The sequence below is a fragment of the Mytilus galloprovincialis genome, chromosome 12 (genome assembly GCF_965363235.1).
Source record: "Mytilus galloprovincialis chromosome 12, xbMytGall1.hap1.1, whole genome shotgun sequence".
Lineage (NCBI taxonomy): Eukaryota > Metazoa > Mollusca > Bivalvia > Mytilida > Mytilidae > Mytilus > Mytilus galloprovincialis.
The window spans coordinates 35,846,898-35,918,986 of NC_134849.1; the positions used below are offsets into that span (position 1 = coordinate 35,846,898).

Here is a 72,089-nt window from a genome sequence, read left to right on the forward strand (position 1 = left end):
TAACTTTGAGTACTATCCAATCTACGTCATGTACATGTAATGAATGACCATAAATATTTAAGTTCCAAATCAGGTCAGGATTTAACAGTTCAGGGTATACATGCATGGTATCAGCAAATACGAATTTCTTGTATTTTATTTGATAAAATGAACAGCATAGAACTTCCTAACTTCTGCATGACGTATGCTTTTATAGTTTGTTCTTCTGTTTTAATGTTAAACCACTGTCCCAAATTAGGAGTATCAGGGGTGGATCCAGCCATTTAAAAAAGGGGGGTCCCAACCCAGAGTTAAGAAAAGGGGGGTGGTTCTACTTATATGCTCCCATTGAAATGCATTTTCCAAAAAAAAGGGGATTTCAAACCCCGGACCCCTCCCCCCCCCCCCCCCGGATCCGCCAATGAGTATGTAATTCAGTGGTTGCAATTTGTTACTATATCCAAGATATTTGTTTTCTTTTTTTTTTTTCTTTTGTACTTTATTGAAACCAGGATGATTGTGCTCTCATTTGAATTGTCTTACATTTTTAATTTCTGGGTCTTTTATCATGTGTATAGCTTACAATGGGTTATGGGTTTTGCTCATTGTCGAGGGTTTTATTGTGACCTAGCTATAGTTGTGACATCTTCATCAATTAGTCTCTGTTGGCAAGTTGTCTCATTTGCAATCATACTACATCTTATTTTTATGTAGCATACATGTATGTAAACAAAAATATAGAATAAAGAATAATAGAGAGACATGGCTTATTATTTTGTTGTTAAGATATATAGTGGGATACTTGTTCCAGAAAATTTCCAGAAATGAGGGACTCCCGATTCAGACCCTTAGATAATTTGGATTGTGATATCCCTCAACTTTGTTGGGACATGCATGCCCCCTTTCACTTGAAATTGGCCTCATTACAAATAAAAGAAACACTGCTATTTGGTAGTAATATATCATTTCTTTAAACTATTACTTTCTTGTTTGTCTAACAATCCTAATAAAACAGCATCAGCCTCTAACAAAGTTAAATGTTTTTCAGAACCAAGAAAGGATGATGACATTTCTAAATCCTTCAGTACTAATTTCACTTTGACTCCTCTGTGGTATAATCTGAAATGGAAAAATATATATATTTAAGCTGGAGAGATAAATGTACATTGCACATGTGAAACAATGGTTTAATCATGTAAATAGAACATCGTAGAAGAAAACAAATCAAATTTGAAATTACAGAATATATTTCAATTTAAAGTCTCAACTTTTTATAGGACTGTGTTCCTATTTTTTTTTTACACATACATCACTAAATGTATATATTATATATTCATTTTTTTTTTAATTTATAGCATGATTATATATATAATATATATATAATATATATATAATTAGAACTTAGATGATTAGTGACAATTTTTTTTTCTTTTAAATTTATTGTGATCTGATTTGAACATCATGACCATGGTCAAGGATGGTTGCAATCTGACCACTATTTTTTTCCCCAATTTAATTTAACGATCGATACAAATATAACGGTTTAATCATTAGTCAAGAAATGAATATTTTCACATAGGAAAATGTGGACACTAGAAAAATCACCAGTAGCCATAGTTAACCGGGATTATAATCAGTAGCCAAAGTTTGTCACCAGATGGAATAAAAATTGCAAATTGTGACATAGGCCATGCCCAGCACAGTCCTTGTGCTTATATATATTTTATCTGAATGTTTTATGTGTTAATGTCATGTATATGTCATGTATGTAACTCTGCCAACTTTTTGTGAAGTAAAATTGCTTGAGATTTGGCAAAATTGTACAGAATTATAAGAGAATCAAAGAGCTGAAAGCTCTGAGGAAAAATGACGCCACTGACTCTAATACTGGGATATATTTATGCAAGTGTTGATTTTCACATACCATAAAAAGTTTAACATTGCATAAATTGATATTTGTATATGTGTGTGTGAAGTGAAGATGACAACTTTTTTTTTAGTACAAATGTACAAATGAATAGGTCAAGAGTCAAGACTACCTGAATGATCTACAGTATCTAATGACTACTGGCTGGTTTTTTTTGTACAAATAAATAGGTCAAGACTACCTGAATGATCTACAGTATCCAATGACTACTGGCTGTTCTTTTGTACATACTAAATTCAATTTTTAACGTTTTTATAATGATAGTAAAAAAAATTATCATAACAGTAAATAGAAATAGTAAATAATGCTCCTGAGGTTATATGTTATAGGACTAATTATCCACATACTTATCACACTCATTAAATAAGTTACTAGTGACATAGTTATTTCTGTTACTTAAAGTAAATTCTATTTCTGTAGATTTACACAACATGCACAATAGACTAATATAGTTATACTAGTTTTATTCACCTTGAAGATTAGACAAATCTAGGGATACTCCTTTGATTTTTTATTTCATGTCAGTCAGGTCGCTTTATATGAAAATTGAAACCACTTCTCTGCCATATTGATATTTTATAACAACTCTGCCCATGACCCATAATTTATATTCATTCTTTAACCATATATCATAGTAAGCTAGTTTTTTTTATGTTGCACTAACCCACCATCTTTCATGTCAAATTTCTGTCTCCATTTAAGTTTAAGCCATTGCATTGAACCATCATGGTATTAAACACAGTTCCAAGTAATTATGCTGTTATAGTGGGTCACCATATATTCAATTTGGGTGGCATTCCAGTTATTGAAATTTGTGTCAGATTAGAACAAAGAACTAGACCTTTAGAAATGGATCTCATAATTTAATATGGAGCCGTAGTATGCACCCCCTGCCCTGTAACAAAAATTAACAAGCTTGAAAGGATACATATCAAGCGGCAAAATTTATCAACAGAGATTGTACAACATCAAGTCAAGAGTCTGTCAGAGAGGATGGATATGTCTCCAAAATGCTTGCCAAACTGGAACTACAATAAGATCTCCAGACAAGGACGAACAAGGCGTTGAAGCCAAAGTTAGTATTTATGTAAAAAGTAGTTGAGGGGCTGATTCACGCTATTGAACCAGACAAATTCCTCAAAAAAGCATGTCTGAAAAAGAACCATAACTGCTGAGAAATTAAAAGAATACCACACAACAATTATCATGGAAAAGCAAGTGAAGAATAACTCTAACTGTGAGTGTATTGGTATTCCACCAATCAAAACACCGTACAATATTCAATATTCAAACTCGTTCTTTGTAGGACAGTGATCGCGTCGAATCAGCTTAACTACACTGTTGTGCACGCATCAAACGTAGAGAGCTTCAAATATGTTCTCACTCCCCGCCAATAAATCGGCGGCGTTGTATTAAAGCTAGCATCGATATCAGCAATTTATTCACATGTCTGATTTGTCATACAGATACAGTCTGTTACAGACTCTGCTGCTGTAACTTTGTAAACAAAGCTTGGGTCGGGTCAGGTCCGGTCTGCGTTGTTAACCACTAGCCCGATGCCCCAGACTATAGTATTTAATTTTCAGCTCGGACTATTGAATTTTAATTATCGCTAGCCCGACTGGACTAGTAAGAAATATAACATCCTTTCTATGTTATTTGAACATATTTGAAGTTTAGAATGACAAGTACAATAATTATGATGAAGTATTGCAGAAAAGATCAACAAATTAATGTGTACGAACGTATCGAAGTCTAAACTATCGAGATCAATAATTATACATGTAAATAAAAAATTAAATAATAAATTAAATAAATACAGATAAATGTGAATTTCATGAGATATAATAGTATTATATCTGCTATACATCAAGCATCAAAATCATTTGTGGGAAAAAATCACAAATTAGAACTACCTTTAATTCCATCTGCTATTAAAAGACTTGTTAAAAGTTCAAAAGGATCTAAAGATATGTATATTGTTTTGAATAAAAATGGAAGTGTTCCCACTAGTCAGTTAAGATGGACTGAAATTTTTGGCTTTGATCAAAATCATTGGAAAAAAATTTATAAACTGCCATTTGTTGTCACAAATAATACTAAGTTACAGTGGCTACAGTATAGATTCAATCATCGAATCTTAGCTACAAACAAATTTCTTCATAAAATTAAGATTTATGGTAATCCAAATTGTACATTTTGTAATAGAGAAATTGAAACATTAGAACATTTATTTTGGGAATGTGAACATACACAATTATTATTAGAACAGATTGAAAATTGGTTTCTAACCAATGGAATTAGTGTACTTTTTACAAAAGAAGTTTTTTTGTTTGGTAACACTGCAAAAATATCAAAAGGCAATGCAGAAAATACTCTTTTTCTTACCATAAAGCAATATATTTATAATTCCAGATGTTTTAAAAAAAAACTGACAATAAACTCAGTAAAAGAAAAGATAAAATATGTGTATGCAATGGACAAAAATATTGCCATGAAAAACAAATGTGAACATCAGTTTCTCAGAGAATGGAATGTTTTTGATATATTACTTAGTTAAGTACAAAAATGTATATTCATGTTATAAATGAAAATGCTGTATTTACTATACTAAAATAGAATTCAATTTCTAGATGAATTATATTGAAAACTCACCACACTATTCTCTCTCACTCTCTTTCTCTTTCTATCTCTCTCTCTCCGGTGTTCAAACTGCTTTACTACATTTGTAGTTATCTTATATTTGTATATTTAAAAAAAAAAAATTTTGCTTCCTAATAGAAAGATGTATTGATTAGATAATATCTATAGATTTATATATTATATATTGCTATTATATTTGTGTATATTATGTTGTAAATTGGAAGTTATAAATAATAAAAATTAAAAAATAAAAAAAAATAATTATACATGTATCCTGAGAAAGTGACACAGAAACTAAACCAGTCGCAATTAATATTCCAGTACTTCGATCTGTCTTATACATGTACATGTAACATGTATAACCAGTAGAAAAAGGACCAACACGGACACATTATATTTTCTTATAATAAAGGCAGTTGTTTGTAAAACGAAATGACTATCAAGTTTTCCCCCCATTAATTATCTTTACTGTTTTAACAATGTTCTAGTTTTATTTCACATAATCATTAAAGTTATTAAGATAGATTTATGAGTATCTTAACAACATCGTGTTGGTACACTTCAATCTTTTTGGTAATAAGAAGGACCGGAGACCATGTGTCATCAGACGATTCATACGCACCACGTTGGTATTAATTTCCGATTATTCAAAACTTCGTAAAGCGGGATAAAGACCAGTATCTATCCAATGGATGTCAAGATGATTCCAGTTAATACTTTTTTAATGGTTGTTAAGTTGAAATGGTAAGAAAGGCTGACATTATTTAGGAGAACTGTTTTGTCTCTAGAGCAATTGCTGATCATTGGTGTGTGAAAAGTCCAGAACCATGTCAAAACGGATCTATTTGTTTGTTACGTACATATAGATAAAAGCGAAAGCTTGAATAAATATGAAAAATATAACAAAGAGAAAGCTCATAATACCATTGTGGAAACAATAAACATATGAACAGGTCAAAATGTTTTATTCTGTAAATAAAGTATGTAAACTGGTTCCTGGTTGATTATCTACACAATAATAATAACACAAGCAGATTCCAGTTTGTGTGTAAAATAGTAAATAGTAAACCAAGCGCGGTAGGCAGAGAAGTGTAATGGAAAGTAAATACGAAACCAAGCGCGGTAGGCAGAGAAATGTAATGGAAGTTCAGGTCAATGGTATTGGAAACATGCAGCTGAAAGCGTCATTTTCCAAAAATAAAACGATAGATCATAGGAAAATGCACACAACTTGACACTATTCGGTAAGAAGCTCTCATGAGCTAATGTTTGAATTGTTAATATGAGGCAGGCATTACCTGTGAATGGGGACGAAGTTCGTTTAAATTATTTTTTTTGTATTTTAAATATTTGCTAAAAAAAAGATACGGAAATACCGTAACGTTTCCGATTTTGGTTCTGTTGTTAGGGATTTTACTTGTGACGTTATTTAAGTTATGACGTCATGTTCAATATAAACAAAGAAACGCAATGCATCAGGTAGGTCTAACGTTTATTCATACCAAAGACAAAGAATGATTAAAAATGAAATATTGGTATTGTGTTCCTTGAGTTCCTATATTTTACTAGACTAATCAAAGTCTCACGACAACAAGACCGGAAGAAGGAAGTAGAGTTATGTGTTCTGCGCAGATCCGGAAATTAAAAAACACGACAAAAAAAAAATTTTCCCGATTTTGAGTTCATTAGTACAATGAAAAATTCGGGAAATTTTCCCAATTTTTTTTTTATTGAATTTTCTACTGTCATGACTGTAATAGGGGACTTCGTCCCCATTTAACTAATATGTGAAATGAATCAAATTAAACTTTAGTATTCATATACACCTTATTGATACATGTATTTGTTCCTGTTAAATATATTGTCAGACGTCACAATGGAAAAGTGATTGTTGTGCGACATCAAATGAATATGTAACCCAGATTCTGGGATCAACCAGCCCAGATTTCAAATTAATGATAAGGTGTATTTGTATCCTTTAGAACGTCATAACTATTGGGACTAGAAAAAGTATGGTGGCCAAATTATGTAATTACTCTTGATGCAGAATTTTAAAAGATATTTCCCATTTCCATAATTCAACAGTGTGATAGTATCATACAAATTACACCTACTCTGGATTTACTGCTGGTTTGGGACAAACACAATGGAACTTTCCTCCAAAGTCAATATACAAATCTGTATCCTGCACTTCAATTATTTTTCCTGTTACAATTTTTCCTGCTGGTTTTCCAATCTGTAATAATTTTGATTTTCTAAGCAGGGAAGCAAAGCTTTCATTTGGGTCAACTTGTTTTGCTTTCTTTGTTGGTACATCTTCGACCTTCACGTCGTGGGCGATTTTGTCTAGTTTTTCGAAAGCTTGGACAACTTTATGAACATGTTGGTTATCTTCTGATTGATTCTCTGTTTGTTGTGTTGATAGAGGGTCGTCCGAACTTGTAGATGAACACATAAATGACACGAGCTTAGTTCTATTTCGAAAATTTATAAATCGGCACAAATTTCTTGTTGACAACATGGAGGCAGCCATTTTCTTTAATTCGTGAGTTGTCCAATGAAATTAAAGATAACAAACGAATTTGATGGAACAACTAATACACAGAGTCTATTTAAAATTTAAAGAGTACAACAATGGTCAATATTAATTAATTAATTAATTACCCTCCTTTCTTTGACTTGAACCAACATATTGGAGGCCACAAACCGAACATTCTAGTATGTAAATAACATTCATACTTTTGCAGGTAACATTGCAAAATATCTTATAGTTATTTTCGATTGCCTTACTGTGAAATGTTGATAAGTGCTGCATCTATAGACAGCATTTGCAACGTTTTCTTCACACGAACGACATTCTCCAGAAGTACTTCTATTATCAGACACTTCAGCCCGCACCAGCAGGTTCCGCAGACTATTAGGTTGCCTAAAAGCTATCATTGGAGGCTCGGGAAAAATCTTGGATATATATATATTGAGATATGTTTAAAATATGATTAATATGATAGGCATTGAGCATTTTCTCGAGCTACAGGTTGTGATAAAATAAAACTTTTTGTATGAATCATAAAGGAAAAAAAATAAGTATGAACATCAGAACTAAATGATACAAATACGAGAAGATAGCTTTTAGAAAATGCTTTGAGAATATCAAAAGAAAAATATATAAAATTGAGAAAGGAAATGGTGAATATGTCAAAGCGACAACCACCCGACCATAGAGCAAACAACAGCCGAAGGCAACCAATGGGTCTTCAATGTAGCGAGAATTCCCGCACCCGTAGGTGTCCTTCAGCTGGCCCCTAAAATATGCATAATAGTACAGTGATAATGGACGTCATACTAAACTCCGAATTATACACAAGAAACTAAAAATTAAAATCATACAAGACTAACAAAGGCCAGAGGCTCCTGACTTGGGACAGGCGCAAAATTGCGGCGGGGTTAAACATGTTTATGAGATCTCAACCCTCCCCCTATACCTCTAGCCAATGTAGAAAAGTAAAAGAATAACAATACGCACATTAAAATTCAGTTCAAGAGAAGTCCGAGTCTGATGTCAAAAGATGTAACAAAAGAAAATAAATAAAATGACAATAATACATAAATAACAACAGACTACTAGCAGTTAACTGACATGCCAGCTCCAGACCTCAATTAAACTGATTGAAAGATTATGTCTTCATCATATGAATATCAGGTACAATCCCTCCCGTTAGGGGTTTAGTATCATACTATCATAAAATATATGAGAAGAACATAACCCGTGTCATGCCAACAACTGTTTTTTTAGAAATAAATGTGTTAGTTCCGATGCAAAGACCCTATCAGTGAATCAATGTTAAAGCCAAAATATGCAATCTTTAATGACCTGACAACAGTATCGTAACTATATCCCCTTTTAATAAGTCTATTTAAAGGTTTTGTTAGTTTCTGAGGAGAATACTGACATTTTTGTGCTTTATAAAGAATATTTCCATAAAATTTTGGATGTGAAATACCTGAACGTATAAGATGTCTGCATGTTGAGTTATATTTACGAATTATTTCCTTATACCGGTGATAAAATTTAGTAAATGTTTTGACCAGTTTGTGATATCGAAAACCCTGGTGTAATAATTTTTCAGTAATACATAAATTTCTCTCGCTAAAATCTAATACATTGTTACATACACGAGCGAATCGTACAAGTTGAGATATATAAACACCATAAGATGGTGACAAGGGAACGTCACCATCTAAAAATGGATAATTAACAATAGGAAATGAAAAATCATCTCTTTTATCATAAATTTTTGTATTAAGCTTCCCGTTTATGATATAGATATCAAGATCGAGGAAAGGGCAGTGGTCATTGTTATCATTAGCTTTATTTAAAGTAAGTTCTACAGGATAAATTTCTTTAGTATACATACTGAAGTCGTCATTATTTAGAGCCAATATATCATCCAAATATCTAAAAGTATTGTTAAATTTTTGTATCAAATGTTGTTTTGATGGGTCTTTGCTAATTTTAGTCATAAATTGTAACTCATAACAATACAAAAACAGGTCCGCAATAAGTGGTGCACAGTTAGTCCCCATTGGAATTCCAATAACTTGACGATATACGGAATCTCCAAAGCGAACAAAAATGTTATCAAGTAAAAATTCAAGTGCATAAATAGTATCAAAGCATGTCCAATTGACATAGTTCTTTTGTTTATTGCTACTAAAAAATGATCTAAAAGAGTTTGAACATATGTACTCGCATTCCGACTTTTTAAATGCCCAGTTAATTAGGGATGTGAATTTTTTCTTAATAAGAATATGAGGCAAAGTGGTATATAGGGTAGAAAAATCAAAACTTTGAACAGATCCAAAATCACCAATATATGCATGCAATTTATCAAGTACTTCCAACGAGTTTTTGACACTCCAAAAGTAATTAATTCCACTATTTTCAAAGGCCTTATTTGAACAATTTATTATCAGGTTTTTTATTGTACCAAGTGTACTAGTAAGTAAAACAGACAATTTAGTAGTTGAACAATGGCTGGAAGATGAAATAAATCTATATTTGTAAGGTTTTTTGTGCAGCTTCGGAAGCCAGTACATAGTTGGGACTTTCATTGTGTTTGGTTCTGCTTGTAAAAAAGTAGCTAAAAGTTTATGTTTGTTACAGATGTCGTTTTCTGAAAATGAAGTCAGTTGGAATGTTGGTGAATTCGTGATTTCCTTTTGCAGAACCTCTATATAAAATTTACGTCAAACAATAATGATATTATTAGCAGCTTTATCAGCCGGGACAAAAACAAATTCCTTGGCTAGTTCTGTTAGTTTATTTTTGATACGCGAAATAGGGTTTTTATAGTTTTTGTTGAGGGTAAAATGTTCTTTAAAATGTTGTATTCGAATATCAACTATCTTCATTACTGAATTAAAAAAAGAGTCCAAAGATTGTTTGTCAGCTTTTTCCCGTTTTACCCATTTCAAACAGTAGGCGCGGAGTGAGTCGTTGATGATATTACGACACTCATTCCAGTTAATAGTTGACGGGGGACGATATTTAGGTCCTTTACTGAGGAATGATTTTAACTCTCGGTCGCGAACGATGTTAAGGTCTCCTGTTATAACATGGGAAATTGGTCCATAGGTGTATTCTGAATTACTGCAATTACACGACATAGGTGTATTTTCAGTGATATTTACATCTTTACACAATTGGCTATAATTAAACACATATTTTCGGGTAGATTTCTTGTAAATATAACAAATGAGAGGGAGTTCAGTATTATCAAAATATCCAGGAATTTGGTCTTTAACAGAATGGTCGTTAAAAATACCGGCAATATTTACAAAATCAAAACCTTTATTGACATACTTTATTTTAATAAAATGTTTTTTATGATCTTCAGGGCGATCAATTTTTGGAAACAGTTTAGAATAACAATATACCATTATAATTTGGACAATTTCATACTTAGGACTGTAATATGAAATTGTGTTGCAATCCTCTAAAATTTTATTTAATTTATTTATAGGTAAAGAACAAAGCTTGGTTAACAGATAATGTCTACCGTTGTTTTTTGAAATGGAAATTAGGTCCGAAATATTTGTATGGTTGGTCCGAAATTTTCTTTGATTGCGATTTTTTCTGCGTCCATGAGAACGATTTTTACGAACAGTTTTAGAAACTATATCCAAAATGTTAACAGAATCGGTTCTTGATATATTGCCAATTCCCATGATATTATCATTAAGACCGAGAGGGTAGACTGTCTGTAATTTTTTAATCCAATTTAATTCATTTATTTTTCGTGATCGTATAAACTTGGAATGAGATTCACCAGGCTGCTTATTTACTACTTCTAAAGGTTGAACTGTTAAATATTTAATAGGATGACTGTGCTTCTTAAGATGTTGATAAATGATACTTTTGAATTTATTGGGTCTTTTAAAACGATACAGGTGTTCTTGCGTGCGTTTAGATAAATATCGCCCAGTTTCACCTACGTACTGAATACCGCATCCCGGTTTGTTTCATGTGAGTAAATAAATAATACTGTTTGTTTTTCAAGTAATATCAGTTTCAAAATTTAGAGAAAATGTGCGACCATTAAATGTGGCCCTTACTGTATTGTTGGTGGAAAGACGGGGACACGTAAGTCATTTTTTGGCATGACACTTATCGATAGAAGGGTAACCACGATTTTTATTGTTAAAAACGTTAGCTATTGTAGTATTTTTAGATAAGCGATTCTGAAGATTGAGACGTGTAGATACCCTTTGAACGAGTTTAGTATTTAATATTTTTCCATTTCTAAGCTTCATATTTGTTTTTTTGGGTATGTAGATTTATTAAAAGGAGCAAAGACTGGCGTCCAGAATATGAACCATCACACAGTAGATTAAATTGTGTAAAAATGATAAAACTGTTCGGCTCAAGACGTCAAATGCTTATTGTCATAAGTTACCCGACAAATTTAACAAAAGATAGGGTATATCAAGGTAGCGACTGACGTCTGACTAAATAGATGAATGGGGCTGAATATTAAAATACTACTTTTTGATAGATATTCCTAAAGTAATGAACATAGAGAAGTTCTCGCTCGGACACACACTCCATAATCTAGTATAATATAAGAGCATAAACCTTAAGCACGGGGAGGCACTCTACTGTCTCCACACGGCACTAAAGACAAACTCTGTAAAAAATAAAATTGAGAAAGGAAATGGTGAATATGTCAAAGCGACAACCACCCGACCATAGAGCAAACAACAGCCGAAGGCAACCAATGGGTCTTCAATGTAGCGAGAATTCCCGCACCCGTAGGTGTCCTTCAGCTGGCCCCTAAAATATGCATAATAGTACAGTGATAATGGACGTCATACTAAACTCCGAATTATACACAAGAAACTAAAAATTAAAATCATACAAGACTAACAAAGGCCAGAGGCTCCTGACTTGGGACAGGCGCAAAATTGCGGCGGGGTTAAACATGTTTATGAGATCTCAACCCTCCCCCTATACCTCTAGCCAATGTAGAAAAGTAAAAGAATAACAATACGCACATTAAAATTCAGTTCAAGAGAAGTCCGAGTCTGATGTCAAAAGATGTAACAAAAGAAAATAAATAAAATGACAATAATACATAAATAACAACAGACTACTAGCAGTTAACTGACATGCCAGCTCCAGACCTCAATTAAACTGATTGAAAGATTATGTCTTCATCATATGAATATCAGGTACAATCCCTCCCGTTAGGGGTTTAGTATCATACTATCATAAAATATATGAGAAGAACATAACCCGTGTCATGCCAACAACTGTTTTTTTAGAAATAAATGTGTTAGTTCCGATGCAAAGACCCTATCAGTGAATCAATGTTAAAGCCAAAATATGCAATCTTTAATGACCTGACAACAGTATCGTAACTATATCCCCTTTTAATAAGTCTATTTAAAGGTTTTGTTAGTTTCTGAGGAGAATACTGACATTTTTGTGCTTTATAAAGAATATTTCCATAAAATTTTGGATGTGAAATACCTGAACGTATAAGATGTCTGCATGTTGAGTTATATTTACGAATTATTTCCTTATACCGGTGATAAAATTTAGTAAATGTTTTGACCAGTTTGTGATATCGAAAACCCTGGTGTAATAATTTTTCAGTAATACATAAATTTCTCTCGCTAAAATCTAATACATTGTTACATACACGAGCGAATCGTACAAGTTGAGATATATAAACACCATAAGATGGTGACAAGGGAACGTCACCATCTAAAAATGGATAATTAACAATAGGAAATGAAAAATCATCTCTTTTATCATAAATTTTTGTATTAAGCTTCCCGTTTATGATATAGATATCAAGATCGAGGAAAGGGCAGTGGTCATTGTTATCATTAGCTTTATTTAAAGTAAGTTCTACAGGATAAATTTCTTTAGTATACATACTGAAGTCGTCATTATTTAGAGCCAATATATCATCCAAATATCTAAAAGTATTGTTAAATTTTTGTATCAAATGTTGTTTTGATGGGTCTTTGCTAATTTTAGTCATAAATTGTAACTCATAACAATACAAAAACAGGTCCGCAATAAGTGGTGCACAGTTAGTCCCCATTGGAATTCCAATAACTTGACGATATACGGAATCTCCAAAGCGAACAAAAATGTTATCAAGTAAAAATTCAAGTGCATGAATAGTATCAAAGCATGTCCAATTGACATAGTTCTTTTGTTTATTGCTACTAAAAAATGATCTAAAAGAGTTTGAACATATGTACTCGCATTCCGACTTTTTAAATGCCCAGTTAATTAGGGATGTGAATTTTTTCTTAATAAGAATATGAGGCAAAGTGGTATATAGGGTAGAAAAATCAAAACTTTGAACAGATCCAAAATCACCAATATATGCATGCAATTTATCAAGTACTTCCAACGAGTTTTTGACACTCCAAAAGTAATTAATTCCACTATTTTCAAAGGCCTTATTTGAACAATTTATTATCAGGTTTTTTATTGTACCAAGTGTACTAGTAAGTAAAACAGACAATTTAGTAGTTGAACAATGGCTGGAAGATGAAATAAATCTATATTTGTAAGGTTTTTTGTGCAGCTTCGGAAGCCAGTACATAGTTGGGACTTTCATTGTGTTTGGTTCTGCTTGTAAAGAAGTAGCTAAAAGTTTATGTTTGTTACAGATGTCGTTTTCTGAAAATGAAGTCAGTTGGAATGTTGGTGAATTCGTGATTTCCTTTTGCAGAACCTCTATATAAAATTTACGTCAAACAATAATGATATTATTAGCAGCTTTATCAGCCGGGACAAAAACAAATTCCTTGGCTAGTTCTGTTAGTTTATTTTTGATACGCGAAATAGGGTTTTTATAGTTTTTGTTGAGGGTAAAATGTTCTTTAAAATGTTGTATTCGAATATCAACTATCTTCATTACTGAATTAAAAAAAGAGTCCAAAGATTTTTTGTCAGCTTTTTCCCGTTTTACCCATTTCAAACAGTAGGCGCGGAGTGAGTCGTTGATGATATTACGACACTCATTCCAGTTAATAGTTGACGGGGGACGATATTTAGGTCCTTTACTGATGGTAATCATTCTTTTTTTCCGGCTAATATACAAAATAGCAAAATTTCATGTAGATTCCTTCACAACTTGAATGTCTTATTGCAGAGTTACCTCCCCTTAGAATGTGAATTAACAAAATAAACAAAATTCAAGCAAAAATAATCTATGCGTGTATTGTAACAATATTTTATATTTATAAGTTAAAATATGAAAAATAATAAACGAAAATTCACATTAGATATGTGTTTTCTCTTCAAATTTTGCGAAATATATTGATTGAAAGTCTGAACCTTATGTCCTCTGTTATTTACAATCCAAGAAGGCGAACGACAAACATATTGCCATAACAGTTTCATCATGTGGCGGATCAAGCATTTTTAATTGGTGGGTGCAAACCCAGAATGAGGAGTGTTCCAACTGTATACCCCCATTCAAAAAACATTGATCGTTAAAAAATTGTGAGTTTCTACGATCAAGCCCTTATACGGAAGCCTTTTAGGGTCACATAACCTTGATCTACCCGAAGTGCTTAACTTACGGAGCTCACAATTAGCTATTAAACTAGGTTTAACACCTTTTTTAAAGAACTTTCCCCTTTTTTTGTTTGCCTTGGAGTTCAGTAAAATGTTCTATCTTTTTTACATTGTATATATATATGTCATGATGTATTGTTAATGTCTTAATGTCAGGTAGTAATCATGTCGAGTTTTAAAGTCAGTAAAAGTGTAAGACAGCACTTTTGAAAATCATTGAGGATTGGAAGAAGGCTATTGATGATAATCAATATATTGCTGCTGTATTGATGGACTTCTGGAAAGACTTTGATTGCCTGCCTCATAATTTATTAATTTAAAAACTAAAGGCATATGGATTATCTGAACTTGAACAGCTTTAAGTTTTTTCCCGACCGACCGACCCGACTTTTTTCATGGGGAAAATCCGTAAACCAACAAATTAAAAAAACCCTGGCCTTGGTGTAAGAATGGACTATAAGCTTACGTTTGATGCACATATTTCTAACATTTGCATGTACTTTTAAAAACGTATTGGTAAATATCTAACAAAACTAGATAGACTAGTTTACTATATATTATTCATTTTTCATGTCAAATTTTAATTATTAATATGACACTTCTGTGGGGATTGTAATACCAGAAAGATAGAGAAAAGACAGGAGCGTGCCCTAAGATTTATATATGAAGACTACTAGTATTGTAGTACCAAGGACGTACTTACAAACAACTGTTAATTAAATCAAAAATACCAATTAAGTTTAGAAATCAGAAGAATTAGAATGATAGCAATAGAGGTGTATACAATTATTAATTAAACAATGTCCGTTAATTACATCTACATGAACTTATTGAAATTAAAAAATGTAATTATTCTTTTAGAAATAACAACATAGCAGATGATCCCAGGATAAGGACAATTACCAATGGGGTACACACATTCAGATATGCAGGAACCAAACCCTGGAACGAATTGCCAAATAAGATGAGGGGAGGATTGGGTCAGTTTAAAAGTTTGGCTGGTAATTGAACTTTAGCGTTACCATCGCACTTTGGAGTAGCATCGCACTTAAGAGTCCTACATAAATCATAAAATTGGGGATCCTACCGACTTAGAATAAATATTTATGTTTATGTTTATGTCCAAAAAAAACCGCATAAATATTACATCGAAAGGTTACAATATTTGAAATAAAATACAAGAACGAAAATCTTAATTCAACTCGTTTTATTTTCTAGTTTCAATATTGACAGAATCGGATGTCTTTTGTGAGATCTGAGACTACTATAACACATGTGTTATAGTACGTAGTCTTAGGTGAGATTCATGTGTTCAAAATAATTTGGTAGTATAGGCACCTATTACATTATGTAACTGATAGTACGGTTCTTAGTTAGATTTTTATGTTACAAGACCAGTGATTGGCTTATAAAAACCGGATGCACATGGTTTAATGACTGGATCCGAATTATACTGTATTTCTTTGTCCACTGAAATGTTGTTAGAAATACCAGTTTGTTGACAAAATATGGCAAAATCAAATATTGGAAAGCTGTTTGAATTTATGTCACTGATGGGACAACTTAAGGTTGTTAATCGCTTTTAGAACGCTGAACTGACACAATAAATGGCATTGTTTGAAAACTTGGAAATTTCCCTTTTTTACAGTTGGTGAAAATTACTTACCTGAGCACCAAATCTACCCTCCCATTAAACATATTTTTAACAGCAAAACAAATACTTAAAAAACAGTATCTAGTTTTTAAACAGATATATCATGTTAAGGAAGGAGGGGTAATTGCGAAAAATACCAGTGGAGAGAATGGTAAATTTCGCAAGCCGTAAAGAAGGGAAATTCATTCTCAAAACTGGTATTTTTCACAAATACCCCTCAAGAACATGCTATATCTGTTTAATTACATCAAATGTTAATGTTTAAAAACGCATTGATGATCGTGACGTTACAAGCGTTCAGTAAGAGTATTTTTTGGCAAATACCACAGCAGAGAGGGTAAAAAAGGCATATATATATATCCTTTTTGCAAATACCTCGGCTGCGTTAAAAATGAACGATATTGATTAAAGAACAGTAAATTGGTGAAAAATACACTGGCTATCAACCAATCAAAGCCCAGGATTCTTACATTAGGTTTTACATTTGAAATAAGTTTATACTGGACATCTGAAGTGTTTGCATAATAATTTATACATACATACCTATAAGTAGTGAAGTATAAATTGAAAGGAAAAATGTTCTTGGGGAGCGACCATTTAATTTCCAGGGGGTAGGGGGTTATGTTTTTTTTCTAAAGGAATATTCTGATCCCCAATTTTATGAATAAAAAATATTCTGGTCAAGCAGATGCCAAAAATAATACAAGCCTTTTAAATCTGACAACAAAGTTCTGTTTGACTTTTTGTGGGGACCATCAAATTTTGTGAAAAATGTACACAAACTTTCAATGACTTATTGCCCCAAAAATTTTTAAGCGCTTTCACATCCTTGTATGAACAGTCAGAGCTCAGACATAAATAAGTCTGAATCTGCTTTTGACTCATAGAGGTCTAAATTTGTAAGTTTCAGGATTTGTCTCCCTTTAATGCAAGACAAAATACGACTTTAATAAGTTAAACATTAGTAAGCAAGAAATAATTGACCAGAATCAAAAAGTTGCAAATATTGACTCCTACAAGTCGATAAGTTATCAAAATTGGTTAACTTCAAGACCCATGCATATTTATAAAAAGGTTATGCATCTAAATCAAATAATGACAACATTGAAAGACAAGACTTGCTTTGTCTTCTAAAGAAAAATATGAATGAGAGTCTAAAATATCAGAGATAATGTTAATTAACCTTACAATGCAACCACCTGGAACCATACTTAATGAGTTAAAACATCTGTGTTTAGTAAGGATGTTCAATTAGATAATTAAATATAGATAGCTCAAGTCCTTGTGAACTCTCAGACAGGTTTTTGCTGTCATAGGTGGTGTACTTTGGCCACCAAGTAAAATTAAAATTTTTCATTAACATAAATAGACCTAAATAAGTCTGTCATTTTCTGACTTAGATAAGTCTAAAATTCAAAACACATTTTATATTAAAATACATGTTTTGACTTCTTTAAGTCAAAAACAAAAATCGACTTGCTTATGTCTGAGCTCTAACTGATGAAACAGTGTACCTGAAACCTGAAAATATAATATGTATTAGATAGCAAAATTTTCTGGATAAAAAAATACACACAATCAAGAAATGCAAGACATGCATTCTGATTCTTTAATCATGTTAATAGCCCTTATCCTTGAAAATCTTTTGACTGTACATGTACTGTTATATATATATATATATATATATATATATATATACATGTATATATGACCTAAACTTTGATGACATTATTGATCTGCATTGACGAAGTACTGAGAAAAAAATGTTGGATTTCCGTGATTTTTGTGGCATAATTATATCAAATATGACATTATATACATTTGGTTATATATTTATGTTTTTCAGAGAGTAAAGAGAACTGGTTGGGTTTTGAAACATGTTGAAGAACCAGAGAGTGTATCTGACCACATGTACAGAATGGCTACTTTATCTTTCTTGGTGGATCCCAGTACAGGGCTAAACAAAGAAAAGTATTTAGTTTTTAACACCTGAGCAAAACAAAATGTACAGTGGTTTGATGGATCCCAATTACTTATCGGTTTAGTTTAAACATATATATTTATTTAGTGGATTGGGAAACAAGTAATTGCAACTTATATTATTCCCTTTCAATTTTGCAGTTGGGAGTGCTGCATTGTAGCACATTAGCCTGCTCTATTTTCAAAATCTGCAAGGGTGTCTCTAAACAGGAGTCAGTCAATTATCGTTCCCTTCCGATGGACTATCATCGTTTCTCAATACCATACTCTCAAATGGTGTCAAGGAAGAGTGGTAAATTCAGTCTATGAAATTTTCTCCCCTTAACGGGGATTGAACAAGGAACCTTAATCACTACACCACACTGACCACAGCTTTCTTATTGGTAAAAAAATAAAAGGATGTGGCAAGGCTGCCAATGAAACCATTATCAAACAGATACAAAACAATAACATACATGTAAGATCTTCAACAATTAGTCCAACCGGTACTGTTCAAATCTCACCACTATCTCTCAGTTTCAAAAAGAGAAGTCACTTCTCCTTATGTTTTTTAAGGGGTCTCATTGGGGAAATCCGATCCCGAATCCCGCTTACTGTTTTGTCAGATTCCCGTATCCCGCTTACACTATGTATGTAAGCAATTCTCATTTTTTTGTCATTTCCAGGGTCCTGCAAGACCTCATTTTCCATTTTCGCAACACAAAAATTTGACTTTCACATGTCACGCTTACAAAAAACAACAATCCCACATCACGCTTAGACCCCAATGAGACCCACTCTTAAGGCTGTACGTAGGTGAGGTTTTAGAATAAGTGATAAATGTTCGGACTCCCTGGTGTTTTTCCATATGATACAAGGTAAAATAGTTTGCCCCATAACAACTATTTATATTTTAACATAAGATTTTTAAATAGCACATAACAGGTCATTTGACAAAATTTAAGCAGATTCTTGATTTTCTTTCTTTTCATTTGAGACCCCAAATAATACCAATGCAACTATAAAGTAAAAGTCAGAGTCAGCCTTTTCCCGCCATAATTTATAAATCAAATATCTGGAAAAGGAGCTCCATGACCTATCAATATTTTTAGCTTATTTTGATCCTCAACAAATACTCTTCCAGCTTAAAGTATCAATTTTTATACGACCCAAAAAAATTTTGGGATCATATAATGGTATGATGTCGTCGTCTGCGTCGTCGTCCGAAGACACATTGGTTTCCGGATAATAACTTTAGTTTAAGTGAATAGATCTTTATGAAATTTTTTCAGAAGGTTCAATACCACAAAATGAAGGTTGGGATTAATTTTGGGGATGATGGTCCCAACCGTTTAGGAATTAGGGGCCCAAAAGGGGCCCAAAACAAACCCAAAACAAGCATTTTTCTAGTTTCAGGATAATAACTTGTGTACAAGTATTTCAATTGCTCTGAAATTATATCACAATGTTTAAAACCACAAGTAGAAGGTTTGGATTCATTTTCAGGGTTATGGGGCCAAAGTTTAGGAATTAAGGACCAAAAAGGGGCCAAAATATGTAGGATTTAGGGGCCTAAAAAGGGCCAAAAAGAAGCATGTTTCTAGTTTCCAAACAATCATGACGATAACTTGTGTTTAAGTGTATGGATCTCTCTGAAATTGTACTACAAGGTTCAATACTACAAAAGAAAGCATGGGATTGAGTTTAAGGGTTATTGCTCCAATGGGGGTTTCAAAAAGTGGGGGTGGGGATTTTTTGTTTACCATTTTTAAAGGGATTCCTTTTTTTTCAAAATTTTTCAAATTTCAAATTTTGAAAAGTTTCAAGAAGAAATATTCAATTGCACAGTATTGTGCAATAGATTTGTTAGATCTTTGACCACATTAATTTTGTGACAAAAACCCATATTATGTAAAAAATTTGATCACAATCCAAATTCAGACAGTATGAAGCTTGAATATTGTGACCAAATTTGCCCCCACTGTTCAGGGTTCGACCACTGGGGTCATATATAGCTGCGCCCTGCGGAGCACCTGGTTAATTCTTGATTTGTTTAATTTCACCTTAGATCACCTAAGTACATCCTGAAGTACAAATTGTAATGTGAGCATTGAATATATATATATATATGTAAATTATTATTTTACTTTTGTGCCCTTTTAGGTATATATTTCGACAAGCAAAGTGCTCTTTTTGAAAACATTTATTCAGTTCTAGATATAACACTTCTTGTATACTGATATATTTCAGATGTATAAAGCTGTCATTAGTACATGATATGGCAGAGAGCATAGTCGGAGATCTGACACCAGCTGATCGTATTGACAAATCAGAGAAACATATAAGAGAAGAAGTAAGTCTATAACTCTATATATAGAATACTCTATATATAGAATACTCTATATATAGAATACGATACATGATGTACAGTAAAACCTGCCTCTTAAAGATACCACAGGGACGGTCAAACTCATAAACTGAAAATAAACTGACAATGCCATGGCGAAGAGAGGAAAAAGACCATGAAGACAGACAAACAATAGTACACAAAATACAACATTAATAAATAAAGACTACACAGCTACTTTTGCATAGGTACTATTTCTGTACCAAAAATATGTAGTACATGTAGTATATTTAGGTACCTGTATTTTACAGTACTTGATTTATACCTGAATTTAAGTACTACAGATTTTTGGTTGCACAGTTACATTTTGAGCATTTTGAAAGTTTGTCTATTTCAATTCTCTTAAAGTTATGATGGTCAAACATGGAATACTGTGATCATTTTTGGTATTTTTTTTTGTATCAATATTTTAAGTACAAATCAAGTACTGGAAAATACAAGTACCTAAATATTACAATAATTCTAAAGTAGAGAAATTGTACTAAATATTAAAAGTAAATTTCCAGTACTACAGATTTTCAGTACAGAAATAGTACCTATGCAAAAGTAGCTGTGTACCAGTAAGCTCATGTTTGTACAAACCTGGTAATACCGGTAGGTCTAATTCAGTCGTGAACAGGGAACAAATGGAACAGGATTGTAGTTAGGACATAAGGAACATATCCGCTATCATCTGTGAAACTAATACTCCATAATGGTTAACCAATTCGTTATGGTGTCACTAAGGGTCACTTTCAGACCCTGCTGGCTGTGATTGGCAACAGACAATGTCGGAAACTGAATATTTAAGATGCTCGTTTGAAAGGTCACTTCTCTTGAATGGGCACTTTTAATACTTACCAATAGTCAGAGGAATTTCTGAAATAAGCGATTTTTAAATCAGTCAGTTGAGTAACAAATTAGAAATAATGTGATTTTGTATTTTATCAAAATTTGAAACATACAGATATAAGAAGATGTGGATAGATATAGGAAGATGTGGTATGAATGCCAATGAGAAAACTCTCCATCTAAGTAATAATTTATAAAAGTAAACCATTATAGGTCAAGGTACGGCCTTCAACAGGGAGCCTTGGCTCACAGTGAACAGCAAGCTATAAAGGGCCCTGAAAATTACAAGCTTAAGTGTAAAAAAGGGAAAACCAATGGTCTAATCTATATAAAAATGAGAAAAAAGAAGCATGTATGAACTACATAAACAGATGACAACAACTGTACATCAGATTAAAGGAAGATGTGATATGACTTCCAATGAGTCAACTCTCCATGAAAAACATAATTTGTGTAAGTAAACCATTATAGGTCAAAGTACATGAAGTAAGGCCTTCAACATGGAGGCTTTGCTTACACCAAATAGCCAGCTATAATTAACCTAAATTTGGGTTGTTGTTTCTTTGAAACATTCCCCAATCCATTATCATTCTCAATTTTTTATTTGATAATTTGAATGTTATAGTTAGTTCTTGGATCATTTATAAGCATTATATTTTAAAGCTACAATAAAATCAAATCATTTAGTCTAGTGATTGATGTGTACTACTAACCAGGTTTAACTAGGTGACTATTAAAGAAAGACTACTACAAATATAACTTGCAACACCTCTGGTCAAAATGTTACTTGGAAAAGTGATTTAAGCAGTAACTCATTCAAGTAATTCCTCTGACTGACTAAGAATGAATACTTGAATGAAGTTGTCTACATTAGAACCAGGCCTGGGGCCATTACATTGCAATGTAATGCATTACATTACAATTACTTTGTGATTCTTCCATTACAATTACAATTACAATTACATTTTTTCTCACATGTAATGCATTACATTACAATTACTTTGCCTGTGTAATGCATTACATTACACATTACTTTTTCAATATAAAAACAAAAAGCATTTCAAAAACAGAGGTATATGTACATATGTATACAGTGTTAGTGACATAGACTTCAAATACTGGTTAATTAATATGTCCATTGCACTCTATCATCATAAGTGGTTTAAATGTGATGCCATTAAGAGAACAGCGATCAGTTCTGTACACCTTTCCGGCAATACTTGAAAGCCTTTCTACAGGAGCTTATGTGTGGGAAATGGCTAAATACTTGATAGCTGTATTAGCCAAAGAAGAACGGCACACTGAATTTGATTTCCATTATTCCAGTGCATTGATTGAAATTTCTTCACATGGCTCAGACAAGTAGATAAAATTGAGAATGGAAATGGGGAATGTCAACATCATGTACTGCACTGTACCTGTGTCTTTACCCTTTGATTGAGTAGTAGGAGGCATGAAACTGAAAAAGTCACTTTCAAGTTTCTTAGGTGGTGGTAAAAAATAAATAAATTATCATATAATTTTGTTTCTAACATTGATCACTTAATCATTAAGACATCATTAAGGATTTCCAAGGGATATAATAAATGTGTTATTAAAGGATTATCTTGTGAAATGCCTGAAGGTTCTGTGAGGACAGACATAAGTTGAGAAGATTTGATTGCAATAAAAACATTGTGATATTAATTAGGTGAAATAACAACACAGACAGGATCCAAACCACAGTTTGGTTTAAAAATGTTGTTTGATATATTCAATATTTCATTGAAATACATGTAAGGTGTGTATAGAATTATGAAATTTTCATCTTCATATTTTTTTCATTGATCTATATAGTTTTGTTTGATAATTTTTTTTATAAGATTTTTGATAGACCACCAAACACCAAAATATTCCCATATCATATTAAATAAATATCAGAAACCAAGATCAAATACTTGATATTTTTTACCATTTTATATTTCTTACCTTTTATGTGTTTTAAAGATTGGTGTAATTTATTTAATACAGTAATTAACTGTGACAAAAATTTTATTCCATACTTTCTTTTGTTTTTGTTAATATTTTATTTTTATTATACAATATTCTTCAATTTTATCTATTTTACCAATTTGTAATGAAAAGTAATGTACTGTTATGGAGGCATTACATCAATTTTTAACTGAAGTAATCATTACATTACATGTAATTGTAATGCAGAAAATGTGTATTACAAATTACTTTGCATTACATCCAAAAAATGTAATATTACAATGCATTACAATTACAAATTACCATTACCCCAGGCCTGATTAGAACACACTCTATATATATAAAAATTAGGAGCATGAAGTTATCTTCCTAAGAACACACTCTGTATAAAAATTAGGAGCATGAAGTTATCGTCCTTAGAACACACTCTGTATAAAAATTAGGAGCATGAAGTTATCTTCCTAAGAACACACTCTGTATAAAAATTAGGAGAATGAACTTATATAAAGAAGAAAATGTAGTATGATTGCCAATGAGACAACTCTCCACAAGAGACCAAAATGACACAGACATTAACAACTATAGGTCCAACGTACAGACTTAAACAATGAGCAAAGCACATACTGCATAGTCAGCTATAAAAGGCGCCGAAATGACAATGTAAAGCAATTCAAAGAAAAAACTACCAGCTTTATTTACATTAAAAAACGAAGGAAAAACAAATATGTAACACATAAACAAACAACAATCACTGAATTACAGGCTCCTGTCTTGGGACTCTTAAAACACACTGTATAAAAAATAGAACAATTAAGTTACCCTTACAACACCCTCTGTTTACAAATTAGGAGATGTGATATGATTGTCAATAAAACAACTATCCACCAGAAGTCTGTTGAATGAAATTAATTTAAGCAATTAATACTTAAAACAATCATACAGCTTCTAATAATGATAAAAGTTTTAACTTTATTGTCATAATAGTTGGCTCTTTATATCTCTGTGTCAACAGTTTATTTGGGCTATTCCATAAATGTATGTGGGGTAGGAAGGGAAGTATAATTGTTAAATGTGGGTCATGGGTCTTTCTTTAGTAAGAGTCTATTACCATTATACAAAATTATCTAAAAAATGGTTCTTGGTTGTAAGGAAATTTTGAAAGTCCCTTTCTTCCCTCCCACATACAATTTTATGGTAATTATAAAGACTTACTCATGTTAATAATTTTGTAATTTTTTTATGTTTGGCTTTTTTTTTTGTAGATGGCTATGAAGCATATATCAGATTTAGTTAGTGAAGATTTAAGTAAAGAACTGTTTTCTTTATGGGAGGTAAGTCTTTCATAAACAAATTGAATCATAGCTAGATATTTTCCATTCAGCTGCCATTTTGTCAGACCATCTGGTTTATTTTTTATATATGACACTAAGTTTTTAAATATTCACCCGGAGGGCAGGGGTATCATCAGTGAGCAGTAGTTCACACTTTCACTTGTTTTTCTTGTGTTCATCAATTGCATGAAATTCGCAGGAAATCTAACCAGTATAATTTATCTAAGTTTGTTTGAATTTGTGAAAGTGACAGGGGCATTATGTGTCACCCTTGATTTTCCATCTTCTATCCTTCTATCCAATATTTGAATGTTTGAAGCTTGAGCAGTGTCATTAGAAATCTCAGACACTTTCTTCTGTTATTAATTAATATATATATATAAACACCTGCTGGTTATGTTTTCGTAGTATGTCTACTTTTAAGGAATAATTATGCTTGGTATAAGGAGTAAACTTCCATCTGCCCTATTGAAGTTAAAGACCGAACAGCCTATTCATTTCTATTAGTGATTTTTCCCTCAAATTTTGTGTGAAGGTGTTGCATGATTTGAGGAACAAAATATGATGAAAAAGATTGGGGAGTCACCGACTTAGTTTTGTCACTATAGCAACCTCAGTTTTGTGTTTTCCCGAATATTTACATAATATTTGCTTGTTATCTAAACTCTCAAAAAATGCTTTATATCAAACCTACAAGCATAATTCTTGTTTCACATTAAACAGTAGATTTGTATCTTTCAAATACAGGTTCATGAATTTAAGGCTTTTATTGATTTGATCTTTAAAAATATGATTTATTTCATTCCCGCCAAAAATTAAACGTAAAACAGAAAAACGTTTCCAGTATTAAAAAATATCTACCTGTGATTTCTTCATAAAAATTTAAAGAAGGAAAGTGCCATATGTACTCTTCAAAATAAAGCAAAAAAAAGTGTATGTCACCGACCTTTCAAAAAAGTTGTGAGTAATTATCATGTTTTTTTCTCGTTCGTTTTGAAGAAAAGAGTTGTCTTTCTTCAGAACATTGCATCTGACGTCATAGTACAAACTTTCCTTACTGGCGCTCTATTTGAAAAATAAAATCATAAATTGGACGTTTGAAACTCACATTTAAATTTCCAAAAATAACAACTGTATTCACTTACTTTATTATCCGGTAATACTAGAGATTGAGCATGTATCAGTTTCAGATCTGTATGATGTTGTTGCCGCACAATATAAACCTTCAGAAACACCATCCGTCGGAATGGAAAATTATTTGAAATAACTTTTCACGCCGCTTTTGTATTTAACAATGTTTAAAGTCTGTTTTTGTCCTCTGTCCCACATTAGCAAAAATATTGAAAATAAAAAAAAAAGAAATGAAAGATGGACTGGTTAACTTACAGAGTATTTGACTATACCAGCCTAGATATGCTCATTCGGTACTGTTGAAAGACGGACATACAAAAGCATGGACAGAGTTCTTTATACCATTATTTTTCCCGACTAAGACGGACGTTTAGAAATTATTGCATCGAGTTTGTGAATTTATTATTTTTGAATATTTATGATAAAAGGAAATTAAAATTATATAATATATGAATGAAAGTTTTGATTCTAAAACGTTATACATCTATCTTAAAATACAATCCTTTTATTACTACCTCACGTGTTTTCAATAAACGAGACAGTACATATAAAATACAAAAACGTTTTTGATTCAAAACTTAATTTAGAAATAATTTTCCGTTGAAAACTACAAAGTAAGATTTCTCCAACAGGATAATTTATAATAAATCTAAATTGCTCATTTTGGAAATTAAAACAAAGAAAAATTTGTTTTCAATCTTTCTGTCAGTGTCACAGTTGTAGCGATTTTATGTAAGATATTATTCTTGGAGCAATTGTTTTTGTTATAAGTTAAATTTACTACAATTTAGTTTTAAACACTGAATATTTTGATTTTAATTCACATTCGCTGAGTATTAGTTTTATTAATATTTTTTGCCTTACAGCTATTTTCCTAATGCATGTAGGGTAAAGCTTTGGTTGGCTTCCTTGCTTTGTATAAATGTTTACTCAAGCTCTGTAATTAAGATTGACATATAGGTATGTAAACCTGTATATATGCTATTTCATTTAATTGCATGTTATCAAAATATAATTATACAAAATATACAAACAAAGCAAGCAGGCAAACCAAAGTGTTGATCTACATACATTTGGAAATTAGCTGTAAGTTTCAGTGAGATTACACGATATGTTTATCATTTCTCCTTATAACAATTTGAAATGAAACAAATGACAAACAAAAATGACCCTTTGTCATCATTTTATTTTTCCTATAAGATTTTGTCAAATAAGCAGTATAAATAAATTTTAACTTCATTGAAAGATCGGACATTATTTTACGAGAATCATCCAGACATCAGTTACATGCACATGTTGCCAATATGTCAAAACTTTTAGAAATAATTAATTATCGGCATAACCTTGTGAATATTCAATTTTTGAAATTTTTGAAAAATTGACACTAAAATTAGAAGGATCATTGCAAAAGGAACATGTTTACATAGTGTTTACTTGATAGGATTTAAACTTCGTCAAAAACTACCTTGACCAAAAACTGTAACCAAAAACTTTAATCTGAAGCGGGACAGGCGGACGAACGAACGGAAGCACAGACCAGAAAACATAATGCCCATAAATTGGGCATAAAAATAACTTTCACCTAACCTGTACACAATCGGCGCAAACGAAAGACAAAATCTACGCAAGTGAAGAAGAAAAAAAAATGAAATGCAGATCGACGCAAATATAAGACAAAATCTAGGCATGTGAAAGAATAAAAAAAAAAAAGGAATGCAGAACGGCGCAAATGCAAAAAGTCGAGATCAAAATTTATATTTTATTAATTTTATTAGAACGAAGGTTAAATATAGTGTAGTATCTTATATGTCCATTTGTTTTAAATTTCCAGAGGATATTAAAGTATCGCGACGCATAATAGTCCTCTTTTCTTGGGAGACGTAGCGTACCTACCAGGGATGGGGTCGATTACTTTAAAATGTAATCGATTAAATTACAATTACTTTGTTAATAAAATGTAATCGATTACATTACAATTACACCCTATTTCATATGTAATCGATTACATTAGATTACTTTTCTTTAAAGTAATTATGATTACTTTAGATTACTTATGATTACAATTGTATATTGCAATATCAAAGGTTTTTTTATAACTTTTTATCCTCACGAAAAAGCTAATTTTGGTTACTTTTTTAAAAACTTTAATTTATTCATCTTAATTAAAAGAATTTATAGACAAGTACAGTGTAACATGTGTAAAACGTAAAAGATATAACTTTATTATTTTCTACTTTTAACCAACTGCCTAATTAACAAAAAAACCTGAACAAATAAAATATTATTAAGTATAGTTTTATTGCCTGTTGGGACATAATTGACACACCCATTGATGTTTTTATAGGTGTTAATCACTACTTCCATTTTTTTTAACAAACAATAGGTGAGCTTGGGTATTAAAAAATTATTGTCTTAATAACAATATCAATAAAGTTAAAAGTGGTTGATTGTCATTATTTGTTTGATTTTTTTTTTATGCTTGATCTAATTAATAATTAATAGAATTATTGTCAGGTGAAAACACAAAACAGTTTAGTAACTTGGAAAAGTATATACATTTCTCTTTTAATTAAAAACAGTTTATTGTAATAAAATATTTGTATTGATGAAACTCCTGACGTAACCTATTGTTTACTATGCATATTGTTTGTAATATTATGCCATATGTATACACTGTACATGTTCTTGTTTATACTGATGAGATGTATTAAGACTCAAAGTTAATACAAAATAAAAAAATAGAAAGCACATATTAATCACGAATTTATGAAAAACGAAATTTATTCAATTTGTCAATAAATGAAATCTAGTTTAAATCTCCATTTGGAATTAAGTGGGCTCATATAATTATGTTGACCATCAAAGTCAAATTGGAACTAAATGTTTTTCTGCATTTGAATTCCAATGTAGTTATGTAAAAATATTGGGTAAACTTAGATGAAATTGGAGTTAATATCAGAAGTTTTCAATCAAGGAAAAATAATGCTTTCAAGGCATATTCTTGTTTCATAAGAGCTCAATCTCACAACGAAATATTGAAGGGGCAATTTCCTTTGGTAAACTGTTTAATTTAACATAATGAAACACTTGGTTATACAAATTTGTTATATAGATGGATACAATTTATCACATTAAACAAGGTCCCATCATTGTGAATACTAGTTCCATGATTTTTCATTCAAGCTTTACATTTTCTTATTTTCAACTTGTCTTTCAAAAACTATTTTCATATATATATACAAGATTTGTAATCAGCAAGTAATCATATAGATGTAATCTTAAAGTAATCTAAAAGTAATCATGATTACACCTGTTTTTTGCATTGTAATCGATTACATTATGATTACTTATAATCAGGAATGGCATGATTACTGATTACATAGGATTACACTGCAAAATGTAATCGATTACAGCTGATTACGATTACTGATTACAATTACCCCATGTCTGGTACCTACGTAGCATACACCATGTTGGAATCCGTGAAAAACACGAAAAAGGACATTATAATTTGACGTTTTTTCACTGCTAGAAACAACGTCATACAGCTTTTATGTCACTACCAAGTTGCGTTAGCTGATGCGCATAAACAATAGGCTGTTTGGTCTTTAAAGTATAATTGTCTTTTTTATCTGACAAAAGATTCAGTCTTGTACCTGTATATAAATACATCTATCCTACATCGGTTGCAGTGATATTGTTGGCTTTTTTCAAAACTACCTCTACCCTTTTTTATTGGGAAAATATGCGTCATTTTTATCAAATTGGGAAATTTATAATCAACCATGAATTTGACTGAAACTTCAATTTGCAGACTCCCTTTCAAGAGTCAAACCCTGCTTTGAAACAAAACCCCTTATTATCAGTGATGATACATAAATAGACCCTCAAATCTACCATTGTAGGCATGAAAACTGTATAAATGAGTGTTTTTCAGTTTGCATTTATGCACAATTACTACTGAGACTGTACTATCTGGGAAAAAAGTTGTCTTTTGGGGAATAATTTTAAGCCATTTTTTTTACAAATTGGGATTCTTCTCCAGGGGAAAAAGCCTTTATTCTCCACTAATTTAAGGCTAACAATATCACTGGGTTGGGTTGTTGTCTCTTTGATTCTTTCCCATTTCCATTCTAAATTTTACATAAATATGCTGTGTGTTGGATATTTATTATTTTTAGCTCACCTGTCCCGAAGGGACAAGTGAGCTTATGCCATCACTTGACTTCCATCGTCTGTCGTCGTCTGTCGTCGTAAACTATTTCAAGAATCTTCTCCTCTGAAACTACTGGGCCAAATACTTTCAAACTTTAACTGAATGTTCCTTAGGGTATCTAATTTATAAATTGTATCCGAAGTTTTGATCTATCAACAAAAATGGTCGCCATTGCTAAAAATAGAACATAGGGGTCAAATGCAGTTTTTGGCTTATAACTCAAAAACCAAAGCATTTAGAGCAAATCTGATGGGGTAATATTGTTTATCAGGTCAAGATCTATCTGCCCTGAAATTTTCAGATGAATCAGACAACGCGTTGTTGGGTTGCTGCCCCTGAATTGGTAATTTTAAGGAAATTTTGCTGTTTTTGGTTATTATCTTGAATATTATTATAGATAGAGATAAACTGTAAACAGGAATAATGTTCAGCAAAGTAAGATTTACAAATAAGTCAACATGACAGAAATGGTCAGTTGACCCCTTTAGGAGTTATTGCCCTTTATAGTCAATTTTTAACCATTTTTAGCTCACCTGGCCAGAAGGGCCAAGTGAGCTTTTCCCATCACTTTGTGTCCGGCGTCCGTCGTCGTCGTCGTCCGTCGTCTGTCGTCCGTCGTCGTCCGTCGTCCGTCGTCGTTAACTTTTACAAAAATCTTCTCCTCTGAAACTACTGGGCCAACTTGAACCAAACTTGGCCACAATCATAATTGGGGTATCTAGTTTAAAAAATGTGTGGCGTGACCCTGTCAACCAACCAAGATGGCCGCCACGGCTAAAAATAGAACAGAGGGGTAAAATGCAGTTTTTGGCTTATAACTCAAAAACCAAAGCATTTAGAGGAAATCTGACATGGGGTAAATATGTTTATCAGGTCAAGATCTATCTGCCCTGAAATTTTCAGATGAATCGGTCAACCTGTTGTTGGGTTGCTGCCCCTGAATTGGTCATTTTGAGGAAATTTTGCTGTTTTTGGTTATTATCTTGAATATTATTATAGATAGAGATAAACTGTAAACAGCAATAATGTTCGGCAAAGTTAGATTTACAAATAATTCAACATGACCGAAATGGTCAGTTGACCCCTTTAGGAGTTATTGCCCTTTATAGTCAATTTTTAACCATTTTTCACAAATCTAAGTAATCTTTTACAAAAATCTTCTCCTCTGAAACTACTGGGCCAACTTGAACCAAACTTGGCCACAATCATAATTGGGGTATCTAGTTTAAAAAATGTGTGGCGTGACCCGGTCAACCAACCAAGATGGCCGCCACGGCTAAAAATAGAACATAGGGGTAAAATGCAGTTTTTGGCTTATAACTCAAAAATCAAAGCATTTAGAGGAAATCTGACAAGGGGTAAATATGTTTATCAGGTCAAGATCTATCTGCCCTGAAATTTTCAGATGAATCGGTCAACCTGTTGTTGGGTTGCTGCCCCTGAATTGGTCATTTTGAGGAAATTTTGCTGTTTTTGGTTATTATCTTGAATATTATTATAGATAGAGATAAACTGTAAACAGCAATAATGTTCGGCAAAGTTAGATTTACAAATAATTCAACATGACCGAAATGGTCAGTTGACCCCTTTAGGAGTTATTGCCCTTTATAGTCAATTTTTAACCATTTTTCACAAATCTAAGTAATCTTTTACAAAAATCTTCTCCTCTGAAACTACTGGGCCAAATTAATCCAAACTTGGCCACAATCATCTTTGGGGTTTCTTGTTAAAAAAATGTGTGGCGTGACCCGGTCAACTAACCAAGATGGCCGCCACGGCTAAAAATAGAACATAGGGGTAAAATGCAGTTTTTGGTTATAACTCAAAAACATAAGCGTTTAGAGGAAATCTGATGTGGGGTAAAACTGTTTATCAGGTCAAGATCTATCTGCCCTGAAATTTTCAGATGAATCGGTCAACCTGTTGTTGGGTTACTGACCCTGAATTGGTAATTTTGAGGAAATTTTGCTGTTTTTGGTTATTATCTTGAATATTATTATAGATAGAGATAAACCGTAAACAGCAATAATGTTCAGCAAAGTTAGATTTACAAATAAGTCAACATGACCGAAGTGGTCAGTTGACCCCTTAAGGAGTTATTGCCCTTTATAGTCAATTTTTAACCATTTTTCATAAATCTAAGTAATCTTTTACAAAAATCTTCTCCACTGAAACTACTTGGCCAAATTAATCCAAAGTTGGCCACAATCATCTTTGGGGTATCTAGTTTAAAAAATGTGTGGCGTGACCCGGTCAACCAACCAAGATGGCCGCCACGGCTAAAAATAGAACATAGGGGTAAAATGCAGTTTTTGGCTTATAACTCAAAAACCAAAGCATTTAGAGGAAATCTGACATGGGGTAAATATGTTTATCAGGTCAAGATCTATCTGCCCTGAAATTTTCAGATGAATCGGTCAACCCTTTGTTGGGTTGCTGCCCCTGAATTGGTCATTTTGAGGAAATTTTGCTGTTTTTGGTTATTATCTTGAATATTATTATAGATAGAGATAAACTGTTTACAGCAATAATGTTCATCAAAGTAAGATTTACAAATAAGTCAACATGACCGAAATGGTCAGTTGACCCCTTTAGGAGTTATTGCCCTTTATAGTCAATTTTTAACCATTTTTTGTAAATCTTAGTTATCTTTTACAAAAATCTTCTCCTCTGAAACTAATGGGCCAAATTAATTCAAACTTAACCACAATTATCTTTGAGGTACCTTGTTTGAAAATGTGTCCGATGACCTGGCCATCCAACCAAGATGGCCACCACGGCTAAAAATAGAACAGGGGTAAAATGTAGTTTTTTGCTTATAACTCTGAAACCAAATCATTTAGAGGAAATCTGACAAGGAGTTAAATTGTTAATCAAGTCAATATATATCTGCCCTGAAATATTCAAATGAATTGGACAACCGGTTGTTGGGTTGCTGCCCTCCAATTGGTAATTTTTAAAGAAATTTTGCTGTTTTTGGTTATTATCTTGAATACTATTATAAATAGCGATAAACTGTAAACAGCGATAATGTTCATCAAAGTAAGATCTACAAATAAGTCCACATGACCTAAATTGTCAATTGACCCCTTAAGGAGTTATTGCCCTTTATAGTCAATTTTTAACAATTTTCATTAATTTGGTAAATTTATGTAAATTTTTACCAAATATTTTTCTCTGTTACTAATGGGCAAAGTTCATTATAGATATAATTGTAAGAAGCAAGAATGTTCAGTAAAGTAAGAACTTCAAACACATCACCATCACCAAAATACAATTTTGTCATGAATCAATTTGTGTCCTTTGTTTAATATGCACATAGACCAAGGTGAGCGACACAGGCTCTTTAGAGCCTCTAGTTCGTAAATCTTAGTAATCTTTTACAAAAATCTTCTCCTCTGAAACTACTGGGCCAAATACTTCCAAACTTTAATTGAATGTTCCTTAGGGTATCTAGTTTGTAAATTGTATCCGAAGTTATGATCTATCAACAAACATGGTCGCCATTGCTAAAAATAGAACATAGGGGTCAAATGCAGTTTTTGGCTTATAACTCAAAAACCAAAGCATTTAGAGCAAATCTGACATGGGTAATATTGTTTATCAGGTCAAGATCTATCTGTCCTGAAAATTTCAGATGAATCAGACAACTTGTTGTTGGGTTGCTGCCCCTGAATTGGTAATTTTAAGGAAATTTTGCTGTTTTTGGTTATTATCTTGAATATTATTATAGATAGAGATAAACTGTAAACAGGAATAATGTTCAGCAAAGTAAGATTTACAAATAAGTCAACATGACGGAAATGGTCAGTTGACCCCTTTAGGAGTTATTGCCCTTTATAGTCAATTTTTAACCATTTTTCGTAAATCTTAGTAATCTTTTACAAAAATCTTCTCCTCTGAAACTACTGGGCCAAATACTTCCAAACTTTAACTGAATGTTCCTTAGGGTATCTAGTTTGTAAATTTTATCCGAAGTTGTGATCTATCAACAAACATGGTCGCCATTGCTAAAAATAGAACATAGGGGTCAAATGCAGTTTTTGGCTTATAACTCAAAAACCAAAGCATTTAGAGCAAATCTGACATGGGATAATATTGTTTACCAGGTCAAGATCTATCTGCCCTGAAATTTTCAGATGAATCGGACAACCTGTTGTTGGGTTACTGCCCCTGAATTGGTAATTTTAAGGAAATTTTGCTGTTTTTGGTTATTATCTTGAATATTATTATAGATAGAGATAAACTGTAAACAGGAATAATGTTCAGCAAAGTAAGATTTACAAATAAGTCAACATGACGGAAATGGTCAGTTGACCCCTTTAGGAGTTATTGCCCTTTATAGTCAATTTTTAACCATTTTTCGTAAATCTTAGTAATCTTTTACAAAAATCTTCTCCTCTGAAACTACTGGGCCAAATACTTCCAAACTTTAACTGAATGTTCCTTAGGGTATCTAGTTTGTAAATTGTATCCGAAGTTATGATCTATCAACAAACATGGTCGCCATTGCTAAAAATAGAACATAGGGGTCAAATGCAGTTTTTGGCTTATAACTCAAAAACCAAAGCATTTAGAGCAAATCTGACGTGGGTAATATTGTTTATCAGGTCAAGATCTATCTGCCCTGAAATTTTCAGATGAATCAGACAACCTGTTGTTGGGTTGCTGCCCCTGAATTGATAATTTTAAGGAAATTTTGCTGTTTTTGTTTATTATCTTGAATATAATTATAGATAGAAATAAACTGTAAACAGCAATAATGTTCAGCAAAGTAAGATCTTCAATTAAGTCAATTTGACCAAAATTGTCAATTGACCCCTTAAGGAGTTATTACCCTTTAAAGACTTTTTTCACAATTTGTTCATCATGTTGACTTACTTTAAAAAATCTTCTCCTTTGAAACTGCTGTATCAATTTCAGCCAAACTTAGGCTAAATGAGTATCTAGTATAAATTTTATATTTTATTTCCTTGTATGTCAAGAAACATAGCTCCTATGGCTAAAATAGAACAGAGGAGAAAATGATTATTTTTTTTGGCTTTTGAAGAAAATAGGACGATCCAAAAAACATTTGCATAAATTGAAAAGCCAAAATAATCATTGATGAGAGATTTAACCAAAAGAATTAAGGTGAGCGATTCAGGCTCTTGAGAGCCGCTTGTTTTATATAACTTAAATGTGATGTAAATAAAGCTCAAATGTCATAAAAAAGTGCAAATTTTCTTATTTTAAAGTACAAATGTCCATTTAGAAAAATGCAACTGTTTGCGCCTGTCCCAAGTCAGGAGCCTTGGCCTTTGTTAGTCTTGTATTATTTTTAATTTTAGTTTCTTGTGTACAATTTAGAGTTTAGTATGGCATTCATTATCACTGAACTAGTATATAAATTTGTTTAGGGGCCAGCTGAAGGACGGCTCCGGGTGCCTGAATTTCTCGCTGCATTGAAGACCTGTTGGTGACCTTCTCAGCTTCTGCTGTTTTCTGCTCTATGGTCGGGTTGTTTTCTCTTTGACACATTCCCCATTTCCATTCTCAATTTTATATCATGTTGACCATACATCCCAAGCTGGCAAATATGTTGTACTTCTCATCTTCATGAAATGGCCGTTAAATGATATAGATATTTCACTGCCTTATTTTGACAGATATTAAGTACAGAAATGTGTTAAAAATGACAGAGAATCATCAAACATTGTGAAGGTTGTACCCAACACCTTGAGTTAGATTAATTGAGCCTGTTTAATTTTCATAAAATTTTGACAAAATATTTACTTTGACCTTTTTGAAAAAAAATACAAAAATTTCAGAAAACCTGAACCAATCACTTTCTCGGAAAAAAATGGTTGAATAGATAGCAGTTTGACAAAAACTAATTTTGATCGTTGAGTTATCTCCCTGTAGTGTTAGGTACCACCTTAAAATGAAAGTTTGACTGTTTATTTTTATAGGAATATGAGCACCAGACTACACCAGAAGCAGTGTTCGTGAAGGATCTAGACAAGTTTGAGATGATATTCCAAGCACATGAGTATGAACAATTAGCCAAGAAACCAGGATCTTTACAAGAATTTTTTGATAGTACAAAAGGTATGTATATAGTTACTGTGGATTCACTTATTTTCGTGGATTCCCATTTTTCATGGATTAAGGAAACTTGCATGTTGGTGGATATTTAATTTTGTGGTTTTACCGAAGTTTTGCATACAATCTTATAGAAAATTTGTCATTCTTTGAACATTTAATTTCGCAGTTCATCTTTACCATTGAAATCCATGAAAATTGGTATCAGTATCAGACACATTCCCAATTTCCATTCTCAATTTCATCCAACAAGTAATAATGAATCCATAGTAAGTAGGCATCTAACAGTCAGGGGCATTACTTAAACAAGTAACATTTAAAATTTCCTATACAAGTAATGTGGAAAACGAGGCTATTTTAAATATTACTTATATAAGTAACTTTTCTTAATATTAATTTTATAGGTGTCCAACTATACAGATTTTATTAGCTTTAACTAATTTTCAGGGTCATCTGGTTATCTTTCCCATGAAATATAAAATCTAATCTTTCTAAAACACTAATTGCCTTTCTGACACACTTATCTTTGATATCAACGCTTTTGGGTAAAAGATTGGTCTCTTGGGACTATAAAAATATCATTTACCTCAAAAATCTTAAAGGTAGACAGATATAAATAGATAGAAACTTGTGAATTAATTAAGACTTGAAGTTATTTATAATTTGTAGCCCAAAACAATTACATATGTTCCTTAAATAAGTGTTATTACTAATTCTTTCAAAGATGTACAAAATAACTTATTCAAGTAATATTTGTGTCATTATTTTTTTAAAGTAACCCTTTATCTCTATTCTACTCTAAAATCTAATGAATTGTTCATTTTATGATATAAAATGATGTAAAAATTCATGAAAACTACATTTAGTTCTTGCTTCTATTGAAATTTAAAATAACTCTATTGAGTAATTTTATAATTTTTAAAACAAAAATTACCTATATAAGTAACTAAAAAAAAATACTTGTTTAAGTAATACCCCTGACTGTCTAACATGTCTAATGTACTTGGTTTGATGAAAAATAATTGACTGCTGAATTTAAAGTACTGTTTTCAGAATTTCTACTTAATAAAATATATAAAAAATGTGCATTTTGTCATAAATAAAAAAATGTAAGAATGTAAGTTAACCAACACCTGAAGTGGTTATTGTGCGGTAGGGTGAAAACGAGTGGATACCACTAGGTATTCACAGTCATCTTCAAAAAAATGAATATGTCGACAATAAAAACAACAACACTTTAACGCAAAGTATAGGACCCTGATGATGCCTATCTACTAGGCGAAACATGTAGACCAAATAAACAGATACTTTGCGGTTACAGGCCTCTACAATAACTTTTTTTTCAACTTGTCCTGTAGGACAAGTACATACCAAAATTTACTTGTCCGAATTAAATTGTTACTTGTCCAAAAAATTCCTTTTAAAGATAAACTTTTAGTTGATTAAAGGAGCAAAACGAATTTAAACAATATAACAGAATTTGATGTATTTCTTTTGAACATGTTGAAATACTTTTAAAAAATATGAGTCAAGTACAACTGCGAAACTAGTCATGTCACAAGAATTAGGTTCTAGTTTTCATCAATTCCAATCTCATCAGACTCTAAACATGAGACACCATCTGATAGGCCTTTACACTCATAAGGTGTAATTGCCAATGAGACAACTCTCTGCAAGAGACCAAATGACACAGAAACAGGCAACTATGGGTCACCATATCTATACTATTAAACGAGAAGACCTCATTTTGTGTGTCGCTTCTCTTCCTCCCACAATAAATTAATCATCATGCCTCTGTGTCCTATAGGTACCATGCATAGTCGCATTTGTCATCTATTCTTATGACTATTCAGTTTGGGTTATTTTTGGGGAAAAACAAAAATTAAGGCGTCCGAATATTGCTTCCGTCATCAAACCGACTTTCATGTCACACATGACTTCCGGTTTTAACATTGAGAACCAATCGTATGATAGATAACAAAACTGAAAAATAAACAAGCCAATTAGATCATTGTCCATATCGTGGTTATATTGTATAAACCACTACTATTATACTTGTTGCGTTTTTCTGCATGTATACTATGATTAATATACTATTATAATATATAGAGACTCTCTATACAATATAGCATTGAGTTTCTGTCATCAGACTGACCTTTAAGTCAGACATGACTACCGGTTTTAACATTGATAACCAATCGTATGATAGATAAAAAAAAAAGATAAATAAATAATTAAATCAGAGCGTTGTCCACATCGTGGTTTTTATATCGTAAGAACACCATAATTATACCTTGGTTTTAACTTACACACAATTTTTTATAAGTACTCGGACGGGGACAAGACAATTATTTTCACGTTTATCTGCATCATCCCCATGTATACTATGATTAATATACTACTATAATACATAGAGACTCTCTTTATAATATAGCAGTGATTGCCAGGGAGAAGAAACTTTATAGAATTAATAATTAATAGAAAATTAAATTCACTAATATTTATAATAAAAATACGTAAAACTATGTTCAAAGTATACAGAAACATGAAAATAATGGGATATAACAGAAAACAAAATAATAACGGACTTTGAAAAAAAAGAGAGGGCTTAGAAATATTGTCCTGTCTCCATGTAACTTTTGATATCATTTCTTAAATTCTGCAGACATAATTTTTTTTACAAAAATTCAGCCTAAAATTGTTAACATACTTTCAACCAAGCTTTTATTAAAATGTCCGCAATTTTGCTTTTAAATGTAAGTCAAACAGGACTTCCGGTTTTAAACTTGCACATAAATTTCACAAGAGTACTGGACAACACAATAATTATTGCATTGATAGAGACTCTCCAAATAATATATAGCAGTGGTCGCCTAGGGGAAAAAATTCATAGGTCTGTTCTAGTGGTATTTATTATAAGGAACAGAATAAGGTAGCAAAATGGTCTTGGTCCCGAAATGTCTCCTGCCTTGTCAAACTGTCTATCAATCATGTCTACTAAATATGTCTCCTACGGTGCCAAACTGTCTATTAAACTTGGAGCTGAATCTTTCGAGGTGACGAACTGTCCTGTAAAGTTACCTTATCTACAAAGCGCATCATTGATTCGGATCAGTAAGACTGGTTTTCCAGAAAAGTATACCTTTTACCTGTTAAAAAATACCTGATTGAGAACCAGTTAAAAATTATGGATTGCAAGTAAACATGTTGATGAAAAAGGTTTTTCATTTGAAGTAACAGAATTCAGAAACATGTCAAAATAATATTTGTTTTCTTGTTTTTTGTTTATAATTACTTTGTTCATCAAAGTTGGATTAAATTTATTTCTACAGAATAAGTGTACTTGTCCCGACGGACAAGCTTGATACAGCTTTTACTTGTCCGACCTTTTTTTCCTCTTGTACCGGACAATCGGACAAGCGTTATTGTCGAGGCCTGGGTTTAAAATTGAGTGTTGTTGTCTTTATTGTCAACATAAATAAAAAAAAAAGGATAATCACAAAAAGATATTTTGACATTCAGTTATATAAATATTCTATAAAATTGAGAATGGCAATGGGGAAAATGTCAAATAGACAACAACCCGCAAAAAGAGCAGATAACAGCTGAAGGCCACCAATGGGTCGCCAACGCAGCAAGAAATTACCGCACCTGGAGGTCGGCTTCAACTGGCCACTAAACTAGAGGCTCTAAAGAGCCTGTGTCGCTCACCTTGGTCTATGCGAATATTAAACAAAGGACACAGATTGATTCAAGACAAAATTGTGTTTTGGTGATGGTGATGTGTTTGTAGATCTTACTTTACTAAACATTTGACTTATTTTTAGGTATTACTTTGCTGAACATTATTGCTGTTTACAGTTTATCTCTATCTATAATAATATTCGAGATAATAACCAAAAACAACAAAATTTCCTAAAAAATACCAATTCAGGGGCAGCAACCTAACAATGGGTTGTCCAATTCATCTGAAAATTTCAGGGCAGATAGATCTTGTCCTGATAAACAATTATACCCCACGTCAGATTTGCTCTAAATGCTTTGTTTTTTGAGATATAAGCCACAAACTGCATTTTACCCCTATGTTCTATTTTTAGCCATGGCGGCCTACTGGTTGGTTGGCTGGGTCACCAGACACATTTTTAAACTTGATACCCCAATGATAATTGTGGCTTAGTTTGGTGTAATTTGGCCCAATAGGATCAGAGGAGAAAATTTTTGTAAAAGTTAACGATGACGGACGATGACAATGACGACAGACGCCAAGTGATGAGAAAAGCTCACTTGGCCCTTCGGGTCAGGTGAGCTAATAAAAATGTTGTACTAGGTCAGTAAAAATGGACTTCATACTAAAATTAAAAATCATACAAGGCTAAGAAAAGCCAGAGGTTCCTGACTTTGGACAGGCAGAAAAATGAGACGGGGTTAAACAGATTTTTTGATCTATCAACACTTCAGATATATGTAGCCCACAATGTTAGAGAGAGTCTATTGCAGAAGAACCTTTAGTTTGATGTGGAAGATTTCAAAGTTTACTACAACATTGACACTACTGTAAATCTGGTATATAAACATATTAGAAGCTGATAATGTGTATAATGAATTTATTTTTTGTTTTAGGTAAATTTAAGACTCCACAAGTTCAAGAATGGGTGAAGGAATTAGAGGAGACTAGAGCACAGTATCATGAGAAAGATACAGAAGGGACATGATGTTTATGTAAATTACTATTGATCATGTACCAGCTAACAATGCAGCAAACATTTTATTTATTTGATATTTCATGATGATGGTGCACAGCTTGTGTTCAATTTTTATGAAGGTCTCAAACTGCCTTGTTTTAATTTGTACAAGTTATCTCCCTTAAAGTCAAATCAACATCATAGATTGATTAATTGCTGGTGTTTAATACCACTTTCTCTTTAGTGGTTTGGTATGCAGAGAAAACATAAGCCAAAACAAGTTATAGACCTGAGGATGCTTGTACTAACTTAAATTTGCATATATGGCAATTAATTGTAAAATGTTAAAGGTCCTTAAGCATGTTAATTTAAAAGTTTGGTACTGTGTTACCTATTTCAACCTCTGCACAGCCTTTTATATAATAATGTGTTCATTTATCATGTTTATATTCTGTTTTTAACAAAATAAGATTGTGTGATGGTTTTTGATTTTTGCTCAATTATTTACATTGTTTTACTTTTGTTGATGCAATATACTGTAAATTCAGAAAGTATTGAGGTTTTAATTAGTGCACATAATGCAGCTGTGAAAGTCGCAATAAGAACTCACATTCTCTAATTTTTGTGCTATTTTCACATTTCCTGACCGGTGTGAGAAAATATTTCTCATCACTAGTGAACAATCTGACCTCGGGAAATGATTAGTCGAAATTTGATTATGACGTCTAAATGTTGTTGTTTTTTCTGAATTTTCCTATTGTGACGTCATGAAAAAAGGCGACCATGGCTGATCACGTCGTATATAAACTGACTTGATATATAAACGGAATAATGATTTTGCCCGACGTTGCCTTATTATAGAATGACACATTGAGCCGGATGTCTTAACGTGCTAGTTCACAAGGTAAAGGAAATATGTAACCATACTCGACATTTTTATCTGAAATCTGAGTCGACCTCTTACTTTTGCTAAGCGGAGAATAATGAAATACCATTTTTTTAATCTTTGGTTTGATCTGGCTGGTGATCGATTTCTTGTCTTCTTACACACAAGATAAGCACCCTACAGATACAACAAAGCCCCATGCTGTTTTATTTAGCAAAAGAGGGATATAACAAACATGTTGAATACCAGAGTATGCCAGTTAGATAAAAATCAAACCACACATTATAGCAAAATGGTGGGTTATAAATCCTTGTCATTAAATATTCAACTTTGTGAGGTCCTGATGGAAAATCTAGAAAAGCGCTTCTGACTAATTAAACTTTAATGTGTTGTTTACATGTTTTTTTTTTTATAGAAGACACCATGTGATATTTTGTTTCTATATTGTTGGTTGATTTTGTGTTTTGAGATGATCCCTTGTTTTTGTCACCTGTAAACGTAAGTCTTAAGTGTAATCCTAGGTATAGACCTAGTTTCTGCAAATGTCTAGTAATAAATATAAAAAAGATTTAATCGTTTTTGTGTATCTATTCTAATAATTGATATTGCATTTGTTGTATTTTATAAACACATGGATATTTAAAAACATTTTAAGTATCCGCTCCTCTAATGCATGTTTCTTCGTTTTATTATTTTAATCTTCGCTCTTCATTTTATTAGCGGTAAAAAATCTGAAATAAAAAAGAAACAAAGTTTTATAAAGGGTACAATGTTAACAATAACGTTAATAAATTTAGTTACAAAAACACGTTTCGTCTGTATAAATCTAACCAAAATCGCGCTAATCAACAGTTAGGAAGTTGGAAAACTTAAAAGTGAATCAAAAGAACTAATTGATTATGGCAAACTATGGTTGGGGGGGGGGGGGGGACCCCAAAGTGTTACACAAAACACAACATAGCATCCTCATGTTAATGACTTATAAAAAATAGGAAAACAAAAGACTGCAAGTAAGTAAAAAGTAATATAAAAAAAAATAATGATTTCCGGGGCAAATTCAATCGGAAAGTCCCTAATCAAATGGCAAAATCAAATGACAAAACACGTCAAACGAATGTACAACAAAATGATAGCCCACCCGCGTCTTACGTGCGACACATCGATGAACAATTCTCCCATGTAGACATTTTTTACTGAGGGTATAGTTTGCCGGCCTCGATGGTCGAGAGACCCGCGGTAGCCCGCCCCCGTCTTACGTGCGACACCTCGATGAAAACTAAAAAGTGAATCAACAATACTAAATGATTATGGCAAACTATGTTTGGGGGGACCCTAAAGTGTTACACAAAACACAACATAGTATCTTCATGTTAATTCAGAAAGCACTAAAGTGCTGACTACTGGGCTAGTAATAACTATATAAAAAGTAAGAAAACGAAAGACTGCAAGTAAGTAAAAGTAAAGCTAAAAAAATAATGATTTCTGAGGCAAATTCAATCAGAAAGTCCCTAATCAAATGGCAAAATCAAATGACAAAACACGTCAAACGAATGTACAACAACTGTCATATTCCTGACTTAGTACAGGCATTTTGAAATGTAGAAAACGGTGAATTGAACCTGGTTTAAAGCGCTAAAACTCTCACTTGTATTACAATCGCATCACACTCCGTTATATTTACAACGATGTGTGAACAATCATTTACAAAAAATCACAAAAGCCTCTATTAAATTTAAAAAAAACACATTCAATGCATGATATTGCATTAAGGTAGATTCATGGTATACCGCCATCTTGGATTGTACAATCACAGTACACAATCGGTCTAGTTATTTGCCCAATCAGCAAATTTGGAAACAGATTTGCAATTTAATGGTTAGGCAGTTTATTTATATAAAGAAAATTTGTTAATTTATTGTATTATTCAAAATATATTAACAAATATCAACCTTTTTGGTTTTTAAAATCATTTTTTTCAAACGAGTTATTTAAGGGGAGATAACTCTTTTAGTACAAAATTTATACTAGGCTAATAGGGATTTTTTTATTTTTACTTGTGGCAAGAAAACAAGTTCGGTGACACCATGTTTTCTTTTTATTTTCTTAAAACATACTTTGAATTCTATCTTCATATAATTTATTTCAAAATTCCATCTCATAGATTATTTTTGTATGCACTCTTATGCGGTTTTTTTTTCATGAACAAACTAACCAAATTTAGGCAATTTCAACGACTCATAGCTTGAAAAATAGCACGGTGACCCATACATTTTATTACATTTTTGAAAAAAAAGCATAGTAAAATCTCCATTTTGGCAAATTATAAGAAAATTCTGTCTCAAAAAGCATTTATTTATGATCTACCTTAAATAATCATTTGTGTTTGGTGAGTTTGTTCATGCATCCTATTGAAATGGATTTACGTGAAGCTAAATGTTACAGACTACCACATAAAAATCCCTATTTGTTCAACCAAATTTTGCAATTTTCACAGCTTTCTAAGTAAATATTTGAACTTAAGTTTAACTTCATAGAAACCAAGTATATCCTAAATTGTAATGTATCACCTTCCTACATGCAATTTATAAACCATGTTTCTAAGAAAGAATTGCCATTGAGAAAATAATTACTCTAAAAATAACCCTTGGTTTTCTGTAAATCTTAAATTATCTCTTAATCAGTTTAATAGAGGTCTGTAGCTGGCAAGTCAGTAACTTCTAGAAGTAATTTTAATAGTTTCTTTGTTACCTATTCTTACAAATGACTTAGACGTCTTTTAAACTGAGTTTTACTCTGCGTATTGTTATGTGTTTGTTTTTCTACATTGGCTAGAGGTATAGGGAAGGGTAGCAGACATATATAATGGAAATTAATAATAACACAAATGTATGATGAAAATAAAACAATTGTATATTACATTTGATAAGAGTGGATACAATTGAGAATGTAAATGGGGAATATTTCAAAGAGACAGCAACCAGACCAATAAGAAGATAATCAGACATTGCAAATAAACTGCCAACACCATGGGTAAAAATTAAAAGACAAACAGACAAATAATAGTACAGAAGACACAGTATTGAAAACTGAAGACTAAGTAACACGAACCCTATCAAAAATCTTGGTGTGATCTCAGGTGCTGCGGATGGGTAAGCAAATCCTGCTCCACATGTCGTGTTGCTTATGTATTGCTTACCTTTGCAGAAGTCTGGATTTTCATCTGTTTTGTCTTTACAATCATTGTGTCCATCACACATCGAAGTAACACTAACACATGTGAGATCATCATTACAGGATATATGAAATGTCTTACATTTGTTTGCTGTAGACAAAAAATATCATATAAGAAAAATGGTTGAACATTTGACTTTTAAACATCAGCCTTGTACGACTAAGGGAAGACATAAAAACAATCAATGAAGGATAAAAAACTTAATTCAAATAGTTTTGGGGGGAGGGGGGTTTGGGGTTCAAAATTGCTGCAAGTTTTGTTTAATTGACCTCGATTTTATATATATTCTTTTTGGTCAATTAATTTTTCCCAATTAAGTTGAAAAGGGGGGGGGGGGGTAGGAGTGCCAGTGGAAAAACTATATGAATTAAGTTTTTTTCCCTACATTGACATTTTGATGTCGTCCCTTATTCTTCTTCAAAGACAGACGTTGTTCTACTTTATTCGTACATGAACCTGACAACACTCTTTCTATTTTTAGTTATAATATGTATAAGACCCTGTCGTCTTTTTGGTTTAGTAGTTATAATAAACATCTTTAACCTGATATTGTCTCATATTTTGATTATTTGAATACGAAAAGGAAAGAAAATGTTACGATAGTTATAATATAAGCGCTTTTTTTTATTATAATTATAATGTTTTTATTTTTATCACTGTGCGAATGACACTGCTAGTGGCAATTATATTTAATATATTCTATAAACTTTTAACCCATGAGACAACATCTAAATTAATCACAATGTTAGCATATCTTAAATATATTAAATGAAATAGAAGTGTTGTAGACATGCTGTAAAACCTTATCGAGGCATGAAATCTTTAAACATTAGATTTACAAATCTTATAAAGTCTGCAGATATATACAATTATAAGGTCAATCATAGGGCAAGTGTTATAATGGACATTAATTGCAGTTTGACTATTGTTCTTTAAAGCTTCATTTAAGAAATGAATGCCTCTTTTCATAAATTAATAAGGAGGTAAAGTGTTGACCGAAGCATATTTTGCACGAAACGCGGAAAAGCTTCATTTTTAAAATGTGAGCACGATCAACACATAACTCCTCATAAAATTACAATAGGAAGCTTTGTTTTTATATTACTAAATGTGTATAAAATTGAGAATGGAAATGGGGAATGTGTCAAAGAGACAACAACCCGCCCAAATAAAAAACAACAGCAGAGGGTCACCAACAGGTCTTCAATGTAGCGAGAAATTCCCGCACCCGGAGGCGTCCTTCAGCTGGCCCCTAAACAAATATATACTAGTCCAGTGATAATGAATGCTTACTAAACGACAAAAACATCTTTTTATCAAGTTTTGCTTTAATTTTATGTACACATGTGTTGCTTATTCTTTAGTTTTCTATGTTGTGGCATTTTTACTATTGTTTGTCTGTTTGACTTTCTATTTAGTATCTTTCGTCCCTCTTTTATAATGGCATTATGTGGCATCACGAATATAGCATTTTATTTAGATATTGCAGTTAGTATTTAATTGGTGCATGATTGATGTTGGACAAACTGACGGATTTTCGTGAAACATACAAGTACAGTAAGCATCATAGGACACAACTATTCTTTGAATTGACTACAATAGTGAATTTTCCATTTCTATAAAGCTACATTTCAGCAGCAGTGCCTGCATACTGAGTATACGGGGAAAACATGTATATTGTAAACACTGTTATAACTTACCTCTGCAAAAGTATTCATCTTCGTCTGATTTGTCACGACAATCAGATTTTACATCTCCATCACATAGAAACCCCCGATACACACATTGCAGACCATCCTTGCATTTTACGTAATCGTCATTAATGCATTCGTATGCTGTAAGATAAATTGATTTTTTTACGTGATTAAAGGGATCAATATTAAGGTATCTTATGCCGAATATGTTTGATTGTCTGTTCCAAAATAATAAAAAAAAATAAGCTTTTTAAAAAAATTATTTTAACAAATTTCAATTGCTTTTCATTTCGTTTTTTTTTCTTTTTCTGTTTATTACATAACATTGATAATGAAATGGGTAAGTACTAATTGTTTGTTTTCCGTTTCTCTTTAATATAATTTGTCTTCTAAGAACTTTTGTAAATGGGTTGCATCTATGATAATATAGCTTTTATAATTTAATCTTTAGATAACAACATCGTAACACTATTTAAACATGTTGATAGTACGAAAGAGTATACAAACCTAAACACATAGTCTCTTCTTCATCGGAACCATCTTTGCAATCAAAATGACCATCGCATCTTTGAATTTTCCTAATCCTCATTCCGTCACTTTTGCAATTGAACGATTTTTTAGCCTCTGGTATGAAAATAAAAAAAAAATAAAAAAAAAATAACTGAGACTTAAAACAACAAAGTATCCTTTTTAAGACTTTACCAATATATTTGAATCATACATTTATTTGCACAATGTTGCATTCATGTTTCGTTTTTTAATGCCACACATGAAAATCTCAAATAATAACAATTTAGATACCAATTATAGCAATAATAATTCTAATATTTTATATAACAGTAAATATAATTCTGATTACTAACTAGTCGTGCAGAGAACAGCTTAAGGTTTTTCCACCCCAACGTTTTTTTTTTATATAATATTCATTTCCATTTCAAGATATCCTTTCTGATGGATATAATCATAGTTAAAGTTGAATTCATGCCGATTGAATGGTTTCTGTATTCTTTTCCTCAAACTAAGGAAGACACTTATGTACTTCCTGTTTAAATGACTTTCTTTTTCATATGCAAGTCTGATTTTTTTTTATTGATGCACTCATTTGTAAAGAATGTAGAATGTGTAAATTTCTGGATATATTGACGACATACTGATGGCGCTCTATTGGGTTTGTACTCGGATTAATGTCTCTAAGACACATTCCCCATTTCCATTCTGTATTTCATATATATATATATATTGGTCAAAAACTTTTTAAATCTTATTATTTTTTAAATCTTATATCAACTCGCGCACTAACCTGATATTTGGAAAAAAGCACATAATCCATATGCAAAGATAGTCAACGGTAGTAACTTCATTTTCTCCTGTATGAATACAAAGTTTTAATAAAGACTACAGTTTTATATAAAAAGGGAGTATAAAGCCCACACTTTTTTTTATCGCTTTTGTGCAATTGTATATGTTCCAGACCATATGAGTATTTTGACCATTTGGTCTAGTACGAGCTGAATCATAAAATGTGTTTGGATCAGTATAGGTTAATTTTAGGCGAACAATTTTTTTATTGACTTTTTCAAAATAATATTATTACAATCATATGAGAAAGTGATTAAGTGAAATGTAATTGTCTAATATATATGAATCCGATTTTGACACTAACATAACCAGTCTTTTTTAATAGTTGAAATATTCAGTGTGTGTTTAATTTACAATTTAACTTTCAAATTGATTTCAGATTTCAGTAATCTTGATCTGTAATATACTATTACATACTATTGCATACTATTCATATTTTGGAGTTAATATTGATTCACTTATAGGGTCTTTGCATCGGAACTAAACAAATTTATTCAAAAAAAAACAGTTGTTTGCATGACACGGGGTTTGTTCTTCTCATATATGTTATGATGGTATGATACTAAACCCCTAACGGGAAGGATTGTGTCTGATATTCAGATGATGAAGATATAATCATGCAATCAGGTTAATTGAAGTCTGGAGTTGACATGTCAGTTAAATGCTAGTAGTCTGTTGTTATTTATGTATTATTGTCATTTTGTTTATTTTCTTTGGTTATATCTTCTAACATCGGACTCGTACTGCATTTAATTGTGCGTATTGTTATGCATTTACTTTTCTACATTGGCTACAGGTATAGGGGGAGGGTTGAAATCTCATAAACATGTTAAACCCCGCCGCATTTATGAGCCTGTCCAAATTCTGGAGCCTCTGGCCTTTGTTAGGATGTATTATTTTTAATTTTAGTTTCTTGTGTACAATTTGGAGTTTAGTATGGCGTTCATTATCACTGAATTAGTATATATATATATATATATATATATATGGTCTAGCTGAATGACGCCTCCGGTTGCAGTAAATTTTTGCTGCATTGAAGAATTGATGGTGACTTTCTGCTGTAGTCTGTTCTATGATCGGGTTATTGTCTTTTTGACACATTCCTCATTTCCATCCTCAATTTTATTTAATATTATATTAGTATATTCGATTCTAATCAGTAAACTTGACGAACTTCTTAAAATAAGTCAAAACATACGCGTACGGTAAGACCACATGGTTTATTTGAAAAAGGAAGCATACGGTTCAAATACGCATATGCTCCGGAACATACATACAGTTGGGTGCAGACAAAACATTAAATTTAGACAAGCTTACATACGAAATATGTGCACACGGCGTTAACGACCGTTTGCTTTATGTAATGCTTGGTCTGCACCTAACTGTATTCATGACGAATGTCATTTTTCAAAACTTAACTTTGACCTTGGATTATAATTTTGTACGTATTATTTCCTTCCAAGGAAGTCGTTTATTTATTCTGAATGAAGGGTTGCTCCATGATATTGAAAACTACTTAACGACCTTACTTAACATATGACCTCTTCGTTGCATAGAATATCCTCACTAGTACTGATATCTTTTGATTGTTGCAGTCTTGTAAGTATTTCTCCTGGGAAAAATTACCCTAAATGTACCTTTTCATGAAGTATTTTACAATTAATTATGCCCATAGAAGGATGTCCAGATTCATTTACAAGATTTTAACATTATTGAACATTTCTATACACAAGTAGATGTATGTATAATCTAGAATATAAAGAACATTTTGTTTTATGTTGCAACAATACATGTAAGGAACACGAACGTGATAAGTTTCTATGTTAAATGTTTTCACATATACACCACAAGACACAAATATATATAAAGCTTTTCACTGTCTGCGCAAGGGATTTAGAGAAAATCAAGGTAGTTAAAAAACATAAGTAAGTATATCAAGCTAAAATTACTAGCGCACACACAACATATTCAAAGAAAATGAATAATTGAAAAAAAGGAAAGTTAATTCGTTCACACTGACTTGAGGTCAACATTATTATATCACAGAAATCCTATAAGGTGCGTGCATCTAGCTTCCGTGTCGTGTTGGAAGAAATTGCTTGTTTGTTATTTATCTAAAAAATAGTAATACACAATCTAAGAAAGCTAAAAAAAAACCAAAATTGATATCAAATTGAGAATGAAAATTGAGAATATGTCAATGAGACAAGAACCCGACAGACGAGCAGACAACAGAGGCTCCTAACTTTGGACATGCGCAACAATTGCAACGGAGTAATATAAAAACAGGAGGTGTGGTATGATTGCCAATGAGACAACTCTTCACAAGAGACCGAAATGACACAGAAATTAACAAAAATAGGTCACCATACGCCATCTTAAACTTGTTTTGTGAGATATCAACCCTTCACCTTTACTTCTAGCAATGTAGAATGAAGAAACACATATCAATACGCACAGTAAAACTCATTAAGAAAAAAGTTCGAGTCCGATGTCACAATAAGGAAAAAAAGAAACTAAGTAAGTACATAGTACATAATTAACAAAGGACTATTAGAAGAAAACATTTGCTCTGATTTTTATTGAAAAAAATATCTACTTACCAAAGAGTGATGTGTGTTCAGCAATGATCAAGATAGACCAGAATGACATGGATTGATAGAGCTATTATGGTGCATAATGTTTAATGTCGGAGTTATTATCCAGCAAATTTTGATGACAAATAACAAGCAATTATAATTATATATTCAAGAGTATTTCACTTTTGTTATTTGAAGAGACCACATAAAGTTCAAATCTAATGTATACGTGCAAAGGTTAAAAACCGGTTAACATTTTTAATAAGCTTAACTTAAATATTTCATCAAAACAGTTATAGTTTAAATTTACAAAACGACATCCCAATGGGAACAAACTGTGCCCCTCTACTTGCCGACTTGTTTCTTTATTATTATGAGGCTGACTTCATGCAGGAACTTCTTAGGAAGAAAGATAAGAAGTTAGCAGTATCCTTTAACTCTACTTTCCGCTATATAGATGACGTTCTTTCACTAAACAATTCAAAATTTGGTGACTATGTGGAACGCATCTATCCCATCGAATTGGAGATAAAGGATACTACAGATACAGTTAAGTCGGCTTCATATCTTGACTTACATCTAGAAATTGACAATGAGGGTCGGTTGAAAACAAAACTTTACGACAAAAGAGATGATTTCAGCTTTCCAACTGTGAACTTTCCATTTCTAAGTAGCTACATTCCAGCAGCACCTGCATACGGGGTATATATCTCCCAATTATCTCAGATGGTGCCATTAAAACAAAATACATATATGGTTTGGCGATATCTGGTCACAGCTTTTATTCATAATATGATATATTCATATGATATATAATATATATATATAGATAGATAGACCATAGACCATGTATATGTAGATAGATCTATGGTCGGTTACCCGAAGATAATATGGCAACCAGGTAGATATATGTGAAGATAGATATATATGAAAATGTAAAGATGCACCGTGGGATACACTGGTGCTTTAAATTTAGAAAACACCGTGGGATACACAAGTGTAGTCTGTATTATCCAAAAACCTAAAATTTCATAGTTAACATTAAGATTCTATGCAGCGAATTCTGCCACATTGACGGAGGAAAACAGAGACTCTGTCAACCGCCATAAAAAGGGCGGTTCGCTGCAAAGCTGTGAACCAGATATGAGATAACTACAGATAGGTAGATAGATAGATATTTTTATTTAACGTACAACTTGGTACATATATATATTAAATAATCTAGGTAGATAGATAGCTATTTTATTTAACGCACAACTTGGTCCATATATATGATAAATGTCTAGATAGATAAATAGATATTTTTATTTAAAGTACAACTGGTACATAAATATATGTTAAATAATCTAGATGAAAATTTTGTGAACAACTGTTCAAAACATATTTACCTACACAGATAAAAATACTTACCAAAACTACAGCAAACCACAAGAAAGTTGATTGTAATTGTATAACATAAAAAATAGTATATTATAGTATATCAACAAATAATATAAAGATGTTAAGAATTCATTTCATAATCAGGTTAAGGGTGACAAGTGAAAAACATCTAGTTGAAAAAGTTCTGGTCTGATCGAAAATCATAATATTTTATGTAGCAACCCGACAGCTTATTATAACGGCAATAAATAGTTGTAAATTCTATAGCAGCACCAGTCCATGTTTGCATTGGTCTAAATTGAGACAATCCTTACTTAAGAAAGATGAATCTCATACTCCATCTGATCATGTTCTTCATCTCATTGGCAAAGACCCACTCTAGAACTACCTGTGTCAATACCACTATAAGATTATTAAAAATATGTTGGATCCTTATAGTTTCATTATATATTCTGAGTTAACTTTTTAACATGTGACAAATATGCCACCACAAAAAGCATTTCTGTGGCTAGACCTAAGTCAACCCCATCTGGAGGATGTCAGTCTGCTACAAAAACATACTTACTATTGAGGATTCTATTAATCAAACATTAAAAATCTCCTACAATTCTGTACGGCAAATAGCTACATGGAAGTATAGCTACATAGTAATACGAATACAATTTAAAGCATAATAAATCAAGAAAAATAATAATTCTTCTGTAAAACCCTGTATTAAGTGTCAGTATTGGATACCAACCCATTTAATAATCCTCCAAAATCAATGAAAGGACAGATTCAAATACACTGAATTCATACTAACACAAGATAAGAAAATATTGCTAAACTTCAGCATGACTCTGGCCTGGAGTGTTTATTACCTTCTTAAAAACTCAAACCTCAATTTTGACACACATTAATTAAATTACTAAAAAAAAAAAATTCCAATTCTAGTAAATTAGTAATGTCACAATTTTTGTTGAGAGAGATACAAAATGTACAAGTAAGCAATACCTTAACCATTCATAAAGAGATAGGAAATGTATTCAATAAATCAACTAGAGAACCGAACTCATGAAAAAAAGACTGTCCTCTCTGATACATAGTATGTACGGGTGGTGTGGAACTTACAATTAAACGGTTACCAAAGGTTGATATAACTGTAAAAATCCCCTTGGGGTAACAGCAGGATAAACATCTGCAGTTTGGGCCAAGCATCTGAAGCAATCCCTCTAAAAACCAGAAATGGCTTCATCCATTATGATTTTTTTTTTTTTTTTTTTTTTTTTTACCAGATTAGTGATAATGAATGTCATACTAAACTCAAATCTAAAATAAAAGTTCATCCCAAGCTAACATAGGCCAGAGGCCCCAGACTTGGAACAGATACTTAAATGGCGAGGGGTTAAACAAGTTTTTCAAAATCTCAACTAAATGAAGAAGAAGCAACGCACAACAATACGCACAGTAAAAATCATAAAGAGTCCAATATCAGAATAAGTAACAAATTAAACAAAACAAAAATTGAAAATGACGATATTACAAAAATCAACAAGGGACTACGAACAGTTACCAACATGCCAGCTCCAGACCTCAATTAAACTGTTCGAAAAACTATGTCTTGAATATACGAAAATCTAGCACCAACCCATCATAGGGGATTAATATCATATCACCATTAAATATATTAGAGAAACATAACTCTTATCATACCTGCAACTGGTTTAAAAATAAAGGAATTTTAGTCTGATGCATAGATGTGCAAGTGATCAATATTGAAGCCAAAATAAGCCATATATAGCAGGCAACAGTATTTCTACTTTATATAAGTTTGCTTTTATGTTTTGTTAGTTTTTGAGGTAAAAGCTGACATTTGTCCGTTGTAAAGTGTACATGTATTACCATAAAAGATTGGATGGTCAATACCTGAATGTGTAAGATGACAATGTAGGAGTGAAACTATTAGAATGTAAACGCCCATTAATACAAAGCAGGAATAACTGGATCAACTCAGGCAAACGCAAATTAAAAGAATGACTATGAGAACCCTATACTAGAGTCTAAATCCATGTAAGCAGAAACAAACATTTAGTATAACAGCAGCAACAACTCTCTCTCTCTCTCATCTTGGGTTTGAACCAGGTTGCCCAAATGAAACATTATTTCCATTAAAGGACAAGGTGATTTGAACTTGGATATCACAAGAAGGCCTATATTAATCAAAGTAAACCTGGTTAAAGTTACCTGTTAGGACATCCAAAAGTTATAAAGGATGACATGTGTTACACAAAAAACAAAACATAAAGAAGTGCTTAACAACATCTAGATACCCTCATAATTAAAAGCATAACATTTCAAATAGTCCCAGCATTCATGCTAACTGTTACTGAAATTCAACTGGTACTATAATTTCATAATAAATAACAACCATAATTTGGAATCAACTGTTGCCAAGCAACCAGTAGGGCCAATGATTTATGCAAATGAAAAGTTCCTGGTAATGCACAAGACTAAAATAACAAACGGCACCTAAACATACAGTGTACGATACTCAAAAATTGGGCAACTTCTAGAATTCCCAGGATGAAGATTACAATACATTCTAGGCTAGTATATATATTAATTAAAGCTGTTTTCGACACCTAAATACTAAAGATTTTTAACGGTGGAGCAGACTGCAAGACATATACTTAGTTTGTACTAGATTTGCTAATATTACATGTACATATCCGTTTAACTGCTACTGACAAATTTAAATTACACAAAACTTGAAATAGTCTCATTTAAAAGTTGATTACAAGATAAAACCGTTGGACCCCTTTTTTCCCTTAATATATATATATATATATATAAAAAAAATCAAATCAATAATAATGAAAATTTCCCACACCCTGAGACTGGTTTGTTGGGTTTGTGGCAAACAGCAATAAGAAGTCTGTTCTAAATTAGTGATCAATAAATATACTCTTACTATAAACTTTTGTCCTTTAAATTGTGGTACTTTATTGCAAAATCTGTATTCATGCAGTATATGCATATCTGATTTTTTTTATCAGGTTATTAAACAAGATAAATATTATATATAATGTTATATAAATCGATAGCGTCCTCCATTCAAAATGTGATAAATACCAAACAACATTTAAAAGTTTCAATGTAATATATTATATAACAATTATAAAGAATGTAACCTCATATTTACGAAAGTTTTTTTTTTATTACAAACACATGATGCGGCATCCCATCATTGTAAGGCCATATACATTTGTAAAAGTAACACATTCAGCAATTTTAAGTTTAGAAACTGAGATATAAACGTTACACAAATCTTTTCAATCTAACCCATAAGATTAGAAAAAGTTGTCTTAATCTATATAAATATGTTTGTTATATATTGTAATCATATGTACATTTTGTACATGAGGGGGTTTAACTTAAAAGTAATATACTGCTTTTAACTAGTAAATCTGACGATTACCTGAAAAATTCTCAACTGGATCATACCAATGCAAAGCTCCCGGGGTTGGCATAAATAACATCTGATGATGATTCAATGTACACATGTATGTGACCAAAGGAGTTGAGTTAGTGGCGTGATGAGTTGTGAATCCAGTCCAGTCTGGTAACCCGCCTGTAAACACTGGTGTGTCCTTGTTGTCCAAGTCTCTGGTCCAACTGTTACAACCCTTGGCCGTGTTCTGTGGCCGAGCAAGGTCTCTATCTGATCTACCCAACATTGTGCCACAACTCAACAAAAAGTAAATATTAGTTCCACCATGCTACATAGCATTGACATGACAAAACCAAATGACTGTACAAAGAAACAATAACAATTAAAAATTACGTATACTCATACATGTAATTGTGTCGATAATAGTTACAATAATTTAAAAAAAAATAATTGAAAATTAGTATATATACAGATTTATATATTTATTAAACTTAAATCCATAGGCAGTTGATAGTAACATAGTGTACTATTAGTATATAATTGAGTTATTACAACAATAATTTAAGTTGTGGCCTGTTTACATATGGCTAAATTCTTGATTTAACTGAACTATTCATACCATATTGACCTAGTCTAGGCTAGAGAGTAGTAGCAACTAAAAAATGTATACAAGTCACTGTGATGAACGACTCTTGACAAGTTTTAGTACACAAATGTGTAGGTACACGTAAAATTTATAGCCGGATATATACAGATAATGATAATATTTGCTTAAATTCACCAGCAAGCTAAGCCCAAAGAGTACGTCCCTTTTACGTTCATATATCCTTTCATGGAAAATTTGCTGTATATGTGCTATGAAAGATCTAGATACACAATTACCGATGTATACCCTCTTAAGGAAAATTTACTTTTAATTCGAAAGTTTTCGGGAGTTCATAGATAACACCTGCCCCACAACACATAATCATTAAAGACACGTTACTAACCTGCATGATCTGTTACAGCGCAAAATACAATTTGTTAGGCTTACCCATAGGCACTAGACAATCTGTCAATACTCAATTTCAATAGTATAAGATATGGGGAAAAAGTAATATATAAAAAAATTAAAATGAAAACAAATTAAACTCGTCGTGCATCTAATTTTATGTAGAAATATACAATGACGCATGGTAAACATGATTATAATCTGCAAATCTTAGGACAATGTTGCATCTAATTACTCACACTTGTAAAAATTAAATAATAATAAAAATGAAAACGAATAATCCATTCATGGGACCAATTTCTCATTCAGTCTTTGCATGTGCTCTCAACGTGGCGATGCAATATGGTTAAAAAATGACGAATTCTTTCTCAGATTACTTCTAATAAACATTAGAAGCATGAGTCAGGTTATAACCATACAAATTCTTACACTAGTTTACTTTACCATTTCAATTTTCAAGTTTACCGCTTAAAAAATTTAAACAGCTTGCTTGCTGCGATGAAATTCTAAAAAGGCTTCTTCTCTCTTCTTTTTTTCTTTCTTTTTCTTTTTTTTCCTTTTTTTCTATTCTTCTTTTTTTTTTCTTTTTTTTTTGGTTTGGCGATATTGATAGAGGGTTACTGCTCACAAGGAAGCTATTAAACCAAGAGTTCCAAATGGTGAAGTTGAAATCATCCCTTCGTAAATTTTACGGACGCCATCACGAGTTGGTTGACCGTTATGGAATAACCGTTTCACAAATGATATCGGATATGTTCCTTACGTCGTAACTACAATCCCCTTCCCTTTCATGAATGTGACCTACCGAATTAGACTATTTACCGGATTTGTAATCACATAAGCAACACGGCGGGTGTCACATGTGGAGCAGGATCTGCTTACCCTTCCGGAGCACCTGAGATCACCCCTAGTTTTTGGTGGGGTTCGTGTTGTTTATTCTTTAGTTTTCTATGTTGTGTCGTGTGTGCTATTGTCTTTCTGTTTGTCTTTTTCATTTTTAGCCATGGCGTTGTCAGTTTGTTTTAGATTTATGAGTTTGACTGTCCCTTTGGTATCTTTCGTCCCTCTTATATCAACAAATTATTTTTTACTAAATTGTTAGTTCCGACATGTCGTGACACCTAAATTTTGATTGCAAGTGTACGTTGAACGTTAAAGGGAGTTTTCTCCCCTCTTGTATTTAAAAATACGTGTATGGTGATATAACTCATTAACCAAATATAATTAAGACCTATGGTCTTTTGATTTGAGGTCCTTGGTTTGTGACCTTGAAATTGATCTCAAAGTCATAGCTTAATATGACGTTCTAGATTTTGACCTTTGCTTTAACCTAATATGTATACATGATAAAGCCATGAGACTTTTGGCAAAAGGTATAAAAACATTTAACCTTGAAAAAAACAACCGGAAGTGACCTTGTGTAAACCGGAAGGAGCTATTTATTGTACTTTATTAAATGAAAAGTATATAGAACCAGATAGTTTTGGAATCAGTATCAAGTCAATAGTAAAATATTATCTGAAGTAACATTTTTCAAACCGGGAGTAACACATTATCTCCCTTATTTATTTTTTTTTGTATAGAAACCATACATTTTTGCAATCAGCGTATAATAAGCTATGATTTGACGATTGAAATGACTTTTTAAACTTAATTTTACAACTTTCATATTAAAATACATTCTTTTTCTTGGAAAGACCTTCAATTGTTCTCTGAACAATTGGTTTTTAATTATTATTATTATTTTTATTTTCTTCCGCCTAATTTTGTTCTTGCGATAAATATTTGTTTCGCAATATGTCGCTTAGATATTATTATTTTTTTTTTTAAATTTATCATATTTTATTGAAATCTGTACATTTGTTAGTTTAAAACATCAAGTACCGGTACCTTATCCCGGCCTCGTTAACATTAGTAAATATCATATTTATACAGTTGTTAGTATTTGTTAGTATTATACCTTCAATTTTCAATATTTGGAAAAAAATAAAAAAAATATACCATGTCAGTAATTTCAAAAAGAAAGAAGTTTACTATTAAGATTTTCAAACATAATTATCTGTATAACAAATGCACAGGTTTAGAATATATATATATATATATATATATATTGTTTTTTGTATTAAATTTCGTTTTTTCTTATTTGCACACAAACAAAATAAGTTACACACTTTTGTATGCATAATAGTTATATACACTAAAAAGAAGATATATAATATATTATTTAATAGACACAGCAGTTTTAGTTTGATACATTGCAGATAATGATTTTAAGACAGAGGTTGTTTGGATATGAAATATATACATTATATGTGGAGTCTATTTGTTTTTTGTTTTTTGTTTTTATGATAATAAAGGAGTCCAGGGGTTCCAGCAGTTTTCTGCCCTACTGAGTAATTTATTTTTATAGAATATATTTTTTTTCTATTAATAAGTTTTCCTTTAAATAATGTTTAAGTGCTATTATATTGGTTTATTCCATAGCTAATTTGCTTCTATAAATGTAGAATTTTGTTAACAGAAGTATTATGTTTCTTATATCATTTTTATCGGTTTTTGTTAAAATACCAAATAAAACCAAATCAATATTTAAAGTTAGTTCTATTTCTGTCTTCTCAAATATCCAGGAGTCAAGGTCTTCCCATAATTTTGATATATATGGACAAGTCCAGAATATATGTTCTATTGTTTCGACCCCTCCGCACCCAAAACTACAAATATTTGTATCTTTAATTTTTATTTTAAGGAGAAGTTCATTGGTGCCTAAAATTCGATGTATTATTCTGTATTGAAACCACTGCAATTTTGAATTTTTTGTAATATAAAAGGGCAATACATGGATATTTTTCCAATTGAAGTTCGCATTGAGAATTAATGATCATTTTTGTTCACATTTTTGTTTAGGAGTTGACTTTTTACCATTCAAAATATTATACATATCTTTTGAACCTTTCTGGGATTTAAAAAAAAACCTTTAATACTGAGGGCAAAACTGGACCGTTTTCTCTCTTTAAGTCATTTGGACATATTTGATATTCTTTTAAATACTTTTTTATTGACAAAATTAGGCCTTGATAAGTGAGAAAATTAGTTTTAATATTCTATACATTATTAAAGTGATCAAAAGTCATAAAGTTTCCATCTTCCTATAACAAGTCATTGATCAGCCAAACCCCTTTTTTTGTCCAATCTTTATATAATACTGAATGGTTACCAATCTTTATTCCATCATTCTTCCATAAAGGGCATGTTTTAATTTGAGAGTTATTTTGTACATTTTGAAGATCTTGCCAAGCATCAAATACTTCTTTCCAAAATGGATTATTCAACTTTTTATAAGGACCAAGAAATTGCATTTCCAAAAAATTCAGATTTTCTGAAAAGAGGAATAGTTTTACTAGTTTTGAATTATTTCTATTTATTCTTCTTATCCAGGTTAGTTTAAGACATTTTATGTAGTTTTCAATATTAATCATTTTTAGTCCTCCTAAACAGTGCGGTTTGGATAAGGTGTCTCTATTGACTTTATCTGGTTTGTTATCCCAAATAAAGGAAAATATTTTTTTCAGTAAAATGTTTAAGCTTTGTGCTATTTGGACTAGGTATGGACAGGAATAGATGGTTTAATTTTGATATTATAAGTGTTTTTATCACTGTTATTTTTCCAATTGGTGAGAGTATTTGATTAGTCCAAGTTTTTATAATGTTTTCAATTTCTTTCAACCTGGGGTTATAGTTTAAATTTTCAATTTCACTAATATCCACTGAGAAATTTATCCTAAGAAGTGTAAATCTGCTGGAACCCCATTCCAATCCCCACTTAACACACATAGTTTCTTGGCTAAACTTTTTCTTCCCAATCCAAACAACCTTGGTCTTGTCTAAGTTTATATTAAGACCTGATAATTCTGCATATTTATCTAGAGTACGGAGAGATGCATCCAAAGATTCAGGTGATCCATCAAGTATAAGAGAGGTATCATCTGCATATTGTGAGATGAGATACTCTGAGTCATCTATAGTGATTCCTTTAACTTTGTCATTATTTCGTATAAGTATACCAAGTATTTCTGCGCATAGTAAAAATATATAAGGTGATAGGGGATCCCCTTGTCGGCACCCCCTCTGAATCTAAAAAAAATCTGAGAGATGGCAATTTTGAGTTACTGCAAATTGAGTTTTGGTATAAAAAGTAGTAATCCAATGTTTAATAGAAAGTCCAAAATTAAAAAAGTCTAAAACACTTTCAATAAAACTCCAAGAAATTGAATCAAATGCCTTTTCAAAATCCATAAGGAGGAGAATACCAGGTATATCATGTTCTTCTGTATACAATAAAATATCATAAATTAGTCTAGTATTTTCACCAATGTATCTTCCAGGAATGAACCCTGTTTGATCATTATTTATTAGAAGTGATAAAATAGACTTCAAACGCTCTGCTATACAGCTAGACCCGAGTTTATATATTTTTGTTTAAAAGACTTAGTGGTCGCCAGTTTTTCATATATTGTCTTGGTTTATCTCCCTTTGGTATACAAGTAATTATCCCTCTTTTTTGGGATACTGACATTTCACCCATATTATACCCATAGTTGATTGATCTAAGAACAAATTTACCTAAATCTATCCAAAAGAATTTAAAAAACTCACTGGTGTATCCATCAGATCCTGGGCTTTTGTTACTTTTCATTCTTTTAATAGCAGCTGTTAATTCTGAATAGGAGATTTTTCCCTCAAGGGTATCCCTTATTTCATTTGTTAACTTGGGAACGTCTAAAAATGGAATTTCCTTATTGAGATCAACACTATTTATTGTATCTTTCTTTGAATATAAATTTTTATAAAAGTTTTTAGCTTCCAATAATATATGTTCTTGTTTGTTTATTAAACAGCCTTCATTATTGACTAGTCTTGGAATTGTTTTATTAACAAAGTTCTTAGTTTCTAAGTTGAGAAAATATTTTGAGGATCTTTCTCCTACTTCTATCCATTGCATTTTTGAGCGAACATAATGACCACGCATTTTTTCTTGTCTTAAAATTTGTAATTTAGATTTCTTTTGGTTGAGATTTTCAAGAGCTTCTGTGGTTTGTACATTTTCTTCTAATTTTTGAATTTCATTTACTAAAGCATTTTCCAATTTATTTTTTTCTTTCTTTTTATATGATGCAAAGGAAATTGTTTTACCCCTAATTTCTGTCATAAATGTTTCTAAGAACAGCTGATCATTTATTGTAAATTGAATATCTAAACAATCAATCTGGTCTAGTGAGTCTCTATTGTATACTAAAGTTGCATATTGATCTTTTACTTGTTTTATTTTTTCTTTAACAGATTTAACATATTCTATATCATATAATAAACTATTATTAAATTTCCACAAACCCTTCCCAATATTGGAATCACTTATTTTAAAATGTAGAACTATTGGTGAATGGTCAGATCTATAGCTGTTTTGAATTTCTACTTCTTTTACATTTTGATAGAAAATCCGAGATATAAGAAAAAAATCAAGCCTAGCTTGCTTCAGAGGATTAACTTTTCTCCATGTAAATCGTTTCTTGTCTGGGTAGTTTTCTCGAAAGGGATCAATTAGATCATAAGTTTCAATAAGTTCAAAGATTTTTTCTCTTGCTCTTGGATTATTTATATTTAGATAGTTATATGTATCTAATGCCTGATTTTGAACTAAGTTAAAATCTCCTGTCAGAATAACTTGTTGGTAATTAAAGTTTTCTATTATTTCATTAACTTTATTATAAAAAGATGGTGAGTCATTATTTGGTCCATTTAAATTAACAAGTGTTATATTTTTACCTTCAATTGTAATATCTACACCAAGAAAATTTCCATTATCATCTTTCTTTATCTTATTTATTTTATATTCAAGATTATTTCCAAATAAAATGGCAACTCCTCTTTGATTTGAAGCAAAAGAATTAAAAATGCATTCTCCTCCCCATTGGTTTCTAATAAATGATTCATCTTTTTCTGTAAAGTGTGTGTCTTGCAGACAGTAAATATGACAGAGCTTTGATTTCAAGTATTCGAACACATCTCTCCGTTTCTTTCTAGAATTTAAACCTTGACAGTTGTATGAGAAAATTTTTAATGAATCCTTAGTCATTTAAATAGCTTAGATAAAGCATAAACATTCCATTTATGATTGTCCTTCCTTTAATTACACTTTGACTCATAAAACTGTCAATGAAAACACAAAGCTGTAATAGTATATATGAATAAACAAGTTGGTATACATGTATAAATCTACTTTCATGCATAAATAAATCTTTATAAAACATTGTGCAAACATCATAAGAATTGAAATAAATAAAAAAAAGCAAGAGTAACAACAATCATGATTGTCATATTATGATATGTTTTCTGATTTTTGTTTATAAATAAAAACAAATTTGGGATTACCTGTTTCCAACGAAAGGGGTTAATGAAGAAAAAAACTAACAAATGTATACCCACTCAAACTAAATTTCAACAATCAAAGAGAGATAATCCAAAATATTATCGCCCCTTAATTGTAAGATTGCAAACATGTATGTTTCAGTCAAGGTTTTAGTCAGTATAGTAATTCTATGGTTATTATCAAAGTCTTATTTTGAATATTATATAATTATTCTAGTAATTTCTAGGGTATTATTTTTTTTTCAATTTTTCACTATTGTCCAAAGAAAGACATTTGTCTCATAACCATACAATGGACACATATTTTGACACTTTAAAATGTTTTCCTTTTATATGTCATGTATGTTGGTCATTTATAAGGAGGATGCAAATTTCTTGTACAAAATGTACTACAATAACAAAATAAATAACCAACTAATTGAACAAAGCAGCACAAAAAAGCCCAATTTAGCATATAAAGTAGCATGCACTTTCATATAAATGAACACAAGCAATTGCAAACATGTTTAAACCGTTACAAAAGTAAGCATGTCAAGCCTAAAGCAAATAAAACAAAATGGCTGTAGTTGATAAGTACAACTTGGGTTCAACCCTAAACTATAACTATTCTCTCAGGATTAATTTATCGATTAAGACATTAAAAATTTCAGCCCGTGGTTAAATATCCACATGAAAAATAAATATATAAATGTATATTTAGAAAGTTGTCTGAAAAAGAGAACTGATTCCCTTTTCATTTTTTTTCTTCAAATTTTTGTTTTTGTTTCATTGATTCATGAATATTTAATTATTATTTAAAAGTAATTTGAGCGAGATATTCTATATTTTAGATTATTTAAATGAGAGTTACATGTAGGTTTATAGTTTTAGGATTGAATCCATTGCTCATTTGCATGATTTTTAACAAATGCCAGCTCATAAACTAAAAGCACATAAAAGCACATGTAAGAACAATTCAACACACATATACTTACACTCATTGTAGTATTCTAAAATGTATAAAAGAAATAATAAATACATTTAAAGATGTATCGAACCCGTATCTGATACGTTGACGTATCTGAACGTATCTATATGTTATTGTTTAATTGACTTTTTTTTCTCTAAAAATACGCGTTGAAATAGTACATGAATACTGAGACTACTATAACATATTGTAGTCTCATATGCATATGTTGGTGATTTTTTTATGTTCGATATTTTTTGGTCATCGATACAGAGTTCTTATAACATAATAGTTTCCAAATGATTTGTACTCGTTTATGTCTATACACTCTATTTTAAACCATTCCAGGACTGAATTTATGGACTATGACCCCTGCTGTACAAATACCTAGGTGAAACTTCCTTCAAAGCATTATAATTTATTGTTTTGTTGAATCAGAACTTTGTGGCAAGTAAAGCAAACCAATCGACAGAAAGTCTATAGACTATAATACAGAGATTTTTCTTGTGGAAATTTTAAATAGATTACTCACTTTTTTGCCCAAGATAAGCTAGCGTTTATTGTTTTACAGAAAAGTCCTAAACAACTGTTACATTAAAAAAGTCGAGCGCACCCAAGACGATGTAATTGATAAACTTATTTTAAGGCAATCATTGCAAGCACTTTATGCAGCTATCCTCTATCTATCAAGTACCGAATAGTCAAATTTTAGGGTACAAAAGGAAAAGCTTTGAATGTTCAATAATATTTTCTTATGTTTAGCAGTTAAATTTAAAAAAAAATAGTTGATACTTCTTAAGGTTTATGCCCTTCTGTAGCCATGTGAATTAAGAAATTGTCAATCTGTAATAGTATCAAAACAGCAAACAAATGAATAACAGAAACGGGCAATTTTGTACATATAACAACGGAAACTTTCGTCAAAAATGTCCATATGTTTAGCATTGAATCATTACAATGGTACACAACCCTTAGATCATAATGTAAATATAGTAAATGATTGAGTCAACAATCGTGGTAAAAACATCGAGAATAGGGAAAAGAGAGAAAACATATGGAAATGTTAATGAAATATTACGTCTCTTACATTTTTAATATTTGAAAAAAAAACATTGCCTGTTAATCTTTATTTGTATCAGTAATGGAGCTGGCTTCTCTTTTAAAGTATGCGTATAATGATTGTTAACTTTTTCTTTATTTGTTTTTTAATTCAATTTCACTTCTGTAGTTATAATGATTTAAACTTCGAGTGTAAAGCATATACGAGTATTTACATCAACACGAAAATCATGTAATTAATAAATGTGTGTATATGTAACTTCTGGTGTCATCCATGATTGATTGATTGATTGATTGTTGATATTTAGACGGCCCTTTTAAGCGCCAGTTTGTGGTATTTTGTGGTGGTCAGTTTTTATGGGTAGAAGAAACCGGAGTGCCCAGAGAAAAGCGCCGAAAGTCCTAGTCAATTAAGATTGTATTCGAGTGCTCCCGAACACGTAGAGTTTCGAACTCACAATATCAGTGTTGACTTGCTGGTTATTACAGAAGTATACTACTTATACCACTTGGGTACCGAGGCTCCCTCGTCTTGTAATGTTTTCATAATTGTATTAAAGGGACTGTAAACATTAAATATATAAAGTAGAAACATTATTTGCAGGGCAACAAATGTTATAAGATATCAAAAATGAAAGAATCCAAACATTTTCTTCGCTCTTTGCTTTCTTTTTCTTCTACTTTCGTCTTTCTTGATTACTTTTAAAACACGTAAAAAATCATTTAAACAATAATCCATAGATACGCTAAGATACGGCAACGTATCAGATACGGATACACTACGTCTTTTAATGTCCAGCTTCTATTCCAAACAGATCGAGTAAGATTCAGAAACTTTTCTTAATACACGACCACATTTGCTTTTAATAATAAAAAAAATGACAGGGCCAAGATGTACACCTAAAGTTTATTGCAGACATTTTAGACAGACAATGTGTTTAGTTGACGTCTGCAATAAGATAAACTGTTTATACGGTTTTGTTTTATTCAACAACTAAATGCCATGATAGATATGTAAAAAGTAAAGTTAATCTTAAGAGTGTTCGTGATATTGGCCTGTGTGATGGAGACCATGATTGCCGTGATAATTCAGATGAAGATCAGGACGTTTGTAGAGGTAAAACACAAATAATTGTATATTAACATTAAACTGGCATAATATACAATACAAACTTGTGCTGTACTCTGTACAAAGTTGTGTGATAAACAAAGCTAATAAATAATACAAGTTGTTTAATTTGTCGATAACATTGTGACACCAAGTATCGAATAACTTATCATGCAATATATAGTGAAGTCCTAAACGGTGAAACGTCACAATGAGTAGCATAAATTTATATTGCTTTCAGAGGAATATATCTCATGTATCAGTATTAAAAGAAATATAGCGCCTCTTTGTATTTTAGTTGTGTTTTCGACAGTTTTGATTCGAGTCATCTTTGACAAAACAAGCACGTTCAAACTCTGGTAAATATGCTATTTGTGTAGAGATATATGGAACCTTTCAAATACTTTCGATTTTCTTCTATTATTGCAGAATAACTCATACTGTTGCTTTTCTTTATTTAATTGTTTTACTTGTTGTGGAAGAAACAGAGATTTTTCTAGTGATTCTTAGAACGTTGTATTTTCTCTTCGAATATCACATTTTTATCTCACAAAATAAGATTGAACTTATCATCTTTACCTTTATTTTTGCTTGATTAAAAACTTATTAAAATCGACGATTATTAATGTGATAAGGTTATGACCCTTTATTTATTATTTATCGTTAAGAAGCTTCTCTCCCAATCTTTTGATTTTCAGTGTCCACATATTGAATTCTTTTTATCACATATATATATCAAATAACCGTAGATCACAAAAAGTTCTTACCGGATTGCAGGTGTTCAATTGTGAATGACTGACCTATAACATTACGTAAATAATCATTCTTCCTACAGGAACCAACTGTGATGAACCATATGTAAAATCCGGTGTCTTTTATCAAACATATACTCTATGAACCAATGTGTCTAACGTAAAGTGATTGGCTACACTATTTGGGTATCTGAGAGACAAATTATGGTTTGATGAGCCCGCTTTCCAACCAAATCGTCCGACATGCCTTAACAAATAGAATATAGGAGTAGGAAGATATCGTTGAACGTTTAAATTGAAAGCCCCTATAGATACAGAAAACAGGAATAAAATATTCAGAATAATAAAATATATCTACCATGTATTAACAGGAAAACTCTGAGACGTCTTGCCTTTCCATGACGAATTTTACCATTTTTAATGTCTATTATCTTAAAACTGATATACACATAGATAAACTTCGAGTAGCAAGAAAGACAATATCTTCAAGATGAATATTGTCAAAATCGTGAAAAGATTTCATATTGGAGCCATTATAAAAGCAAGACGATGCAGTATGATTGCAAATGAGACATCTGTCCTACAAATACCACATGACGAAAAAGTTAACATTTACAGGACACATTAAGGACTTCAAGAATGGGGAAAACCCGCATAGTAAGCTATAGAAGATTCCGACATTATCATGATTATGAATGTAAATAAACTTGAAAAAACTAACGTCTGATTTACATAAAAAATAAACCAAAAACAAGTATGGTATACATCAGTAATCGACAATCATTGAATCACAGACATCTGGCTCCGGACAGGCATATATGTTGACAGAGTATACTTTTAAATATGTGCTGTTTAATGAAAATGATTACCCATGTTTAGTATTTTTACCAATTATCTCTAAAACTGAAAAAAAATAAATATATTGACACTTTTATTGCAAAAAATATAAGCAAGACATGATCTACTAGGCAGTCAACTTGGACAAAATTGTCAGTAGACTCCTTAATAGAATACCTGCTCTTTAATGACACAATGTACCATTTTAAGCGCAACCAATAACCTTGAAAACTATACAAGATAGATAAACACTTGAGCTAGGAGAAATGGTCAGTATTACAATTTAAAAATAGATAGAATTTACTAGAGGTTACCTGAAGACTCAGAATTAGAGTGATTGTCCTAACTAGACTATTGTCTTAACCTGTTCGTGTATTTGACAAAAAATAAGACGATAGAAGAAAACAATGTTGAAATGCATTATATTTTAGTCAACAATGTTAGAGATCGTCTTCATTGTTGAAGATATACATAAACTTAGATAAGCAAAATAGGCTTTTTGGATCCGTCAAACGAAATATTATATATGATTAAAATATTCATTATGTACCTTCATCTATGTATCAGTGATGAAAATATGATTTTAATTTTTCTGTAATTTAAGAGTTTCGTTTTTTTCCCATTTTTGTTGTGTAATGCTATTGAACTGTTGTTTCGAGCTACTGATTATTTTATGTAGTCAAAATGCACGACTTGCTGACCAAATTATCACTTACTTGTTACAACTATATGCAGTTATCATACGATTATTTGTTAGACTTTGTAATTTTGACGATGTTGTTTTTCTTTATATTTCAGATTTCAAAAGATCTATTCATAAGTTCTAAGATTAACACAAAGCAGAGCAGACGAATTTGAAAAAATAAAAATGAAAAGATCGAAAATCGTGAATTTTGCAACACCTGTTTTTCGCAGTTTTTAGATTTTCTATTGTTTATAATATACCATGATATACTGTAAAAACAATATCAATGAATAAAGTGTATTTCGAGAGTTCGAGTGAGATGTACAAAATAGCAAAATATGCACATGGACAAACAAATATAGATCAGCAAAAAATGGCCAAAAGATAAAGGAAAGAGAATAAACCATTATAAGGAAGTGTTGAAAAAAGTACAGAATAATAGCACAAAATATTAATTAAAGAATTTAGTATTGAGTGTTCCATCATCGGTATTCCGTTACACAAAAGAAACAAAGTACAGCAATATTGTATTCAAGTTGAGTGGACATACACACAGGAAGATCATGTTACTTAGGATGTCCAGAACGATTTCTCTAATGTCGTTAAGTCTGTTGGCACTTTAAACATGCTTCCAACAAGAAATAATAAATCAGTTATCCACTTATTTTACAATATAAATCGTATCAAAATGCATCAATGTAATGTCTTATTTCTAAAATACCTGAAACAAAAGATGCATTTAGACGAGATCAAGATCATTTTTGAATGTGAAGTAAGCAAACTACATTCGCTAGAGATGATCATGAAGGATTACTTAATGGTGTTAGTCTATGATATAGATAGAAAGACATGCGATGTGGTCACATTGGTTAAGGCTGTACATTGACCTATAGTTGTTAATTTCTGTGTCATTTAGTATCTGTTGGAGAGTTGTCTCATTGGCAATTATAACACATCTTCTTTTTTATCTATAAATAATAGCAGGTGTGTTGCTATATCTATATTAGCACGTTATCAAAAGAAAGAAATATGTATTTCCTTTGGTGAATATGCCTACTTCACGAAATACGAAGGTCTTAAAAGAATAGATGAAAATCTCTTGTATACGGCAAGCAAATCAAGCCTATGTACAACAGACATAGTCATCAATATCTATGTCTTTACAATAGTCTTAATGGTATTTATAAAAATTATCCCAACCATACCAATCTCATATGTTAACACTGAAATCCGGCAACGCATTGTACATGTACACATGTTTGATATGTTTCTTTCTTTATTGAAGTCTCATACAATTTCCATTGACATTTGCTTTTATAATTGTGGCAAGTGTTTATTGTTGAATAAAAGAGTTTCATTAACAAAACAAGTCATCTAAACGACGTGCCACTCAAGATGAGTTTTTTTAAAGGCTTAACGTAGCGCTAAGAGTTAACTCTCCCAGGAACTTTCAAGGGAGCCCTTCAAAAGAATTTTAATGTTTGAAGGAAAAACTACTAAATGAATGAAACAACCGGAGATAATCATTACCCCAATCAAATTTGCAATGGCTCATATTTCAAAACAATAGACACAACACACAGTATATTTTTTCTTTTTTTCTTTTTCTGACGTTATATTTTTGCTATCAATTTATACTGTAACAGTCTTTTGAAAGATCTTTGTTTTGAAACAGTGTAGTGAACATTCTTTAGATGATATAACCATTATGAAAACTGTATACATGCCTTTCTTATTATTATGTTTTATTTTTCGTTCATAGAAAAAAAAGTAAAATCACACAAATACCAACACTCCAAGGAAAATTCAAAAAGTCCGTAAAACTTTATTCTTCCATTGAAATACAATCTGAATTCAATTACAGAAATTTGAAATAAAATTCAAAAAGTCCGTAAAACTTTCTTCTTCCATTGAAACACAATCTGAATTCAATTAAAGAAATTTGAAATCGTCCCCCCCCCTCAATTTTTTTTATCCACAAAAATAAATATATCAAAATGCATAAAGAATTACTAAATAAGTTGCGACGAATACATTCCGTGCGTACTTGGCGCTTTCTGAATTAAACCTTCATTAGAAATTATCACCGTAATATTTCAAAACCGTACATGTATAGATACATCGAAAGACCTATATGGTCAATAGGGAGAAACAAAGAATATTCTAATTCATATAAGGACAACTTTATTAGAGGCGGTTGGACTATCCGTTTTCTTAAACTAATTTATCAATTCTTCCACTGGATGTATTAGAATAGTAGGTTTTAAATTTGTAAGTATCGTCACTACGGAAACACTTACAACTATAAAATCTGTAAAAATAACTAACTGCAGCGAAGACCTACATGAACATGTAATAAATAAGAGAGAGACTTACATCTATCCACTGTGTTAGATACTGATTACTCATATAAATGTCGACAATTGATGAGGGTTTACCTGTCAATATTCCCGAAAAAAACCCGACAACACTGCAAACATTTTTAGTATCAGGTTAGATTTACTAATGCCAAATAATGAATAAGTGGGTTTACCGAACTGAACAAAGAAATAACACGACGGGTGCTGTATACGGTGCAGGAAATGCTTACCCTTCTGGAGCACCTGATTTTACTCCCGGTGTTAGTGGAGTTCGTGTTGTTTCTTATTTATTATTTATAACTGTTGATGTAAATGTCCTTTGTTTATTTTAGTCTTTGTTTACTCCTTGGTTTTGATTGTTATTGTCTTTTTATAATAACAATTTTATCAGGGTTTTTCTGTGATTTTTCCCGAAAAAAACAAGAAACTTTGCATATCAAATTCTGAAGAATTAAGATATTGCAAGTTCTTAGTGTCAGAAATATTTATGTCACATCATGAATACGTGGGTTAATTGTCATAACAACAAGCTAGCGATACGGTCGGGAATTTACATTATGAGCCTTAAATTCCAGAAAATTAGGTTGTACATGTTGTAATCGATTGAATGTAGTATTGTAAAACTGTCTTGTTTTTGGATGCAAAGTACTGTGACATTTTGAATACACGTTTTCTAGACTTCTGTTTAGTGGTATTCAAATAGCAATTATATAAACTTGCTTATGTATATTATGCGAGTCGTCTTAATTTCTCAAGTACAAACATTTTGCCCTGCAAGAGTCATTTGATCTCAACAGCTCCTGAATGACCAATAAATAATGTTAAAGTCTTATCCATCATTTCAGTAAATTTTTAGACCTATCCCATGCACTTATTCATACACTGCAGGATCAGGGTAACGTTTATATAATTATATATATAAAAAAATATATACAAATACAAAAAAACCAATAGATAAAAACTTGAAATTACAATATCCAAATAATGTATTCACAAGACACTTTTAAAGGTTGCCCAAATATCTGCGTATATCATTTTCTGAATGTGGCATGATTTTTCACCTGTTATGACCGTTTGGTTTGCTCACACATTATTGTCAATATCAAATAATTCAATGCGACTGTCTTAATAGTTGAGAGGTTTGGCTAAATATAAAGCCAGATTTAATCCACCATTTTCTACGTAAGGTACACGAGTCAAGAATATCACAATTACTATTCATTTAGTGTGTTTAAGCTTAGCCTAGTGATTTGGGCATTTAATAAAGGTCTTTCCGTTTTGAATTTCCCTTTGAAGTTCAAAATTTTTGCTATTTAAATTGTAGCAAATTATATGTGAACTTTTATAAAAATCGAAAATACACGGAGTTCAAGGATTTTAAAATGTTCCGAAACGGCAAAAACAACTGTCTTCCTGGTTACTAATTATTTATGATTACATACTAA

General features: G+C 31.6%; 3 protein-coding genes across 3 annotated transcripts; 1 reads left to right on the top strand and 2 right to left on the bottom strand.

Annotated features, from left to right (window-relative positions):
- Positions 1 to 926: 926 nt before the first annotated feature.
- LOC143055678 (small ribosomal subunit protein bS1m-like) lies at positions 927 to 7,100 on the bottom strand. Its single transcript, XM_076228835.1, has 2 exons — positions 6,664 to 7,100; positions 927 to 1,098 (listed from the first exon to the last, which is right to left on the bottom strand). Exons 1-2 carry the CDS (start codon positions 7,080 to 7,082, stop codon positions 942 to 944), a joined length of 576 nt encoding a protein of 191 aa, XP_076084950.1. The 5' UTR covers positions 7,083 to 7,100; the 3' UTR covers positions 927 to 941.
- Positions 7,101 to 16,073: 8,973 nt separating this feature from the next.
- Positions 16,074 to 41,407, top strand: LOC143055680 (5'-deoxynucleotidase HDDC2-like). Its single transcript, XM_076228837.1, has 6 exons — positions 16,074 to 16,225; positions 18,158 to 18,282; positions 20,521 to 20,623; positions 24,742 to 24,810; positions 36,109 to 36,247; positions 40,862 to 41,407. Exons 1-6 carry the CDS (start codon positions 16,166 to 16,168, stop codon positions 40,951 to 40,953), a joined length of 588 nt encoding a protein of 195 aa, XP_076084952.1. The 5' UTR covers positions 16,074 to 16,165; the 3' UTR covers positions 40,954 to 41,407.
- Positions 41,408 to 42,388: 981 nt separating this feature from the next.
- On the bottom strand, positions 42,389 to 50,758 carry LOC143055263 (uncharacterized). Its single transcript, XM_076228393.1, has 6 exons — positions 50,698 to 50,758; positions 48,036 to 48,102; positions 47,243 to 47,359; positions 46,742 to 46,876; positions 45,006 to 45,131; positions 42,389 to 42,540 (listed from the first exon to the last, which is right to left on the bottom strand). Exons 2-6 carry the CDS (start codon positions 48,094 to 48,096, stop codon positions 42,518 to 42,520), a joined length of 462 nt encoding a protein of 153 aa, XP_076084508.1. The 5' UTR covers positions 48,097 to 48,102; positions 50,698 to 50,758; the 3' UTR covers positions 42,389 to 42,517.
- Between the last annotated feature and the right edge of the window lie 21,331 nt (positions 50,759 to 72,089).

What these genes read in the sequence shown, in the direction of transcription:
- LOC143055678 (XM_076228835.1), bottom strand. Translation starts at nt 7,082, where the DNA reads ATGGCTGCCTCCATGTTGTCAACAAGAAATTTGTGCCGATTTATAAAT. An exon ending in AAACCAGCAGTAAATCCAGA is followed by an intron (nt 1,099 to 6,663) that starts GTAGGTGTAATT and finishes TTTCCATTTCAG; the next exon opens with ATTATACCACAGAGGAGTCA.
- LOC143055680 (XM_076228837.1), top strand. Translation starts at nt 16,166, where the DNA reads ATGGCAAAATCAAATATTGGAAAGCTGTTTGAATTTATGTCACTGATG. An exon ending in ACAGGGCTAAACAAAGAAAA is followed by an intron (nt 18,283 to 20,520) that starts GTATTTAGTTTT and finishes GATATATTTCAG; the next exon opens with ATGTATAAAGCTGTCATTAG. An exon ending in ATTTTTTGATAGTACAAAAG is followed by an intron (nt 36,248 to 40,861) that starts GTATGTATATAG and finishes TTTTTGTTTTAG; the next exon opens with GTAAATTTAAGACTCCACAA.
- LOC143055263 (XM_076228393.1), bottom strand. Translation starts at nt 48,096, where the DNA reads ATGAAGTTACTACCGTTGACTATCTTTGCATATGGATTATGTGCTTTT. An exon ending in TGCTTTTTTCCAAATATCAG is followed by an intron (nt 47,360 to 48,035) that starts GTTAGTGCGCGA and finishes TTTTCATACCAG; the next exon opens with AGGCTAAAAAATCGTTCAAT. An exon ending in AGAAGAGACTATGTGTTTAG is followed by an intron (nt 46,877 to 47,242) that starts GTTTGTATACTC and finishes TTTATCTTACAG; the next exon opens with CATACGAATGCATTAATGAC.